Raw genomic sequence first — 60,948 nt, 5'->3', positions numbered from 1 at the left:
TAATTTCATTGAGACTTATTTTTTAATCCTGTTACTAGTTTTAGCTTTAAAAATTTGGTTCTTGTTACTATTTTTAACTTACATATTTGATTCATATTACTCTTTTTATACTCGTTCCATTATGGTTACTGATTTTATTCTTGGCCCTGTGCCTATTTAAGACCTGCTACATTTATCAATAAAATACACAAGAATTAAAGAATACAATTACATAGTGAGTGTACTGCGTTTTACAAAGTGGCATCAGAGCTTTATGCTTTGACTGTCTGAATGAGAAAGTAAAAAAAGAGAGTGAGAGAGATGACAAATCTAATAAAAGGTATGTTCCTGGCACAGTTGTTAAAGAAATAAAAATAAGAAATTGTTATTACTAAGGCAATAAATAAATAAATAAAGAAGAAACACCTAAAATAAATTAAATTAAAAACACATAAACTTTTACATTGATTATTATAATGCAAAAATGTGTCATTTTACATGCGTAAGCAAAGTAAAGTCTACTCTTTCCACATCCCAAAGAAAAGATAATATAGTCTATAAATGATAGTGGATGTTGTAATGTAACCCTCCCTCCTTTTCTACATTTATAATAGCCATATTAATTTTACAATAATTTAAAGTAACCTATGTAAAAAAAGTTTATACAATACTGATGGACTCGGATCTTCCCTGAAAACTTTTCTGGTCTTTTAAATTTTTTAATTTTTTTACTTCCAAAACCTGATAAAATTGCCAATTTAAAATACTATTTTTTAAGCCTTTTTCAACAAATAGCTACGTTTAACGAACCACATGTGGACGATCAAATTACGACCGTTACTGGAAAGTGAAAAGTATTCTTTTTCTAATTTATTTCTTCACCAAAAAGTAAGCCACATGAATTGAAAGAGAAAGTAATCTAATATACTTCCATTTGAACACCTCAATATTTTTATATTTTAACACCTTTTATGACTGAGATACACAACTCAATAGAAAATTATAAATAATGACAGATAATTTAAATAAATTGCTAGCTTTCTCGTAAAGTTAGCGATAAATAAAATAATAATAAGAACAATAAACAATGGGCAATTGGAATATATACCTAACACTGAAGAAGAAGAAGAAGGAAAAAGAAATGTTCTTTGATAAAAGGTTAACAAATAACCATCAAATAAAGATCAATTAATCCTTTAGCTGCAGTAAACCAGTGAAAGAAATAACAGATAAAAGTATGAAACTAGTTATCTGATCTAATTGTTTCATGATCAGGTTCAACTTTAGACCACCTATTAATTCGTATACGGGCTATCGTTACCTGCATGGAAACATAATGATTTCATGATGTTTTATATATAATTTAAACTCACGAAAGAAAATATAATAATTGAGTAAACATTACAGAACAATAGAGAAAAAAATACCTGTTCATCCCAATTAGTTCTGTAGGTTAATATAATTAGAACTATAGTTTGAACTAGTGTCCCAAACAACATTCCTATCCAAACACCCTACAACAAAGGTTGTCGAATGAATAATATAGGAATCAAGTGAAATTTGAAAATGATACAAGAAAAATACTATACAAGTCTTACCTTAACTTGCAAGTGGAAAACATTACCAAGTAATATTCCAAAAGGAATACCTATTATGTAATAACATCCTATGTTCACATATGCTACGGTGCTCTGCCACCCTGCTCCAATAGCAACCCCTGTTCAAATCAAATCATTTCATATCTTTCAGACTTGTTCAATTGATAAACAAATTTACTTAGTCATGTAAAAACACAACAGGATTAAAAAATCTTGAATAAATTCTTCAAACCAAGATAACACAAGTTATGAAGCATACCTGAGAGCACTGGTTGAACACTATTCAGTAACAAAGAAAATGCCAACAAAGGTGACAAATCCCCAACAGCAATAGCTACGTCTTCGCTTGTTGTAAATACATAGGCTATTTTTTCTCTTAAAAGTAAGAAAATTGTAAACAAGATTAACCCAATTGAAAAGGATGTAAGCACCGTCACAACTATAGAAAAGATTGCAGCTTTGGAGTTTCCTTTTCCAAGCTCGTTTGCCACGCGAACACTGCCAATGAAGAAAGATTAAGTTAATATTCGTTTAATTTGTACTTTAGAAAGAAAAGAATTTTCACTACTCATTACCTTACAGCAGCCATGAAACCAAGTGATATCATCATTTCCCATCCATTGACGTTGATGCTGTTAAAAAAAAAAATAATTTCGTACATTCAGTTTAATAATTTTGGAAAAAAGTGTGCTTTCATTTCTCATCTTCAAATAATGTAATGTGGGGCAATGCAAAAGGAATATACCATATAGATAGAGCATCGATTTGAACCTCTGCGTTTTCCATGTTACCCGTTAACAGAACCAATATTGTGTTGTACCAGAGCTCAAGACTGTAAATTATACAGTAGAACAAAGTTAGAAATACTAAAATCTTTGCTTTGTACATTAATCATGAAGAAAATCGAAATCAGTTTAAATAATTAGCTGATAGAGAAGAAAGCTCACCATAGCATGGCACCGGCAGAAAGGGACATCTTGACAACAGGCCAGAGGTCTTTAATTGCCAGAAAGGAGAAACCTTTCCATGTATCAGAGCACCATCCGCATGTCACAAATATGATTTGACCAACGTTGGGAATCCAGTATGCCAAAATTGTTGAAAACATTGCACCAGTAATCCCGAGCTTCAGATTCATTGTCAAAAGCCAGGAGAGAAACACATGAATCACTATCGCAAAAGCTGCCAAGAATGCAATGATGACGTTCTTGCTTTGAGATTGCAGAAACATTTGGGTGGTGAAAGAGAAAATGAAAGAAAACATGACAGGAATTGCCCAGAGAGAAATGGTTCCTGCAACATGTGCTATGCTCTCATCTTGGCCTAAAAGTATCAAAATTGGGCTTGTGAAGACGAACACAGGAACAAGAACAAGTGCAGTCACGAACAAAACTATCCATGATCTTTGAAGATACACTCCCATCATGCTATATTCTTTTGCCCCAAATGCTTGTCCACAAAGTGTTGACAATGCACTCGCCATTCCTAACTGAAATTGTCAGTTCACAGATACAAATAATTTTTGTGTTATTCTCTTGTAGCTGCAGTTGATATAGCATGAAATACTTTATCATTGGATAAGTGCAAAAATTTTTGAAGGAAGATGAAGATTTGTACATACCAGAACACCATTGGCAAAGCGAATGAGAACAGTGAAGACAAGGGCAAAAGCAGCAAGTTCCCTTGGGCCAATATGACCAACAAAAGCTTGACTTATAACATTGAGACCGAAGGATGAGAACCTAGTGAATATGGCTGGTCCTGCCACTATCCACATCACTTTGCTCTCTTTCCACACCCTCTTCCCCAACGATGATTCATCTTCTTTTTCTTGCTCTGAGGTTACTGCTCTGTTCAGCAATTTCTGCTTTAGATTCTCCTCCATTTTCCCAGTTTTTGATGGGGGCTTATGATCAAAGACAACAAGAGTTTTAGACTATATTTTATAGAAAAAGAGAGAGGGAATTCCACAGAGACTAAAACACTGAACAGAACAGAGTGAACAAGTTTTGTTTATATCCGCGAGGAAGGCACGAGGAAGAAGAATTATTCGTTCACTAAATATTTTAAGTGTAAAAAGTAATGGAGTGAGTGATCATTATTATATACTCTCAAAACTGGACACAATCATTAAGAAATAGGTTTTCTTTTTCCACAATCGACTCGTTTAAAAGTAAAGTTTCTTGGATGAACTTATAGATCAAGGAAAGTTTTAATAGGATCATATACTCTTCAAAACAATCTATCCTTCTCTTCTACTAACAAAATTTAAAACTGCAGCAGCACTGGTGTTAAGCTCTGGTTGCAAGAGAGGTCCACTAACCAATGCTGGATTTATTGTTTAGCAATTTTTATCTACCATTGTTGAGGATTAATTTCATGTTGAATTGAGTCGGTATATGAGGCATTAGATTGCCTTTTTTATGATGTTAATCCTGTTGGGAAACAGCGGTATTTGTTCCCTCCTCTGTGAACCCCAAAATGGGGACTATGCGGAAGCGTAAAAAATGAAAGTGTAGGTAAAGAGAAAATTAACACTGGAAATTTTAACGTGGAAAATCCTCTCGGAAAAAACCACGGGACCTAGTCCAGAAAAATATCTCCACTATGAAAGTAGGATTACAGTGTTTCTCTCACTCTCTGAGGATCTCTCACTAAATCTCACCCTCTCTGATGGTATACAAGACTCTCCCTGTATCACACACTCACAAAATAGACTCTCTCTATTTTTTCTCTCCTTCACCGTGGCTCTCTTACTCACAGTGAGTTTCACTTCTTCACTTCTACGGTTGTGCCTCTTCACTCTAAAATTGGGTAGCTCTTCTTTTCTCCCTCTGTGTGTATTTGCACGTTTCTGACTTCTCAATTTATGAAGCAAGAAAGCACAAAAAACCAAAATAGTTGTTGAGGTGGTGTGCTGAATTTACGGAAAAAGCAAATGAGTGAGTTGTGCTTTTTTGGGTGGTGGCAGACAATGCTTCATCATTCTTGTTTTATTCAACAAAACTCCCCCATAAAACAAAAATGGGTCTTCCAGTCTGTCTTCGTATCATAACTTAGTTGGAAGGTACCACGACACCAGCACCTTGACAACAATCTTCAACTTTCTTGATTGGTATTGACTTAGTCATCATGTCAGACCAATTCAAGTCTGTATGGACTTTCTCTATCTTCAATTTCTTCTCATCCAGCGCTTCTCGTATCCAGTGATACCGCACGTCGATATGCTTCGAGCGTGAATGGAACATGGGGTTCTTGGTTAGATGGATGGTACTTTGATTATCACAGTTCACCACATAATCGTCTTGATTATGTCCTAATTCACTTAGGAAATTCTTCATCCATAGCATCTCTTTAGAGGCTTCAGTCACCGCTACATACTCTGCTTCAGCAGTAGACAATGTCACACATTTTTGTAGCTTTGACTGCCAAGAAACAGCTCCCCCAGCAAAAGTAATCAGATAACCTGATGTTGACTTCCTTGAATCGACATCTCCAGCCATGTCTGAGTCTGAATATCCGATTAGCTTTAGATTTCCATTGCCAAAACACAAGCTTCTTTTGGTAGATCCTCTAAGATACCTCAGTATCCACTTAACAGCTTCCCAATGCTCCTTTCCTGGATTTGACAGGTATCTGCTTACAACTCCAACAGCATAGCCAATATCTGGCCTTGTACAAACCATTGCATACATAAGGCTACCCACGGCAGAAGAGTAGGGAACCTTGTTCATTTCTTCCTTTTCTTCTTCATTCTTTGGACATTGAGACTTGCTAAGTTTGAAATGTCCAGCAATTGGAACACGAGCAGATTTGGCATTGTGCATGTTGAACCTTTTGAGAATCTTCTCAATATAATCTTCTTGAGATACCCATAACATTCTTCTAGAACGATCTCTGGAGATTTTCATTCCAAGTATCTTCTTTACTGCACCCAGGTCTTTCATGGCAAAAGACTTGCTCAGTGCTTTCTTGAGAGCAGCTATTTTAATTTTATCCTTTCCTACAATCAACATATCATCAACATACAAGAGAAGTATGATGGACTCACCATTTTCATAATGCTTCACAAACACGCAATGGTCTGCGGAGGTCTTCTTGAAATTATGTTGGATCATGAAGGAATCAAATTTCTTGTACCATTGTCTTGGAGCTTGCTTCAGACCATAGAGGCTTTTCTTCAGATGACACACCAAGTGTTCTTTGCCTGGTTCTTCAAAACCCTCTGGTTGCTTCATGTAAATTTCTTCTTCTAGGTCTCCATGTAAGAATGTTGTCTTGACGTCCAGTTGTTCAATCTCCAGGTCTAGTGTTGCTGCCAGACCGAGAATCGCTCTAATGGATGTCATCTTCACCACTGGTGAGAAAATTTCATCAAAGTCTATTCCTTTCTTCTGGTTGCATCCCTTCACGACAATTCGTGCTTTGTACCTTGGGCTTGGGTTGTTCTCTTCATTCTTGAGCTTGAACACCCATTTGTTCTGCAATGCTCTCCTTTCTTTTGGTAATTCTACCAAATCATAAGTCTCATTTTCCTTTAAGGATTGCATCTCTTCTTCCATGGCTTGCAACCATTTGCCTTTGTCTTCCGTCTCCATTGCTTCTACAAAGCTTTGAGGTTCACCTTCATCAGTAAAATTAACATATTCATTTGAAAAATACCTTCTTGACGGTTGCTTCTGCCTTGTTGATCGTCTCAATTGGGGTTCTTGAGGAGCATCCTCAATTGGTTGATCTTCTTCCGTCAGATTAGGTTGATCTGCTTCTTCAGCCATTTCATCAAGTTGTAACTCTGGTTCGGCTTGATGAGTCTCTCCCCCTAAGTTGTTCATCACAATAGGGCTTTGATCACTTATCAGCTTAAGTGTTGGTTTCTCCACTTTCTTGATGTCTTGGATTGTCTGATCTTCAAAGAACACCACATCTCTGCTTCGAACAATCTTTCTGTTTGCAGGATCCCATAATCTGAAACCAAATTCATCTCTTGGAGAACCAAGGTATATGCACTCTTTCGCCTTAGCATCGAGCTTTGCTCTTTCATCTTTCGGAATGTGAACTGATGCCTTACATCCGAAGACTTTCAAGTTGCGATATGAGGCCTTTTTACCGGACCATACTTCTTCTGGGATCTTACCATTCAATGGTCTTGATGGTGATAAGTTGATCAATTGAGTTGCTGTTAGCACTGCCTCCCCCCAGAATGTCTTGGGAAGTTTTGCGTGAGACAACATGCTTCTGACCTTCTCAGCAATCGTTCTGTTGAATCTTTCAGCCACACCGTTCATTTGAGGTGTTTTGGGAGGTACTTTCTCATGTCTGATCCCATGAGTCTTGCAATAGTGCTCGAATGGACCTCTGTACTCTCCACCGTTATCACTTCTCAAGCATTTCAACTTTCTACCAGTTTCACGTTCAACAGAGGCGTGAAACTCCTTGAAGATTCGTAGAACTTCGTCTTTTCTTTTCAATGGATAGACCCACAATCTTCTAGAGTGGTCATCAATGAAGGTAACAAAATATTGAGCACCACCAAGGGACCTTTCGGATGTTGAACAGACATCTGAATACACAAGATCCAAAATATGCTCTCTTCTACTTCTATTATCAGATTTATGGAAAGATACTCTGTGCTGCTTACCTGCTAGGCAGTCTTCACATAATTCAAGTGGTTGTCCTTTTATACTTTGGAGATGATCTTTTGCGAGGATCTCTAATCCCTTCTCACTCATGTGGCCCAGTCTTTTATGCCATAACTCCTTACTTTCTTCTTGAGCAACATTCGTCTCTCCTTTGTATATTTTTCCTTGCATGCAGTACAAGGAGCCTTCCTTCTTGCCTCGAGCAACAATCATGCTTCCTTGACAGAGTTTCCATCTTCCATCGCTGAATTGGTTGTTCATTCCAGCATCATCTAGCTTACCGACTGAGATAAGGTTTAGACGTATCTCTGGTACATGTCTTACCTCCTTCAGCACAAGTTTGTTTCCATTTTCTGTCATCAAAGTCACTTCTCCTATGCCCACAATTTTGCTTGTGACATGATTACCCATCTTCACTGTTCCAAAGTCTCCTTTTTGATAGGATGAGAAGAATCCCTCATGAGGAGTAACATGGAAAGATGCTCCGGTATCTACTATCCAAGTGCAGTCATCAAAAGCAATATTTAGATAGTTTACCTCAGTGATAAGGAACACATTCTCATCATTTGATACCACCGCTGTTGTAGTCTTTTCCTCCAACTTCTTTTTGGGATCTATCACATCAAGGTGTACAGTTCCATTCTTCTGATCTCTTTTCAGGAATCTACATTCTTGCTTCTTGTGACCATCTTTTCCACAATAGAAGCATGTCAAACCTTTGGAACGAGACTTGAATCTTCCTCGTGACTTTTCACGTTTTCCTTTGTTTCTGTGTTCATTCCTTCCTCTATTCTCAACAACGTTGGCTTCTGAGTGACTACTCATTCCTCTTTCTTTCCTTCTGGACTCTTCATTCAGCAAACTGTCTGTAATGTTATCCAGCTTGAGTTTTCCATCTGGTGTTGAGTTACTGAGAGTGACCACCAATGTGTCCCAACTCTCCGGTAGGGAACTAAGGAGTAGAAGAGCTTGTAACTCGTCATCAATCTTCATATCCGCCTTCATTAATTGATTCACAATACCTTTGAAGGTGTTGAGATGCTCGATCATATTCTGGTCGTCAGTGTACTCCAACTTTACGAGTCGTCTCACAAGGTGAGCTTTATTTCTGGGAGTCTTCTTTTGAATCAAAGATTCAAGCTTTGTCCATAACTCATACGCATCGGTATAAGTCGATACATGCTCAAACAAGGTTTTGTCGATGTATTTCCGAATCATAGCCACTGTTTTACGATTCAGAATCTCCCAATCTTTTTCAGCCTTCCCTTCCGGAATTTCCGAATTTGTGATCGGCTCATACAAATCCTTGCAGTATAGATGATCTTCCATCATCGGCTTCCAGTAGGAATAATTATCCGCAGTTAGCTTGAACATGTCTCCTTCCATCTTGAGTTTCACAGGATTCTGACTTTTTCGAACCGGTAGCTCTGATACCACTGTTGGGAAACAGCGGTATTTGTTCCCTCCTCTGTGAACCCCAAAATGGGGACTATGCGGAAGCGTAAAAAATGAAAGTGTAGGTAAAGAGAAAATTAACACTGGAAATTTTAACGTGGAAAATCCTCTCGGAAAAAACCACGGGACCTAGTCCAGAAAAATATCTCCACTATGAAAGTAGGATTACAGTGTTTCTCTCACTCTCTGAGGATCTCTCACTAAATCTCACCCTCTCGGATGGTATACAAGACTCTCCCTGTATCACACACTCACAAAATAGACTCTCTCTATTTTTTCTCTCCTTCACCGTGGCTCTCTTACTCACAGTGAGTTTCACTTCTTCACTTCTACGGTTGTGCCTCTTCACTCTAAAATTGGGTAGCTCTTCTTTTCTCCCTCTGTGTGTATTTGCACGTTTCTGGCTTCTCAATTTATGAAGTAAGAAAGCACAAAAAACTAAAATAGTTGTTGAGGTGGTGTGCTGAATTTACGGAAAAAGCAAATGAGTGAGTTGTGCTTTTTTGGGTGGTGGCAGACAATGCTTCATCATTCTTGTTTTATTCAACAAATCCTTCACAGTTGACCTTGTGTTTGTTTTGATGACGGATGTATTGATTAGAATGACTGTTGGCATGCTCTGTTCTGCATTAAAATAACTCGTTCTTCTTTTGACTCAACTATTGCTAGTAGACCTTGTCTGATAAAGGAAAGTCAGGCATCAAGGATGAACTTCAGAAGCTTGTATCAGAATTTGATGACATTGTATTTAAGAATGTGCTTATTTGTGGAGTATCTCCTTCCGAGGATGCTTCCTAGCCTAGGATATAGATAAGGAGTCTGCAATCATAGCAAATGTATGTTGATTACTAAATTAAAATTATTACTTTGCTTCCATTGTTACCATTTCTTATTTTAGAGTAGTTGAGTTTTTGGTAGTATATCAGTGGGATTTTGTTACTGTCTGATAACTGAAATTTGGATATCAGAAGATTACGTCGAAACAAAAATAATGTGGCATGTGTCCTTTACTCTATGAACGACAAGCAATTGGTTTGTTTTTACCTTGAGTGATAGTCTCCCATTTTAAATAAAATATAGTGTATGAACATTAAGTAAACAAACAATTTACTCGATGCGATCAAGTAGGCAATAGAGCTGACCACGACCTTCTATTCACATTTCATTTGGTTGATAATTTGGGTTAAATAATTCCTGAAAAGAAAATTATATAGGGGCGTGTGCAATTGGTTCAAAAGAAATCAGGAGACATTTTTCTTTTATAAAAAAATTTATGATATTCCATTAGATTTTGTGACATTCAATTCAATTTTTTTTCATTTTTTAGAAGACAATGAAATCTGGTCATATTTAATTCATATTTTAAAACTCTACATATTTAATTTTTATTTAAATTGTCCCATTTTTTATGGATTATTTTGGTCATATAAATATTGTTATAAATGATTTTATCTAAATATTTGAAACTATGCTATTTTCATATTCTCTTTCTAAATATTAACAAAAAAATGAAGGCACAAGAGTAAGACGTAAACTAGGAACAAATAAGGAATTCGAGAAAAGCAAAACTGAAAAATTTATTAACAGCAAGAGAGAGAAATTCAGTCGTTAAAGACGAGAGAAAGAGAGAGAAACAAAATATTAAAAACAAAAATATTATTTTCTCTCCCTGAGTCAAAGAGAGAAAGAGATGAGTATGCACATGCGCAAAGAGAACAAAGAAAAAAATATAGACTTCTTTGCGACGAGTAGTTAACTCTGTTTTTACAAAATTGTAATGAAATGGACTTGATTGATGCAATTATATAAAATGGAAACCAAATTGAGTTTTTTTAAAAGGTGAAACGAAGTTGATACTAATCCCTAAATTTGAAAACTAATTAAGCAATTAAGCTTTTAAAAAATGTACTATATTTACCTAAATTATGATAATATTTATTTTTAAAAAGAATATTTTGATATGTAAAAATAATTACATTTTTAATAAATGCAATCAAGAAAAGAAAATTTTACCAAATGTATTAAATGGTGTCGTGAATTGTTCATTCTATCACATGAAATTATAATTGTTGGTAAATCTTGTAAAACCCTTGAAAATGACATTTTAAAAGTGATGATGGTTTAAAAATAGCAAGACACACTATCTCTCTAAAAACCACTTCTTTTTAGAATTCTTTAACTTCTATCTAGAAGTTCTTCTCTTGCGTTCATCTGTTTGAAGATCAGAGATCACCTGACCGATCCTTGCAACGAGATCTTCAAGTCTAGTCGATCAGTTTCTCAAAAAGAGGAAGTTAGTTTGTACTCTTTTTCTTTAATCTTGTCTCCTTTGCATGCAGATTATAATGTTTTTGCATATGTCATTTGAGTCTTCTAAAAGGCTCTTCGTTGATCCATGGTTCTAACAATATACCCTGATAATGTTTCTGTGAGTTGTAGGTGTAGATAGAGTTCCTTGAGTTGGTGGAGTCGTCTTAGCTCTTGTAAAGCAGTTGGGTCCTTTGTAAGGTAAGGGAAGCTAATTATCGCTTTTAATATTGAAAATGTTTAAATCAACTGTGTTGCATGCTTGATTTGGTTTGGAATTTATGAATTTGTATATGGAATGATTGAATGTGAATGTTTGTTAAATATTGCTTTTTTGATCACTTGAGTTGTGTTTAAAATTTTAATTTGTTGGAATTTGCTATTACTCCTTGATGTAGTCAATGGGTCGAGTTTGTACTGATTTCGGGTCTATTTTGAAGGTTTTGACTGGTGAAAATCTAAAAGAGATATTTTAGGAACAATGCACGACTCCAGCGCAGTGCAGGTTGTGGTGTTGATGATGATTCCAATGCGCAAACCCTTCCCCTTTGTAGACCGTGATGAACATTGTCACGATTCCAGCGCACCATAGGCCATGGTGTTGTTGACAATTCCAATGCTCAGCCCTTGCCCTTCGTAGATGGTGAACAATGTGCACGATTCTAGTGTAGTGTAGACCATGGTTTTGTTGACGATTCCAATGTGCATACCCTTCTCCTTTGTGGGTTCTTTAATAGTGTGCACGATTCTAGGTTAGTAAACATTGCATAATTATTAAAAACAAAATGAACTTTGAAATCATAGATAATCAATGTGTTCATGATAATTTGAATGATTCTTTGCACCAACCATAGAAGATATTGAGAATGGGGGTAAGGATTTTGATAGAAAAAGTAAGAGACCTAGGGTAACTACTTCAAAAGTTTGGAATCATTTTACAAAATTTGGTATTAAAGATGATGAAGAAAAGGTAAAATGTAATGCATGTTGTGTAGAGTATGTTGCTGGTGGTACAAAAAAAGGGACCTTAACAATGTTGTGTCATTTGTCAAAGTATTTGATCCTAAAGAAATTAAAAGACAATGACGTGGGGAAAATAAAATTTGATCATGCTGGGAAATTAAAATTTAGAGAAATTAACCAAAAACTTGTGGATGACTTTATTTCAATGGCTATTATTCAACATGGGATTCCATATAATTTTGTTGAATATAGTGGATTACAGAATTACTTCCATAAATGGTAGGCCGCCTAAGCTAGAACCACCTCTATAAGGATTTCAATTTGTCCATTCAACCATAAACCTTCATATTCTGTTGCATCCAATTATGTTCGAGTTTCCCTAGTGTTTGTGCTCACTAATTCAAGCTCTTCAAGCTTCTGGACAGAGTCATTACTTATGGATCATAATACTAAACTTCTACCAAAATAGGGGAGCCTATGTCAGACCCCTAGAAATATAAAAGACTAGTTCATCTTGACATTTCCTTTGTAGTTAGTGTGGTAAGTCAATTCCTTAATTTCTCATGTGAAGATCATTCTAATGTAGTTATGCATATATTAAAGTACATTAAAGGATCTCCTAAAAAAGGGTTATTATATGATTCTAATAACCATACAAGAGTGGTTTGTTATTATAATGATGATTAGGCAGAATCTCCTTCTAATAGAAGGTCCACATCCGGATATTGTGTCTTCATTGGTGGTAACTTGATCTCTTAAAAAGCAATAAACATAGTGTTGTGACAAGATCTAGTGCAGAAGCAAAATATAGAGCTAAGCCACTTGTGAGCTTGTTTGGCATAAGCAATTTCTTAGAGAGTTACAATTTGGAGATGTCACTCAAATGATGCTTATATGTGACAATCAGTCTGCTCTTCATATTAGTTCTAATCCCGACTTTTATGAAAGGACCAAAGACATTGAGGTTGACTATCATTTCATTCGAGAGAAGATTATATCTGGACATATCGAGACTAAGTTCGTTAATTCAAGTGATTAGTTAGGAGATATTTTCACTAAGTCTTTATAGAGGCCAAGAATTGATTATATTTGTAATAAGCTTGGTGTATACGATTTATATGCACCAGCTTGAGGTAGAGGGTTAGATATATTATCTTTATATTTTATCTTTAGTTAGTTTGTTATTATTTCTTATTTGTATTTTTAAGCTTAGCCCATATTTCTTCTATTATAAATAAAGGACATTGCGTGTATATTCAACACAAGAGAAAATAATTTCATACATAGTTTTCACTATATTCAACATCCACAAACTAAATAATACAAACAAAGTTAAAACCTCTATAATTGTCAAATTGAATAGTATACTAACCCAGAAAAAAGCTAGAAAAAATGGAGGTAATTTCTACAATAAAATAGTTGAAAACAAAGGAGGTTTTAAAACATCAAACAAAATAATAATCACTAATAAAAGAGGTTAAAACATTCCATATAAAAAAACCTTCACAATATAAATATGATATCAAAGGTCACATTAAACCTCTATAGATAAATTGTAACGACTCTAACTGTATAGGTAAAAAAACTCGTGCAAATTAATTTACGAAGAATAAAAACTCCTACAAATTGAAGAAAAAAAACCTCCATAGAATATCAATATTTTTGTCGTGAATGAAAGAATGTCAAATTTTTTAGTACTTAAGAAATCACAAAAAAATTAATAGGAATGTAATTTAAGTTTATCAAAAATTTGAAACTTAATTAAGTGTAAATATAATAATAATGAAAATAAAAATAAATAATAATAATAATAATAATAAACAAATTCTTCTTTGTATAGATCACTGTTGTTTATTTTAAACTTGTTTAAAGAATGTCTGAACAATTGCCATAAGAGACAAAAAAAATGGCTTTACAATTTGAGAAGGATTGGCTTATATAAAATCATGTTAGTGAAAGAATACAAATTATATGGAGAAAAGAAGTAAGTAGTCATAGACAACAGTATTCAATGAAATTCAAGTATCCTATCGAAGAAAATTTGCGTGTAGGAAATATACATCATCTGCCTTTCTCACACAGGCAACAAAAACAATATTACAAAACTGAATCCACGGTTAGATCCACTAATTTTGGATTTAACCATCATTATTAGTTATATAACCCTAACCAGTTTACCATATATTTAATTCAAGTAAAAGTAACGATTTAATTTTATTAAATAGTTATCAATTAGTGTTATATAACTAACACTGATGGTTAACATATCACATACTAACTGTTTGATGTAATTCTTTCATGATCAGCATTCACCTTCGACCACTTGCTAACTCGATTACGAGCTTTAATTACCTGTGCAGTGACATAATTGTTCATCCATCATGTGTATAAGTATAAGCTTTTAGGAGAAAATCTAGAATTAAGAATGATGAAGAGGAAATGAATGAAATACCTGGTCGTCCCAATTAGTTTTGTAGGTGATTATAATTAGCACTATAGTTTGAATAAATGTTCCAAACAACATTCCGATCCAAATACCCTAGGAAAGATGAAATGGGTTTTGTTAAAGAGATGAAACATGGATGAAATGCAAGATGAGAATGAGAAGAATACCAACCTTGACTTCCAAATGGAGAACTTTACCAAGCACCATTCCTACAGGAACACCTATGACATAATAACACCCTACGTTCACATATGCTACATAGCTTTGCCACCCTGCTCCGACTGCAACACCTGTTGAAATCATTTCATACTTCAACATCAACATTTTGTATAACTTTTGTTTCTCTGTCTACATTTCAGTATTCAATTTTTATATTTGATCATATCAGAGAACTCCAGTGTTAAACAAAATCTTACACCAAAAAGTACCTGAGAGTACAGGTTGCACACTGTTGAGAAGAATGGAGATTGCCAACAAAGGTGACAAGTCACCGACAGCATCGGCCACCTCTTTACTTGAGGTAAATACGTAGGCAAGTTTTTCCCTTAAAAATAAGAAGAATAAGAAGAGAACGAATCCAATGGCTAAGGATGTAAGCACTGACACCAGTATGGCGAATTTTGCAGCTTTGGAGCTTCCTTTTCCAAGCTCGTTTCCCACTCGAACACTGCAAATCACGAAAGATGAAGTTAATATTTCACGGTATACAAACGACAGAAGAATAGAGAGTGTTTGATCTGAACACAAGATTACCTTGCAGCAGCCATGAAACCAAGTGATATCATCAATTCCCATCCGCTAATATTGAGGCTGTAAAAAATGAAAATTAATCTTAAGAAATGAAGGAGAAAAGATCTTTGTGCATTAGGCCAACCCAGCCAAATATCAAAGGTGGATGCAATATATGAATTGTTATGAAAGAACTCATAAAAATATGAATCCAATCCATATATATAAGAAATTTACAGTCTCCAACTTAAAACTTTAAAACTGAGTTTTCTTTCTTAGTTGCAACTTTCTTATTTATATTTAATGCCAGACATAAACACTTAAGGAGAGATTCAAACTCACACTTATAGACTTGTCAAATTGGCATGTATTATATGATTTGAACTTAATTCACATTGCTTGAGATTTAGAAAGTTCACATAGCCAAAACAATCTTTTATTAAAAACATCTATACGATCAAATATCCATAAAATCTTATAAGCTAATGTCAATTTATGGGCTTCCTTTGAACAGATAGACTATTTTATTCCTAATAATATTTTAAAATTTTCTGATTAAGTTAATATATTAGTCAAACTTATGTAGTAACTCAATCATATCCACTATAGTCATGCATTCCTTAATTAAATTATGTAATTGTATTAATAGTTTCTTATTTCTTTTAATTTTATAATTAAAATTGTGTGTATTTTTATTCAATTTTGATATAAAAAAATGTTTATATTATATTAACACTATTTTATAAAAATAATAACTTATTTTATTTTTTTATGAAATACACTTATTATATTTTAGATGTCAAAACTAAAAATAAGTTAAAAGCTTATTTATACATATTATTTTTAAATAGTTTATCAAAGAATTAAAAGAAAATGTGCTATTATAATTGTATCCAAATATAAGTGATTTCTAAACTTAAAAAATGACTTACTTTGAACAATTTTTTTTTAAATTACCGTACTTTTAAACTTAAACAAAGTCAACATATATTATATTTTTAACTTTTTAAAATAATAAAATTATATATCTAATTAAAATTAAAAAAATATTTTGAATAGTTTTTATAAAATCTAATATTTATATATTCTTGAGGAATAATGTTCTTTAAAAATAATAGATTAGAAGCAAATATACATTAATATTCATTTTTTAAATCTTTACAAAATAATCATTATACTAATTTCTATTTGAAATTACCTCTTTTTTTATTAGATAATAAAAAACTATTATTGTACAATAAAATTCTTAAACTATAATTTTTTTTTAATATTCAACATTGTAAAATATGTTTGGAGTGAAAAAAAATATTAAAAAAATATCACGTGAAAATTGCTGGACAAATAATATTGCAAAGCAAATGAAAAAATAATTAAAAATTGATTAAAAATGAATTAATTTAGTTTTTGGAGGTTAACCATCCCAACCCTGCCAAATCTACTTTAGGAGGAATTTTGGAGGCTGAAACATTTAAAAAACTCCTAGTAAAAACAAATAGGACTTAAATTTTAAGAGGATTCAGGTTAGCCCATGAATTAGGAATTCAAAGGACAGCTCTAGGCACTTCTATCCTTAATAATTTTATCCAACTTACAAAAGAGATCGACACCATCTAATGCATTACCTTAAGAAAATAAATGTATGACTCTTATTTTTTATATAACGTTAAACTTTTTCATTTTCTCAATTTTACTCTCACATTTGAATTTCTATTTTTTTTAATAATCCTTTATTACTATATAAAGTTGATACAAACTCTCGAAATAAAGCAAATCTCATTCCCTATTTGATTAGTGTATTCGTGAATTCAGATGAAGCTCATCCTATAAATAATGCTTGATAAAGAAGTGTGAGACAAGGAAAAAGGATACCATATCGATAGAGCATCAATTTGGACCTCTGCATTTGTCAAGTTGCCCGTCAGAAGAACCAATATTGTGCTGTACCACAGCTCAAGACTGTAAAGCAAACCACAGCTTCACATGTTAGGAAGGCATATATAAATTGTTTAAGATTATTTAATTTGAGGATAAAAGGTCAAATTGAAATGTAGACAACCAAAACTATGTTTTGAACAAATAAGGAAAAGTTAATTTATATAGCATTTCTAAAGAGCTTAACCCATTAAATGATAAAAAAGAAAGCTCACCATAACATGACCCCAGATGAGAGGGAAAGCTTGACAACAGGCCAAAGATCTTTAAATGCTAAAAATGAGAAGCCTTTCCATGTATCAGAGCACCAGCCACAGGTAATAAATATTAGTTGGCCAATGTTAGTAACCCAAAATGCCACACTTGTTGAAATCATTGCGCCGGCAATTCCAATGTTAAATTGTATTGTCAATAGCCAAGACAGTAACACATGAATAGCTATTGACATAGCTGCCAAGAATGCTATAAGGACATTCTTGCTTTGAGATTGCAGAAACATTTGGGTGGTGAAGGAAAAAATAAAAGCAAATAAGACAGGAATTGACAAAAGAGAAATGGTTTCCGCAACTTGTGCTATGTTCTCATCTTGGCCTAGGAGCCTCAAAATTGGGCCTGTGAAGAAGAACAACGGAAGAAGACAGATTGCAGTTGAGCATAACACTATCCATGATCTCTGAAGATACACTCCCATCATACTATATTCTTTTGCCCCAAATGCTTGTCCACAAAGTGTTGATAATGCACTCGCCATTCCCAACTGCAGTTCCCAGTTAACAGATACAAATAACTCAACTTACTCTCATCAAATTTTATTTTCTAATGCCCTTTGTTAAAATGTTTACTGTAAACCATTACTCTAAAATCAATATTCATAACATAACCAAAAGCAAAAAACAAGAAATCCTTAATTTATTCATTCATAGAGCACAAGACAGGTCAGATGTATGTATAAAAGCCAAGATTCTTCTCACGAATGTTTTTTCCACAAAGCAATTAATCTTTCCGGTTTTAGAAACAGGTATATTTTATTGTCTAATCCATCTTTTCTTAGAATTTATTTAAAAGTAAGAGATGGTTATTAATAATAAACTTCAGATAAATTATAAACATTTAACAATATAGTCCCAATAAAGAACATATACAATTAGTTAACATTTGATCAAAACTAACAGAGTGATTACGCTATTAAGTAAATATTCATGCAGAAAAATAGATAATTAGTGGCACAGACCAAAAACGTACCAGAATACCATTCGCAAAACGTATGAGAACAGTGTAAACAAGAGCAAAAGCAGCGAGTTCTCGTGAACCGATATGACCAACAAAAGCCTGGCTTATAACATTGATACCGAAGGTGGAGAACCTAGTGAATATGGCTGGTGCTGCCACTATCCACATCAACTTGCTCTCATTCCACACCCTCTTCACCAGTGACGATTCCTCTTCTGATGTTTGCTCTTTGATCAACAACTTTTGCTGTTGATCTCCCTCCATTTCCTTGGTTTGGTTGAAGAGGCTATGCTTGGTAGTGTAAGGAAGAACTAAGGGAGTGAGTATATAGCCTTCAACTTTTCGTTTTATTTATACAAAGTCTTCGCGTGACTTCGACAAAACCAGCCTATGTCAGCTCGTGCAAGATGAGCTAATTAACCTCTGAAAAATTGTTACAGAGACCAAAAACTTAAAAGGTTTTAACTGATACCGCGTAGCGTCGTTGTCGAGTCATAAATTTTAGGCTACGTACGTGTTTGATGCAGGCGCCACTGGAACACATGCGACGTGTAAGCCATTTATGCATAGAATAGTTTTTCTTATCACACGACAACCCATACTATAATAATGGTAAAAACAAGAGAAGGAAGACGTCATAAGGCTGAACTATATATTGCCTGTTTTGTTACTGTTTTATAATTTTATCCTTTGAGATAATACCTTATAATTAACTTAACGCTATCAAGACAGGCAAAAGTTTAAATGTTTTGTAAAAGTGTTATATTTATTATTAAATTAAATATTTTCTTGATCATGAACATAAGTACAATAACAGGTTTTGGTTGAATGGATAAGAAGGATTTTACGTGGATCTTTAAGAACCTATTATTCTTATCAACATATTTTTCAGACCTAGTTTGGTGGGAAGAAAGGCAGATAGGAATAGCTTGAAAGTGGAAATACTGGTAAGTTGAGAAATGAATAAATGAAAATATTTAAAAAAAAAATGGGATTGATTGGGTATTTTCTGACAAAACAGGAAAATATTGCGAAAAGTCCACCTGACAATAATTTAATACTCAACTTTTGTGTAATCTAATTAATTATATTATAAACACTTTAGTTTTTTATATAAAACTCTATTATTAAATCAATATTTTTAATCGTTTTTTCTTTCTATAACTTTTTAATGTTATTAAATAATAATATTAGTAATAAATAATATCACTAATGAAAATAAATAATTAGTAGTGATAGAAAAATATTCATAATACATAAATTAAATACGATGAAAAATATTTTTATTTTACTTATTTTTAATTAAATCGTTTTTAATTTTTAATTTTTAATTTATATTTTTTAAGCAAACCATCTATATTTACTATTCATTTTTATTTTGCTCTTTTATTATTCCGGCTGTTTTTCTTTTTCTTGGACAGAGCGAGTGGGTCCAGACCATAAATGTTCGGAGAAGTATGGAAGATGGCACAATTAATTTTGGCTAATATTTTAGAAATATTTGGCTGTTACTAAAATAAGTTCTTTTCATTATTTACGTTTCTTTACCTTGTTCTCGTTTTTAAAAAAAACTTCAGTACTTAAGTTTCGTATTTTATTTTTTTTCGTTTAATAGTATTTTTCATTTAATTTAATGTTTTCTTATTCAATTTTTATGATTCATAAATATTTTTAAAAAATTCAATGTGATATTTTGTTCTATCAACTTTAACTTTATTTATCTTATTTTGTTGTTGAGATTAGATAATAAACACGTAAAAAGAAAAAAAGAAATGATTATATTAGTGGATGTCAATTCATAATCTTTTAAGTGATATTAATATTAATCTAATGAAAAGAATCACATTCAGTTTTTTTTAGAAATATTATAATCACATTTAATTTTTTTAAAAGATATAGAAACCTTGAGTAAAAAAATTAAATCAAGACTATAAAGAAAAAAAAATGTTATTAAGCCTCACTGATTTTACCATACTTCTATCGGGCAAGTTTAAACAAAATGACGTTGTTTGCTAAAATGTAAATGTGCTACCACTAAAAAAGCAATTTTTTAGCGGTTTTAATTAACTCAATTTCATTTCCTTATAAGACGGAGATTTTATATTAATTATGTATTATAGTTTGTTCTTATATTAATTATGTATTACAATTTGATTTCACATCAATTATGTATTATAATTTGATCTTATATTAATTATGTAAAATGTTTAGCTTACTTATTTTATTCACATAGTACAGAAATTAAGTTTTATATCGGTTATTTATAAACCTATTACATCGACTTTAGATTTTATGTAGATATTAATAATGCAATAAATTTATCACTTTTTACATCAGATACGAAACCATCAATTTAACATATGGTATTAGAAAAATAAATAAATACATTTCACTGCTCGCGCTTGCCATCTTTGTCAATTATAATATATGCAATATCCACTAGGCATCATTGTCAATTACAATATATTGTTTTTGCAATATGAACCAAACAGAATAGCAATCCGGCTAACCTTAAGCCAAGATCCATCCAAATATTTTCAACAAGAATCCATAGTTAAGCACTTATAAAGGATAGTCTTTAACATAAGATAATCAACACAAATTTTTAACATTTAAATAATATATATTAATTTCGCTAACCATTTTCACTCTAAGCCTTTTAACATGAATAAGAATCTTTATGCCAACTACGACTTAATGAAGCAGCAGTCGCAAAAAGCAAAGCCGTAAAAATCTAAAAAATACACTGGTATTTTAAAAGATTGAATATTTTATTTTAAATTAATTCAATAATATAAATAAGAATTTCTTAAAATTGTTTCATTATTTAAAATACAAATCATCTCTCTAGAATTCGTTTTTTGAGTTTCTCTACCTTCTCTCTAAGATATCTGACTCTTGAATCATCTGTTTGACAATCAGGAAGTGTTTAGGAGATCACAACAGTGTAATTTTCATTCCTTTTCGATCAATTTCTGGTTTAGAGCAAGTAAGTTTCTATCTCTTTTTTTCTTTCAGTTTTTTGTCCCTGATCATGCTTAGGAACCCCTTCGCATGTGTCATTAGTCTTCTATTCCTGGTTCTTTGTTAATCTGAAGTCCTAAGGACTCACTTCGATCACAATTTGGTGATTTGTAGGCATTTCTATAGTTCCTTTTGTTTGAAGCAATGAGTGTTTGTGTTTAAAGGTGGTAGCGAGTCTGTTTAAGGTAAGGGAGCTAATAACTTTCTTGATGCTCTTATAATTTGATGATTTTAGAAGAATATGTTGAATTGTATTAGAATGTGGAATGTTTAATTAACTTAGTAGAAATTACAATTTGAATTATTTTCTTTGTTCATTAGTGCATGATATGGATATGAATGTGTTGGTTGGTGATGTTATAATGGACCTTGATTGATGGATTGGTTGTGATTGTGAAATTAATAATGATGTGTGCTTGAGGTATGAGGAAAGGAAAATGTTAAGCTAGGTTATAAGTAAATTTTTGGTTTAAAAATGAGGTTTCACTAGGTGACTTATTAAAATAATGGGCTAGATGAAGAGATTGTGTTTTAGGAACTATTTTGTTGATATTTGAAACTTAATTGGATGATGAATGTGCAAAGAATTGGTGTAAAAGTATAAAGTAAACAATAAGTAGTCTATTGAAGTGAAATTTTGTTTAATTTAGGGGTTTTAGGTAGTAAGATTTTGATTTGGAAGGTTTCAGGTAGGTTTGAGTGTTTGGGGTCTATTTTCTCATGTGACTTATTCAGACCCCTAAGTGGCTTAGTGATGAGCCAAAACTTGTAAAATTGAATCATGACCTAAAGAGTAGAACTTTAGTTGTTTTAAGTTGGGAATTCTTAAGATTTTGGTTCGAACTTGGTTATTGTTGAGGTATAAACACGTGGACAGGTCAATATGGAAGTAGAACATCAAATGAAATTGGTAGAAATTGGTAGAGTGGCTTGAAATAGGAAATGGTATGTGGAAAGGGTGCAAATTCTACATAATTGGTATTCTGCAGAATTGTGCAGAGTCGCTAGGCGAGTTGGGGGCTCACTGGGCGAGTTTTTAGAGGGTTTTGGTAGTGGGTTTCATAGGCTAGGCGAGCCAGCTCGCTAGGCATGTGGAGCTCACTGTTTATGCTCTAGCTAGGCGAGTGGTTTAGCTTGCTGGGCGAGTTTTGGGGGTCTTGGAAAATGATTTCTTTGGGTTGGGCGAGCTCCCTCGTTATTTTAGGCTCTCGGTGAGTGAGTGAGTTCAAGTTGTTGTATGTATTTTGACTTCTCTTTCCTTTTATGGTTGAGTTTTTGATGAAAGAATGTTATGCCAATTGCTCAATAGTGTGATTTTAAATAATGTGATGGTATGAACATTGTGATTAGACTACATATGGTTTGGAAAGAATTTCTAAGGTGAATTGAATTGTGATTGAATAGTATTTTAGACTATTTATTTAGCATGTTACAAAAGTAGATCTAGTGATGACAATGATGAGTATAGCAGATTTAGTGCGATGGTGATGAGCAGAGCAAATCCAACAATGACAACGATGAGCAAAGCAAATTTAGCAGTAGCAGCAACAAGCGGAACTAATCCAACAATGACGGTGACAATCAGACATTACAAAAAAACAAGTATTATCGATGATTAAATTCGTCGAAAACGTAAAAAATTTTCCATTAATAACTTTTTTCTGACGGATTATCGATGGACTCAAATTTGTCGATGATAATGCAGTCGATAATATTTATCGAGAAAAACTTATATTTGTCGGTAATTACTGACAGAAAAATCCATCAATAAATACAAAAAAAATTTATCGATAACTATCGACAGAAATATCTGTCGTGAACATAACCAAAATTTGTCGATAATTATCGATGGATAAATTTGTCTATAAATACTACGATCTTGTTCATCTTCTTCTTTTTTTCCCCTTCTTCATCTTTCTCAGTTTTTCATTTTTTTATCAATGTCTTCCTTCATTCCTAAACCAAAACAAAAACACATCTTAATTCCGAAACCAAAATCAAAAACTCAAGTTAGGTACCCTTATCGTTTTAGAAATCCCAAAATTGGAAAAATCCCTAATCTGTTTTCTGAACAATCATATTTTATGCAAGTTTTAAAACCCATATGTGGCCAACCATCATCTATGTTGTTCTTTCGTCATTCCCAAGCAGCTTCTTATGGTTTCACATAAAGGAAATGATGGTGAGCAACCAATAGTGTCAAACAAAGCTTTAAGATAAAAACAAAAATTCAAAAATGAATATGAAGAGGAAGGAAGTTGCATTGTGAGAGAAGATTTGAGGCATCGAAAATGGAAATAAAAGTATTGAAGAAAAATAAAGAAGTGTGGGTTAAGTTGGTGTGAAAGAGTCTTTTAACCCAATGTTACATCGGTTTTAATTACAATCGATGTAATGTAAGTTTCTTTTATTATGAAGTTATCACCACATTTTTATTACATAATTTTTAATTAAAAATTATATAATATATTGTTATTAAAAGGTAATTTTGCATTAATGAAATTAATTTAATTTTATTTATAGTTGATTTGAGATTTTCCATACATTTGTATTTATATGTTGAACATAGAATAAATATTTGTAAGTGGTTTAACTATTGTCAAAATAGGTGATTCGATCCAGTCTAACCCACTACGGGTTGGTAACTTAGTGAGTCAATTCAATCTGACTCATTTATTAATGAATCAAAAAAATTTGAATATCACCTAGTCTATCACAGGTTTGTGGGTTAAATGAGTTGGTTCACTGACTTACTTAATTATAAATATTTTTTTTCAAAAAAAAATAACAATGTTTTTTTTTAATTCAAATATAAATAAATTTCCATCCAAAATAATGTTAAATTTCAAAGAAAATTCAAAATTAAAAAAATAATACAATACAATCCAAATACAATCTAAAATCATTTTAAACTTCAAATATAATACGAAAGCAAGCACAAAAAGCAAAACAACTAAGTATCTAAAATTGATAATTTTTGTGTCACTTATCCATCTATAAGATTAGAGTCTTGAATGGATATATCCATAATATTTTGCTCTCTTGAAGCATATTCTTTTTTATGCTCATCTACGATATAATAAAAAAGAGTGTTAACTAATAATATTAAAACACAAAGTAATAATTAAGTAGGTTGGTGATTCAATCCAGCTCACAACCGATTTAACCCAGATGAAACATATTCTTAGTGGATTGGACTTTAAAATTGACTTGTATCAAAATTTCAATATTTTTCCAATACAATTTGACTCAAATCCGTAATGAACTAAGTTAATTCACGATTTTCAACCTATTTTAATAGCATTAGGTTTAACAAAAAAAAGTAATAATTGTAATATAATAATTATAAAATTTCACTCATATAAACCATAATATTATATTTATGAATGAAATTATGACTAACTTCATCTCACAAGATTATATAATTAAAATTACATCTCACTCAAATATTATAATCTAACTTTATTTTAAGTTATTGTAAAATATCCAACAAGACACGTTTAACTTGTTTTCAAAGTAAGGAAAATTAAAGGTGGAAGGTTGAATGACGGTTTTAAGGTATTTGTTTGAAAAATGACATTTTAATAAGGTGCAAGATTTTTTTATTAAGGGTTTGACAAATAAGAGGGATAATACGCGAGGAATTTTCATAACCATGTGTTTTAATCAATGTTTTACATTTTAGAGCGAGATCTGATAGTGAAAGTAATGAATATTTTATATATGAACATTTATTGTGAGTTGAAAGTTAAGTCCTTAACTTTAAAGAGATTTTTTAATATTTTAAAGTAAGTTTAAACTCGGTTTTCGTATGTGTGTTAAAAAAAAACTAATTATGTCATTTCTTTTAAGTTTAAATGTGATGACGTGGTGCATATGTATACATCTTATATCGCGTGGAATTTTTTATTTAATTTGTTATTAATTTTTGTAAAATTATATTATTTAATTGTTGAGATTAAAATTTTTTTCATATTAGAGATTAGGGTTCGCGAATGGATTTGGGCTTTGATTACTTTCATCTCCACATGAAATATCATCGACCTTATGAAGAGGAGGAAGCCAATGGCAATGAGGAGAAGGTTGGAGAAGGAATCGGAGGTCTTGATAAGGAGCTGATCGTGCGGCGTCGATCCCAAGAGCTTGGTGGCGGTCTGGACTCCGTGTAGAACATCATCAGCGTCCCGCACGTGACCGCTATGAGCGAGTGCAGGATGCAGATTGGGGAAATTCTTCAGATTGCTACAGCGCCTTGGCCATTCACAAGAAAATCTTTTGGTCGCAAAGGTTCTCTATCGGATGCACCTGGCAACTTTGATTCGTACCAAGGAATCAGATCTGAAAAGAGTTAACCATAGTAGCAGTAGAGCCCGAGAAATAGTAAGTGAACAGGAAGCTATTGGCATGCCTCAATTGGATTTCTCTTGCCGAATACATGTCCTTGGTAAATCAGGAGTCGGTAAAAGTGCTACCATAAATTCTATATGGTCAAGCAAAAACCATTACAGGCGCATTTCAACCAGCTACTAATCGCATCCAAGAAGTTGTGGGCAATGTCAATGGTCTTAACATAACATTCATTTTGTATGCGTTGATATAACTCTGCAATGATCATTCTTTGAACATCCTTTGAACGTGAGATTCTCTAAATCAAACATTGGATAGAGGTAATACTGTCGAGTAGTTAGGTTAGTTTAGTAAAATCTTATGTATAGTTTTGAATCTCCTATAATATGTATATAAAATTTTAAATTTATATTTGTTTTTGGATGACTGTAAAAATATCACTTTATATTTTAAATAAATAATTATATTACTTTATCTTGTATGTAGTTTCTTTTTAATATAGTTTATACTATATATTTTACTATGTTACAGTTTTTTTTTGTATAAAGAAAATTGAAGGGACTAAAATTTCCTTAAATAATAAAGAAGCTCCGCCTATTGGAATAATATAATTTACAAAAATTATAGTATTTTTATCTTCCAACGAATAATATATATATATATATATATATATATATATATATATATATATATATATATATATATATATATATATATATATATATATATATATATATATATACCGTTCAATTGTTCTAAATATAATTAAATAACCTTTTAAAAAAATAAAAAATCATAACAACATAATATTGTTAAGGATTTAATATTAATAGGATATATATTTCATTTTCTCCCTCATCAAATCTAAAAGAAATATATTTATAAAAATTTCAAATTAAAGTATTAAATAATAATTAGATAAATATAAAATAATTATAACAAAACAAAAGTATCAAATATGTATCCTAAAAATAAGTCATGATACTAAGGATATAATCAAAGTTAATATAAATTTTATAAATTATTTAATAAACTATAGATGTTTTAATAATTTAAAAGGAAAAGGAGTATCACAACCATGAATATAGAAATGAGAATAAGATAAATATATACATATTCATTAAACAAATTGTAATTGATCATAGTGCTAATTATCCATTTATAAGTATATTAATAATCGATTAAATTAAATTGTTCATTAAAGTTTTTATTAACCAATATTAAAAAATCATTAATTACTTTAAAAAATAGTGAGAATTTATGCTTCTTAACACACATTCATTTGTAAAAGCTTATAATATAAAATACAATTGTTAATGGTACTTGGTCGTTTTCTAAAGTTAAAGGGAACTTAAGTAAGCATTTTCCTCCTTTTTAAAATGTATTATCGCATGTTTTTAGAGTTAAGAAGTGCATGAAAATGTATTTTGCCCGTAGTGAAATTTGCATGTCTTTTAATCAAACACGGGATCTTATGTTCCAAAGCCTTATAATTTTCACATTTACGAATTATTTATTGATTTATACATGAGAAATTCTTGTATATCTTTTTTAAAACTTTATAAATTGATTATGAACTATTCAATTCCTCTTATACTTCACTTCTTTACTAACACGCACACACACACAAAGCTTTTTATGTATGATATTTTTACTTTTTTATATTGCATAAATGTTAGACGTAAATTTGTATTTGACGTAATAAAGTTAGACATTAATTTTAACCTATTTTTTCTCTAATTTAGTGACAAAATTTATCTCTATTATGAGATGAACAGGCGTAAATTTATATCTATATTATGACATGAATGAACATAAATTTAGATCTGTTTAGGTATCAATAAATGTAAATTTACATGTCATAACAAACTTAAATTTTGCAATTTCTTTTTGTTTAAAATTTAGTTGGTTTTTATATGAAACTAAAACTTGAAAACTAGAAAATTTTCCAGAACAACATATATATTTCACATATAATGTTTATAGTACACTTTAGAAAATCAAAATAAATATATAATGAATAAAAAAATAACTAACTTAAAAGAAAAAATTATTTAAAACTTAATCTTCTATTACTAAATGTTTGAAAAGGTAACTTGTTCACTATCATGTCACTCTTTTATATGTGTGCGAGATCATCAAAGACCTAAAACAATGATACAATGTTATCATGTATAGAGTTCATCAAACCATACAATTCAAAAACAAGTGTTTACATACCTTTCTCTAGTTTTGAATTACTCATGTCTAATGATTGTTTTAATCCAATGCATGATATAATATTCATATTTGAAAGAACTATTCTACCTATTACACTAAAATAAAAAAAAAGAAAAATTAATATCATATAAATTAACTTCTATACAAAATAATTAATTTTAGGCCTGATTTCAAACCTTAGGAGTTAAATTTTGGATTTGTCTGTCTCCTATGCAATAACAGGTCTTTTACGGCCACAACTCTTATTAAATTGAAAATGTGTTAGTTACAATTTTTATATACTAATTAGATGTTATGAAAGCTGTAACATTACCAATGTAGAAAATTCTTTATTTCGAAGTTGAGTTTCTTATGAATGGAACAAAATAAAACAATTAGGGATTCTTCAGGAATCATGACTATTAATTAACAATCAGACTTACAATGAAAGAGAAATGGTTATTTGAGTAATTACCTTAACTAAAAATTTTTGACTAAAAATTTTCATACACCTCTTACCAACCTAGGTCCACGTCATTGTGTCCATATACCTAATGTTGTATTTGGATTTAAAGATAGATTTGAGGTAGTGGATTTGAAGCGAAAATGAGGTAAATGTGAGGGTGTTTGGATTAAGGAAAAGATATTGTGAAATGATGATATTTGAGATGTAAGTTTATAAAAGTTTGTGAGTGGTGTAATGGGTCTGATAAGTGAAAAAAAATGTTTTAATAGATGAAATTGTAACATAAAATTATAAACTAAAGTTAAAATAAATTATAAATTAAAAAATAAAATTTATCTCTCAAAATAAAAATATATTAAAACAAATTAAATTTAATATATATATATATATATATATATCACGATTTATATAAATTTTAAAAAAAAAATTAATGTAAAAAATTTAATTTATAAATAAAAAATATATCTCAAAATAAAAACAATTAAAAAAATAAAATATTATAATTTAAGAGAGTAAAATTAAATTAATTTATTATTATTTTAATATAAAACATATAATAAAAACAATTGAATTATTTATTTATTATTTTTATTCTTTTAATTATAATATTAATAAAATATATTTATAAATTTTTAGTTATTATTTATATTTATATATTTTAATTATTTATTATAGTATAATAAAATAATAAATGCATTATTAAAATTTATTTCTTTTCAATTAATTAATTTCCAATTAAATGGTTAGTTGTTTTATAAGAAAAAATTAATATAAAATTTATTAAAATAGACTTTCATCGTCTTTCTTCGCATACTAGTGAAGAAAGTTTGAGTCATGAATATTTTGTCTTATGTGATATGTATTAATATTTACAAAATCTTCACATTTCTTCACTTCCTAACTTCTCGTATGGAAAAACAAACCAGACCCTAAGATAATGAATTATATATTAAATGTAATTTTAATATAGTAAATATAGAAGACACATTAATACTTACATGCTCTAGAAATGAATGATAGAAATGTTTAACATCTTGTCTCCATCATACACCTCTAATGCATGAGGAATGATAATGTAAAATGGGACATTACATTCGAGTCTAAATACTCGAAAGTCTCATTGTATGCATATTGGTCTTCTCCTCATCTTAGGTTATACATCTATAAGTTTAGAAAGTGGATCATATCTTACTTTTTGTCATTTCCTCATTAAGCTTTTGTTTTTGTTGGACTGATGTCTTTTTTTTTCTGCCATACATTAGAAAACAAGACAACAGTTAATAACAATGTATGATTTTGTGTGATTATAATATAAATATAACTAGGACTCATTGAACCGAGATGCATGGAACTAATCTCACTCCTCTTTGAACATTTGGTATTTCAAGACCTAGTAAGGTGTTGCTATGTTCTCCTATATGACTCTCTTTTAACATTATTCACCTATCAGCCATACATCCCTTCGTGCCTTTGGTCCTGTGGCCTTGGGGGTTTGTACACTGGTACACCACCTGAAAACTAAAGAAATTGATTTTTTTTGTTGTTGTAAAAACTATACTTTCAGACTAGAAAGTCTCAAACTTGGGAGGGTAGTGTATATGATAGAACCTGAATGATATTGCCAACACAAAAACAAAATGATCTTGACACATACATGTAAGTTAGGTTATAGCACACTAAAGTAAGATAAAGAACACTTAATTAACAATTAAGGGATATATTATTATACCTTAAACATTCCTAAACTAGGACTTTCCTAAACATGCCTAAACTAAGACTTTCCTATTCAACCTTAAAGGGTCCATGAAAATAATATAAAAAGACATTATTTTTGAAGTATAACGGTTCACTCATTAATTTTTGTACTTATTATCTTTTACACATTGTTGACTTGAATTTCAAAATGCCTTTGTGGGCCTTCCAATCTAACGTATCTAAAAAATCTCAACCATGTGAGAAGAAAAATAATGTTGACATCTCGATTATTTCATCGTAAAAGATTTCTATCAAATAAAAATAAGTACAATTCAATATGGTTAATAAACACATATCTGATATTAAAACTTTAGTCTTACAAGAACAATGATTCTTTTAAGAAATTTTTACTTTTATAACTACTAAGAATGACAAATTTTTATAATCATTTTCTTCTATTTATTCATTTTTACTTGATTTTCCTTCTTGAAATAAAGACTTTTTCCAAAAAGTCTTTATTGAAATAACTATCAAATCTTTATTTTTCTTATCATTTATTTCTTATTTAGAAAGTCTTTTCTAACTCAGTTCTATTAATTTGTCAAATAATAGAAGAAAGGTAGTAAAATAACAAGAAAAGTCTAACACTTATAAAGCAAGAGGGTGAAATCTTTATTTTTGTTATCACCCTTTCTTTTTAAACTTTATTTCTTACTTGTCTTCACATTAGGCACATAACACTTAATCAAAATGAGGATGGTGGCAAAAGAACAAGGTAATGTAGCGGAGAAAAGAGATTGAAACATCTAATTTCTTCCGCTATCGTTAAAACAAATTATATATATTTTTTATGAGGAAAGATCTGTCTGTCTTAACATTCGCGTGAAAGAATACAAAATAGAATATACCTCTTTGAAACGCAATATGTTCCTAAATCACATGTTATAGAAATATAAAAAATAGATTTAAAAAATGTAGGTAATTTTGTAAAAACGTTGTTGGTATCCCGAGAAGGCTTGTTGTATTTCAAATAGAATTTTTGATCTGTTAATTTTGTGTCAGTGAATGTTACGGATGTGAACAATTATTTATTATGTTATCAAAGGAGCAACAACCAATAGATGTTAGACTTTAAGGAGTAAGACAAGAAAGGGACAAAGAAAGCTCAGAGACGTGGAACCAAACTACTACCTCATATTTATTACACTTATATATAATTTAGTATTTTTAGAGCCGCATAAAAGCCGATTTATTAATTAGGTCAGTTGGAGATCACATTTTCTTTTTAGTTTTTCAAAAATTAATTTCAAAATATTTTCAGTTTGTTTTTCAATCATTAGAAATTGTTGCAAGATAAACATAAAAAGACAACTCGTTTGATCTTTCCGATTTGGTTCTATTTATAAATTATAATTTTAATTAAGTTTAAAATTCTTTTTAAATCCTAATATTTTAAATTTATTTTTATCAAAAAACTATTTTTAGTTGAGTTTGATTTTGTATCCATTGTAACATTTTAAAATAGAGTATAAAATTATATAAAATCTATCACATAGTCAATAAAACGAGAACATTAAACAAAGGTTGGAAAATAAAGTTATATACAATCATATATATAACTATAAATTTAAAACTTTATTTACAACATCACTAACTAAAACTATATGCTAATATTACTAGACATAAGCATCTCCTCCATTTAATATTTGCTCCAAAGAAGTCTCATCACCCTTTGTTCATACCTACTAGATGATCATAGTCAAGAAAGAAGTACAAAAACATACAACAAAGTACAAGCACAAAGGGTAAACTAGATATACAAGACAATTCATATATTACATTAACAAATTCAAACATTTATTCATAAATGAACCACAACAATTCAGTCATCCTATACATGCCAAGACCTAAACAAGACTTATCTGGATTCGGTATGAATGTCAAACTATTGATAGTTTGTGCACTTGTAGTGGTAATACAGCTGATTGAAACCAAGCTGGCATACAATGTTAGTCCATTTCAGTTGCTTATGGCCATGATCAAAGCCTATAGACAAGAAACTCTTGCTACTCTCACCACTTGACTCACCCCTTTCTACTTGAAAATGAATGATCACTATAGTGTCAAAATAGACCACCATTTCAAAGCTCAATACATTCATACAACAACAACACAGACACCACCGTGTTACATCTCAACGAGTCATGGAATTACGTCCATTAACCATCCAATCCATTCAAAACTATTAATCACAATATTCATATCAATCATTTTCATTCTCATATACACTATATACATAATCATTCACTTTCACATTGCATACCAACATAACATTTCATTCATCATACTTCCAAGAAAAATAAACAACATAACAAGTTACTAGAAATCACTTAAAACATCAATATATAAACATACATGGTGGCGCTCAGCACCATAAAGCTGGCACCCCTGGAATGGTGGCACTCAATGTTGGCGCCCTTGGAATGGTGGCGTTCAACGCCTTGTTTGAGTGCTCAGGCGCTATCAGCAGAAATTAAATCTTTTTTTTTTATCACTTCCTACACTTACCCCACAACTTTTGAAGATCCCTAGAACCCTCCAAACCTTGAGTAAACTCTGAAAACACCGCTATAACTCAAATTGACCCCTTGAAACCCAAAATTCAGTCCTATAAGCTACCCAAACTCAATTTTATACTTTCTAACCCTTATATCACTTTACTAACTGCCTAACCAAGTCTAATTACACTTGTTAGCACACCTCAACACCTTAGAATACTCACAACCCTTCTGTTTTAAGTTTTTACCATGCAAAACCTTTAATTTATACTAAAAGCACCTAAAAACTCCCTCTATACACAATATTTTACTCATTTAATAGTCTAGACAAGTCCTAATAGGTATAATAATATATTCTCAACTCCCTAAAATAGTTCACAACCCTTCCCTCACAATTTCACTACTCAAAACCCCAAGTTTGCACCAAAAACATGTAAAAACACACTCACAAACCATTCACAACCTCCTACACCAGATTTTACTGGTTTGAAAAGCTTCCATAAGTCCTAAATGACTTCACAAATGACCTCAAACTACTGTTTTCCTCAACCAACCAGATCCTCAAAAAATTCACATATAAAAACCCCATTTTATGCTTGTAATTCAAGATTTAATTACTCTCTACTCTTTACTTTGCTAACAAACATCCAATAACTTCATTATAAACAACCAAAACAACATCATATATCAAAATCATAAATTACCAAACATACAAACATCGTACTAACGATAATTATCAATCATCCAAAAAAATTCTAACATAATCATGACAATTTCACTTAAATTATCTATCATTCACGAAGATACTAAAATTTAAAATTACAAACATCATCTAAAACACAATCTAGCTTCCCTTATCTTACACCGAAGCAACAAAGCTCTATAAACACTAAACACTTGCTTAGAGCTCAAGGGACTCTAGAAACACTACAAAACATCGAATAAAGATAAGAGAGAGTCCTTAGAACCTCTGATTAATACGAAACTAGGAAAATAGATTACAACTCACATGCGATAGAAGATATAAGCATGATCTCAATTAAGAACAAAAAGAGAAAAAGGAGCTGAAACTTACCTGCTCTATTGAAGAAACTGATCGAGTAGAAACGTAGACCTTGTTGTCGTGGTTGTTTAGGTACCTTCTGATCATCAAAGAGATGACTCAGGAGTTAGAACTCTTAGAGAGAAAGTAGAGAACTCTAGAAAAATAGTTTATAGAGGGGTGATACGTTTTAAAATAGTGAAACTCGTTTATAACAAAACTATTTATAAATAATCTATTTAATATTAAAATAATCGAGTCTCACTATTTTTAAACTACCACTACTTTTAAAATACCATTTTGGGTTTTTACATTACATTATTATTGTTTACATATTTTAATATAAAAGAGAAAAAATTAATTTAATTAAGTTTTAACTTTTTGTTAATTTTAGTATTTGTAATTTATATATTCTTAAAAAATTATTATATTTGATATTTAAAGCTTTTATATTTTTCTATCAAGTCTCTATCAATTAAATGACATGTGGCCTATTTTGTAATATCAAATAAATTATCAAAAATTTTGAAAAAAAAAAAAGTTCTAAAACTTTAACTATGGTATAAAAAATGAAATTGTCTCATTTTATAAATTAAATATTAAAATAAAAAAGTAAACCAACTATGTGAAAATAAGAAACACTATTGTTTTATAAAGGTAGTTAATGTTTCAGAACTTTATTTTTTTTATTTATAATTTTCATAATAGTGTTTTGAGATTGTAAAATCTATCAGTTACATCACTCTTCTTGAGAATAAAAATTGAATTGAAGAATATTACAGTGACAAAAAAAACAAATGACACTGTCCTTCCTACCACTTGATCCGACTGGATGGATAAAAAGATAAATGAAAAATATAAATAATATTGAGTGACGGAAAAAATAAAAAAAATAAATTTAAAAATAGTGATGGATTTTATTCAACTAACCTACTTCTATTTAATATATTTATTGCACTCTACCAAACAAACAAAGCATGGGTAGGCGTTTGATAAGAAGCCTTAAATTGCTAAAATAACGACTGCTTTTAGATTGCATTTAACATCTTATTTATTACTCGTAATAAAACTTAGATATGTTTTTATTCTTTACATTTTAAAATATACTAATTCAATTCTTTACCAAACTTTTTATACCTACCATTTAATTTCTCAATACTAGTATGTATGTCTGTCAACATCTTATATAATAGTAAAAAATAGTCAATGAAATTAAAAATTTGATACATAATAAAAAGTAATTATTAAAACATAAAATGTAAAATTATAATAAAATATGTATAAAAATAATTTAATATTTTATTAATTGTAATAATTGTACCATAAAAATAGTTTCGATATTTTATCTGATTATAGATAGTTTCTTGTAATAATGAAAACTAAAAAAATTGTTAACAAATAAAAAATGTTATAAAAAGTAATTTCAGTAATTGATTGTTATAAATAAATATAACAGAATCTTAGTAATTAAGGACAGTTTGATGGACGATTATTATGGAACTAAAATTTAGCTGATTTACGGAAGGATATTTATGGAACTAAAATTTGACAAAACCAGTTATTTCGTCGACCAGAACTGAAACTGTTTCATTGTTCACGACAAGCATCTTTTGCAACAATATTAATTTCGATATTTTTTTAAAACAATGATATAAATAAATAGATCACTTGTTTTTGGAAGAATTACTTTAGTAAAAACATATTCCTAAACACAATTTCATTTATTTTTAATTTTAATGTTCAAGTTGTATTTAAAATACTTTTTAATATAAAATTCATACTTTTATTTTTATTTTAAATTTAAGATGAAATATGTTTGACTTTAGTTTGAATTAACTCACACATCAAAGTGGTATTTCACAAATATAAGTTAGTTCTGTCTTTGTTATTAAAGTTTTATCTTTTTTTTTTTGTCATAAAATTTTAATCAATTTATTTTTATATCTTCATGATTTTTATGAGGTCAACTTTTGTATTAACACATTTTAAAATATCCAAAAAATATTTATGTAATTAAAAATTACGTGTTTTTAATCTCATATTCAATAAATCAAATTATAACAAATCATAATTAAGCCAATTGTCAGAACCATTAAAAACGCACCTAAAAACCCTCTGAACGGACGCTAGGTGTCAACCGGAGGGGAGTCAGAAATCAGATAGTGGAATGTAGGTGTCAGCAGATGAGCGGACGTTCGTTTTAAGCAAAACTAAGTTTTTGGAATTCTCATTTTCTCCTCATTCTCTCTAAAAGCTCTCCCATCTCTCTACAAAAACTCACCCTTTCTCTTCTCCGATCTACATTCAGACACCGTAGAAGCACTCCCGGCGTCAAGAGCTTCAGTTTGAACCGATCAGTTTCGGGTTCTAAACTGGTAAGTTCTCCCTGTATTTAGACGTTCGTTTCTGGCACATGCAAACCAAATTCTGGTTGCATGATTTCATATTGTCTGAGCCATTGTTGGTCTCCTGTTGTCTGGTTAGTTTTTGAAGAGCTGTTGAACGTTGAGGGTAGAAAAAATTTTAGTCAGGTGAGCCATATTTTGTTTTCGGGACGTTCGTTCACGCTCAGAGGTAAGAAAAGCTTATTAATTTAATTTACATGATTATGTGCTGTATGAACGTTCGTTGAATTGATGATTGGATATGAAAAATGATTGAGTTATGTTATGATGCATGAAATATATGAAATCTCTATGTTTGGATGGTATGAAATATGAAAGTGATTATGATATGAATGTATAAAGTTATGAAACTATATGTTAAGAAATGAGTTGGAATATAAATGATTATGGTAGGAAATTTCCCCTATGAAAGGGTACGTTCATCACAAAACGGTCATTGACCGCTCGGTATTTCTAGTAAACTTGGTTAGAAGTGGATTCTTTCATTTGGGAAGAATCCTAGTTGAGAACGAGCGTTTGCATTTCAAAATACCATGCTTGAGCGTTCGGCCAAGTATAGTTGTGTCTTGGTATTCCGTTATAAATTTAAGTATCTATATATATATATATGTATGTAATTGTATATTGTAGTTATTCTTAAACACTATCTCAATAGTATCTAGGTATAATTATCAAGCCTCTTCTCTTTAAGTTTAGTAGCATTTGGTCTCATACCAAGTGTTCGTCCTAAATAAGTGTTTGGTCTTACACTAGGCACTCGTTCTATCTCCTTAAGCTAAACTTCCTAATACGAGCGTTCGTTCAAGCCCTCTAGGATTCGCTCACTATAGTGTTCAGTCTTTGACTGGCATTTGGATTTCTTGATAATAAACTCAAGTAAACTAAGCATTCACAAGCGTTCGGTTTCTTCATGTGAATCATTCTAAGTATTAGTTTTGAATGTCTTGAAGTATCCGTATCCATTGGTTTCATCCTGGAGTCTTCGTACTTGGCATAGTCTTTTTGATGTTCAGTTGGAGCTCTCAAGAGTCAGTTCATCTAATTGGCTCATTGTTGTAATTAACGTTCGTTCCATTCGTTTCTCGTGAATATGATTGTACTTGTTATCTTTCTCAACCCGATATCAACCCCTTGGCCTTAATCTATTCTGAAATTTGAGATCTCTCGGTCTCGCTCTACGTGTTCGGTCTCATTCTGAGTTCGTGTTGAACGTTCGTTATTTGGAATCCTTATGAATCTTTGTACGAGGTGGTTAAATGAGATACTTATTAATGAAAGATGAAGAAAATGTGATATGGATAGAATTGGTTGGATTATGGACGAGCGTTCCGGGGAGGAACGACTCATGAATGAATATTGGAATTTGTAAAGTATGACTGTGGGCATGCTAAGCTGGTTGTTCATCCTGATGTTCCGTGAGTACTCGTCCTCACGTAGAGGAGGGTAGGTCATGTGTGGGAACGGCAGGAGGTTCTAGTCCTTAGGAGTACTTTGGACAGATAGGACTAACCTCGGGTGGCAGCTGATGAGAGTATTCTAGTTACTACATCACCCGGGTGCACAAACGCCTGTAGCTACACAGATTTCATACAGTCCGGACAGTTAGTCTAGTAATAGGTTTTGTATGATACGTATGTTGAAATTTATATTGTGTGTTGGATTGTTTAAAATGTATGTTTATGCATGAATTAAATTACATAAGCTTACCCTGTGTTTCCTGTCTTGTCATGTTATGTACGTCCGTCTTTGTCATTGCAATGATCATCCATGTGGATGTGAGCAGAAGGAGACGTACTGCTGGAAGGGACGCTGGAGGAAGAGAACCTAGTCGAGGTTGAGGTTAAGATCGAACAGTAGGACGTTCGGTCAGTAGTTTAGTTTTATAGTGAGGTGGTTGTTCGATCACCTTTCTCTTTTGATTTTTGTATGACCGTTCGGTAATCTTCTTTTGTAAAACCGTTCGATCAGAAGTGTACCTTTGTACAGTTTTACTTTCTCGTTCTGCTTTGTAAGGCCGTTCGGCCATGACCGTACGTTCGTGTATAGTGTAAGACTGATCTCTATATTATTAAATGTGATTATTCTATTATATAGTTTTAAAGTGTATTTTTGGAATGTTACACCAATCTTCTAAAACACAAAAATCAATTAAGTAATAAAAGTTAAAAACTAAATGATGACATAAATATACATTTATAAGTTACCTACTATTTTTTTTAATAACTAGTCGTAGATAATATTTTCTTAATTAATAATTACCAACAAATTTTTAAAATTGATAGATAAATATATCTTTAAAAAATTGTCCACAAAAATATTTGTAAATAACTTTCTATAAATTTTCATATTAAGTTACATACATATATTTAAATGAGCTATATACATGTAAAACTATTTGAAAATAACTTACATTTAGAAACATTCCTAAGTGTATGTTTTGTTTATTTAGTGTTTCTTACAAACTAGTGCTAAACTAGGACAATATATATGGACAATGTACTATGAAAATTTGGCATCTAATACATTGGAAGGCTAAAAATACACGTTTCATTTAACGGTTTCTAATACATTAGATACGTTCATAAACACTAGACAAAAATTTTAAACTTTCATTCATCAGAAAAAATAGAGCTTGTTTTCCTGCAACGGAATTTATAAACGGATGTACTGGGTATCTTCTGTCGTCTACGCTACAGAAATAAGATATAAAAAAAAGAAAGAAGCAAAGTTCATGTCAATTATGCTCTAGAGAAAAGTTATAAAACATTATAACTAATAAATAAATAAATAAATAAATAAATATATATATATATATGTATATATATATATATATATAAAAGTTGAGACAAAATAACAAATAGAAAGATCATACTAATAACATATTATTATACCAATTAAACATGATGTACTAACTAGCACTAGTGTAGTAAAGGAAAAAAGGGATAATTTTTTTGCTTCGATTCTAAACCGAGACAGTATGTGGAGGTCTTTAGTCTCGGTTGGTTTCAAACTGAGGCGATAGATGCTTTTTTTCTTTAGAAATTGAGTCTTTTACCTATTTAAAATATATATTTTTTCTTTTTTTATTTGTAATGAGACAACGGAGGCAGCAAACAAAACGGTCGGAGGCGACGGCGAAACGGCCGAAGGCGGCAATGAAGGGCCGAAGACGGAGACGAAGGGTCGAAGGTGGCGACGAACGACCGTTGGCGGCGATGAACTGCCGGTGGCGACAACGAACGAGGGTGGCAACCACGAAAAGTGTAGTTCGCACGAGAAAAATGGAGGTAGCAATGTTCGCGCAACAGATGCAGCAACGACTAGTGGTGGAGGCAACAACAACGACCAGTGATGGAGGTAGCGCGGTGGCTAATGATGGAGGCAGCGGCGACAGAGCGACACGAAGAAGTTATTCGCACGAGATGAGAAACAACTCTCTGGTGGAAGAAGAAGAAGAAAAAATGAAATGTGCTTACTGTTTTACGCTTCTGGAATTTAACTATCGAAGAGACTATTACCTCGGTCATAAAAACAATCGATGCGTAAACCTTCCAAAAAAAGCTCAAAAAAAAATTGTAAATGAAAATTTTGAAAATATCTACTAATTATAGGCCTCGATTCGCGCTTAAATCGAGACATAAAGGGCCTATGACATCGGTTAAAATGGAACTGAGGCAAAGGTTGACAAAATGAATTTGAAACGTTCAAAATCAATTTTTGGCAGGACATACTGTCTCGGTTGGTGAAAGAACCGAGGCAGTAGGCCTATTTTGAAAAAGCTATCAAGGTTTTTTGCCTCGGTTGGTCAGAGAACCGAGGTAGTAGGCCTATTTTGAAAAGGCTGTCAGGGTTTTTTTGCCTCTGTTGGTCAGAGAACTGAGACATTAGACCTCTTTCGAAAAAGTTGTCAGGTGAGAAGTCTGATTCAGCAGGATATTTTGTCTCGGTTAGTGAAAGAACCGAGGTAATATACCCCCTTAGGCATCGGTTCAAACTGAAGAACCGAGACATATAGTGTCGCCAGAATTACAAAATTACCACCGTATTTTTATACGCTTCTTGAAACCGAAATTTAAAAAACTATTTATTTACTAGTGTAGATTATTAGAGAGTTCATATGCTGAATTTAACAAAACCCTGTGTGAAATGTAGGCATTGACTACTACTACAACAATGGCATATTCAGGTATGGTCCATGATCACTTATAAGATAATGTGCATATTGTAAATTTATTAGGAAAAAATGTGGCTAATAATACCCATCAATTATGATTAGTTATATAGACGTAAAGAAACTCATCGTCACAAAATGAGAGCTTATCCGTACACTATTACATCCTTCTCCCTACATCTCCCTAATTTTCATTTTATTCTGAAAATTCCCTTTTTACTTTTACCATTTACCTTTTTTTTGTTTTTTCTTAAAACCCTAATTTGTTACCTCTCTTATTCACTCAGTCGCACACTTCACTATGATTCCACCACTGCACGCTGCTTACTTATGCCTCTTTTATTCCCTTGATGTATATAGTACAAAACTGGGAAGTGAAAAATTATATCAATTAAGCATGAGTCGCAGGAATGTAAATTTTCGAACCGTTTCATTTTGTTTTATTAATTTTTTATTCTTTCCTTAATGATTACTAGAAGAGTGAAACAATTGTATGTACTGTGATGAGGGATCCTGGGAGATGTTGTAATGGAACAAAAGACAATTTTTGAGTCACAAAGGAACATGACTCAGGATTTATTCAGAAAAGGGCTAAATCCTTGAAGAGCTTAACGAAAAAAAATATATTTCTAATTCCAACGTTGCACGTGGAATTCTCTATCTGGAAGATGTCTGAAAAAAATCAAGGACTACCAAAACTGGAGCCCAATAGATATCCCAATGGTTGTAGGTCTCAATAAAAATTTGGGCTTTCAATCGATGTCCATATCCGTCAACGAATATTGATTTACTTTGAAGGTCCAACGGATCTTTCATTTTTGTTTATGCTTTCAATGATTTTTTTTCATTTTTTTTTAACTTTTTATCGATGGACAGTTATGGAATGGGACGGTGGAGGAAGAAGATATGTGGTGATGTAGGGAGAAACCCTCTCACAAAATATTGGTTGGATTATGTTGAAAAATAAAGCTTCATAGTGGACCCGAACACGTATGCTACCTAACATTTTTCTTACACACGTTTTCTATTACAAATTGCACCCCTTTCCAATAGACCAAAATTAAAAATACTAAGATACCCTTCTTTAATGAATCAGTCGTTGCTGCTATGTCAATATCATCAACATAAAGCTACCCTTAAAGAAAAAGGAAAAAGGAATTAACATTTGCAATTCAAATATATCAAGGAAACATTACATAGTCTGGTTTTTGGCATAGCTATCGCTTGATATGCAAACTTTGAAAAGTAGATTAGAATACTCCATTTTAAACTTAACTGAGAAATTACAAACAGCCAATGGAACTTATTGCATACATTCGGCTATTAAAAGATATAAATCATTCCTTGAAATGGAGCATTTTGTTTAGTGCAGTAAGATAAGCCTCTACACTGGAAACAACAACATCTACTCCTTTTCCAATCCCACTGTAAAAAGACAAAAAACGAGGACTATTAGTAAAAGAATGATATACTAAAGCAATCAAGTTTTAATAAAAAATACCTAAATGTTGGATAAATTATGTTTCCATTTAATAAAGTAGAAGTATGTGAGTTCATGTTCTCTTTTCGAAGTACAACATGTACAGTTGCAATTGCATCGGTGCCTTCAGTCACTGTATTTAGAGAGTACTCAAGTACTTTCACAGCTTCCTGCATAAAAAATTGTAAAATTCCTTCATTTTCATTTTCATTTAAAAAATATAAATTGGAAAATAATATCATTGATCTTAGATGATGAAACTTCCATATATGACCCAACCATTGAACTACAAAGTTTAGATAAAATTTATCATCTCAATTTTGTGTATAAAAAATTATGATTCATATACACAAAGTTTCCCATGAAAACCCTAATCTTTGGGAGAGAAAGTTCATAAATACTTGTATATCAATAGAATTTCATAAGAGTACACAAAATAGCAAACTATTGAAAAGGATAAATACTTATATATATATATATATATATATATATATATATATATATATATATATATATATATATATATATATTAAGAGATGTAATAAAAAGGAAAATAAAAATAGAAAGTTGGAAATTGTTAAACATCAAACCTTCACAATGAGATCGACAGCCTTGTAAGCTGAATCCACTGGTCCTTTTCCAACAGAACAAGCAACATGTGTGCTAGTGTCAATTGAAACAAGTTGAACACTTGTTGTTGAAAAATTCAGAGTTCCACATGTCACCTACATTGATAGATATTCATTAATTTTTCTTCTTTCTTTTGTATTATTATCATACATATATAGTTTAAAATTAATCTCATTTCAATTTACCTGCAACCAACCAAGTTTCCAAATAGGTTCTACTTCAGAAACTTTATCTGATACCAATGCTTTAAGGTCAACATCAGTAACTCTCTAAGGAAAAGAAAAATATTTGAGTCAGATAATAAGAGGACATTAGTTCAAGATGACCAAAATGGAGTCACAATTAAAGACATTATAAAAATAGCAACAATTGTATTGTGAAAGTTTTGGTTTTCTCTATTTTTATGCTTCAAATTTTTGGATGCTTCTATTTATGATTAGTAATTTAATTTAGGGCTGCAAAACTATATTTTCTTGTTCGATAGTAGGTTATAATTTGACGTTAAATAAGAGTGAATAAATCCGATTATGTATAAAAAGGGTGCAATTTTTTTAATTTATTGAAATGGATAAATTTTAAGTTTTTTTTTTATGAAAAATGAATAAATCTTGAGTATTCTAAAATTCATGAAATAATCTATATATGTCCCAACATGCTTCTAAAAGTATTTTATCTTTTAATCCGGATTAGTCATAAAGTACAATAAACTGTATATTATATTGAGAAATGAAAAAAAAAGAAAAAGAAAACTAATTATTAACCTTTCTTTTTTCAGCCATTGCTTTGAAGTTTCTAAATACACTCTCAACTTCATCCTCCTTGAGTTCATAACCAAGCTGAAAAGGTAGAAATAGCTCAATGAGAAGAATGGTAACTGTGCCTTTGATCATGACAAAAAATAGTTACATACCTCTTTAAGTCGATTTTTCAAAGCTTGACGTCCGCTAGACGGTGAGGAAGTATAAACGAAGGAAAAAAAAAGTTATAATTTAAATATATGAAGTCTAAGACAAAAATTCATTAATCAATTATTACTAAATTACGAATAAAAAAGTTAATAAACATGATGAACCAAAATACCAAATTGAAATATAAAAGTGAATCAACTTAATTCACACAATTTGGTTCGCATAGGATTGAGCTAAAAAAAAGGTCAATTAAGCCGATTCTACTTTTTGGTGAGTCACTAATTTTACAACTCAACTTGTCCATCAAAGATTGATATAAGTTAGTTCACTTAAACATATTTTATTTTTATAATTTATTTTATATATTTATTACATTACGTGGATTTGACTCGATTTATTTTCTTTATAATTATAAAATCAAAATGTTCGCTTAATTTTCCAAACTTATTATCTTTTTATATAACTTAGACAAACAAATAAACTAAACATTTAAATATTATTAAGCAACATTTTAATATTTAAAAAATCAAATTACAAGCCTATATAATTATAAATAATAAATAATTTATAATGAAAAACTTTTAAAAAATAATAAAAAATTAATAAAATGTTGTTATTAGTGAATTACCGTCTTTAACACTCATTAACTCATGTATTATAGCCATTTTGACATCTCAACATCGAAACAATTGTTTTGTAGATAAAAGAGATTTATTGATTAAAAAAATAAATTCATTAAGCAATTGCATATGATAATAGTTGTAAAGTTAAATTAAAGATCACATAGATACTCATAATAGTAGTACTTGTTTCACTAATGTTGAATTATAATATTCATGTACAAGTATTTATAGTCTATGGCACTGGACCAATTTCCAACATTTACACTCAATATATGATATATTCTTATATGACATTTCCACCCCAATTTTCAATTTCAAAACTTACTCTTTTTTTCAAATTTAACTTTCTTTCATATAAATGTTTCTCTTGTTAATTTCATCTATAAGTTTCTTTCGTTTCAATAATTTTAAACTTCGTATTTTATATCTATTTCTCTAGTGTTCAGACAAATAGAAAATGCAACAATTTTAACAAATAAACTGTAAAATGATTTTATATTGATGCTATAATTAACTTCAACATTACTCATCGTATTACATGTTATATTTGTTTTAAACTTCTTTAACCTTTTACTCCATTCATTTTTCATAAATGTTTCACTTATTTCATCTATAAGTTTTATTTCAAGCATTTTGAGTTTTTTTTTTCTTTTTATATTTATGGCTACTATTCTTAAAAAATCTTAATAAACTATAAATTTTCTTTACTACATCTTAATATTAAATATATGTATAAAATTTTCTATATTATATCTGTATGAATAATAAGTTGATACAAATATAATTTCGACATCCATTATTTGACATTAAAATAATTAATAAATGAATTAACAAGAGAATTTTCAAACTATAAAATGATTTTAATATTTTTTAAGTTAGAATAATCTTATATATTAAAATATTCACTGATATAAATATATATTAAAGATATATAAATCATAAATTATTAGTAACATCAGGATAAAATATTACATATTTTCCACTTTATACCTAAATAGCTTTAGGTGTGCTTTTTGGGAATTCTTATTAAATGATTGTTATAAATTACAACTCCATTCCATTGATATAAGATTAGAAAAAAAGAAGAAGCTTATTACAGTAATTTCATTCTATAAAGTTACAAGAATAATGATTTTAAATATGAATTACGTTGTTGCGTATTGAAGTGTGTTTATTATAAGGTTGTATGTTCATTTTTCCTTTAATTCACACCTCAAAATGTTATTTTTTATATTATTTTTTAAATTTAAGATAACATTTTATCTTAATATATATATAGTGTATTTCTCTCTCTCTCTCTCTCTTTATATATATATATATATATATATATATATATATATATATATATATATATATATATATATATATATATATATATATATATATATATATATATATATATATATATATATATATATATATATATATATATATATATATATATATATCAAATAGAGTTGTAAGAAAATGACATATACCTTAGCTTCCCTAGTACCATATTAGCTCCACTGGACCTTTCATAACCAATATCTTCAGGAGAAAGTATTTCATATGTAGCTCTGTGCTTTAACAATCCATCCTACAAAGTAGAAATAATATTAAAAACAAAAGGGAAAAAAATTTAAGAAACCAACTGAAAAATAGATATATAGAAATCATTATAGTTTATGTTCAAAGATATATAACAAATACAAGGCACTAGTAAAAATCACTGATTAGATATAAATCATAATATTTATTTGAGAAATAGAATAGGCATTAAGGAAATAAAACGCAAGAGGGTAGCTTTTAACTCCACTAACCTGATGAATGCCACTTTCATGTAGAAATGCATTATCACCTACTATAGCTTTGTGTGGCTGTAAATGCATACCAGAGAACTCTTCAACCTGTTCAAAAACAAAAGTATATACAATTTTGAATTGAAGAAAGGAGGAAAATATTCCAAAAATGAATGAATAGTTTAAAAATATGAAACCATCTTGCTGGTCTTCAGTATCTCCTTTGTATTAATTCCAGTATATAAACCACCTAAAACATGAACTCCTCTGCATCTTAGGGCCATCACAACCTTCAATAAAAAAATATAAAATAAGTTGAAGTATATTAAAGAAGATGAAATTAATTAAGTTACTCAGCTCATTTACTGTTGTAAAAAGTTGACAGAATCACGAACAAAATTTCCTGAGACGTGTAAAGTCACTGTCCTTAAGGACTTATCCGCAGTGTGTTGCGCAAGTCCCTCAGGATACAACAGAAACTCCTCAGAATTTCTGAGGATCTCAGAACTAGCAAGGAACTCTAAACAGAGTATAAGAATAACCCAGAATAATTTTAGAAGAGAAAAAGAGCTAAAAAATAAAACTCAGAAAAGAGAAGAATGAGAAAGACTAAATTTTTGTGTGTTTTGAAATGGGGAAAGACTCTCTATTTATAGAGCTAGGAAAGCATCAACTAAATAAAAGAAATTAAAACCATTAAAATTTTAACGTTGCAGCAAATAAATTATTTGAACGTTGCTTTTAAAATTCTAACGTTGGCAATTAAGAATGTTAACATTGCCAATCTAACGTTGAAACAACGTTTTCATATTTTGCAATATAATAATAATATATTATAACAATCCCCCACATATTGTAAAATAGAGTTGAAAGAAATAGTCTTTGACTCAAATAGTTCAAACACTAAAAGAAAAACATGAAATTTTTATTCTGGGTCTCATAGGATGTAATGCATCAGAGCTGGTATAGCAAGTTATATGAACCAATCTTAGATTTAGAAACTTAACACACAGTGTAGTTGGTATAGCAAGCTATATGAACCAAAGACACTCGACGTGTGTTAAAGGTTTATCAATCACAATATACCCCCACAATTCTTTTTGTTATCGCTGTGTTGCGCTAATTAGGCCATGCGTGTGCCCGATATTCATGAGTGCTCTAGAGATCATGCTAAGATCTCATACAAGCGGCCCCACTAGACACTCATATAGGTGATTTCATCAAGTGTATGCTGCAAATCATACACCACCCCATAAGGGATATGAAAATCATTAAAACTTTGTTTAAGCTAAAATTCTTTCACCATAAAGAATTTCAATGACAAAGTTTAACCTCTCATAATGCAGTCTCTAGCACTTTCACATTTAGTGCTATCAAAACTAACAAATGACTTGTTTTTACCCATATGAACCTTATTCATGGGATCTCCAATCACAAAGGTTGGGTTACCATCACTTGTTTGTTTGCAAGTGGCTTAAGTCTCATTCCCTTCGATGTTTCTAATATCATTTGTCTTCCCAGGGGTTTTGTCAGAGGATCTGCTAGATTCCGTTCTGACTTCACATAGTCAATGGAAATAGTTCCACTCTTTAGCAGCTGCTTTACCAAATTGTGTCTCAATTGGATATGTTTATTCTTTCCATTGTAATTCTTGTTTTTAGCTATAGCTATTGTCGATTGGCAATCACAGTGTATTGACACCGATGGGGTTGGTTTCATTCCTAGTGGAATGTTTGATAAGAAGTTTTTCAACCACTCAGCCTCATTACCAGCCATCCCAAGAGCGACAAACTCAGATTCCATTGTTGATCTTGCAATAATAGTTTATCTGGCTGATCTCCATGTAATCGCACCACCCCCAAGTGTGAATACATAACCACTAGTGGATTTTGTCTCATCTGAATCAGAGATCCAGTTAGCATCACTATACCCTTCTAGTACAGCGGGAAATCCACTATATTCAATGGCATAATCCATTGAACCTCTTAAGTATCTCATAAGCCTGGAAAGTGCATCCCAATGTTCTTGATTTGGACATTGAGTGTACCTACTCAGTCTACGTACTGCATAAGCAATATCAGGTCTAGAAAAGCTCATCAAGTGTAGTAAGCTCCCAATTATCTGGGCATACTGAGGCTGAGATAATGATTCTCCTCTATTTTTCATTAATTTAGAGTTAGCATCATAAGGGGTACTCACGGGTTTGAAATCATAATACCCAAACTTCTTAAGAAGTTTCTCAATGTATTGTTCTTGGGATAGTAATATACTATCTCCCTTCCTTATGATTTTAACACCTAAAATTACATTGGCTTCACCCATGTCTTTCATTTCAAAGTTCGATCCTAGAAATAATTTAGTTCTAGTAACAATCTCATTGCATGTACCAAAAATTAACATGTCATCCACATACAAACATATAATGACACAATCACCATTTTCAAATTTAGAGTACACACATTTATCAGCATCATTAGGTGAAAAACCATCACATAGCAATACATTATCTAGTTTTTCGTGTCACTGTTTTGGTGCTTGTTTTAACCCATACAAAGATTTTAAAAGTTTACAAACTTTATTCTCTTGACCAGGTACTACACACCTTTCAGGTTGAGTCATATAAATTTCCTCCTCTAAATCACAATTCAAAAAGGCAGTTTTAACATCCATTTGGTGTATCACTAGCTTATGGATGGCTGCTAAGGCTAATAGAACTCGAATAGAGGAAATCCTAGTCACAGGGGCAAAAGTATCAAAGTAATCTATGTTGGGTTTTTGAGCAAAACCTTTTGCTACTAATCTTGCCTTATACTTCTCTATAGATCCATCAAGATGATACTTTTTCTTAAAGATCCACTTACAACCAATTGGTTTTGCTCCTTTAGGCAAATCTACTAAGCTCCAAATATTATTTTTCTGAATTGATTCAATTTCAGTCTTAATGGCTTTATCCCACTATTTTGCATCAGGAGCACTAATGGCTTCTACAAAGTTACTTGGATCATTATCAACTAGATAGGTATAGAAATCATTACCAAATGAAGTTCCTTCCTTTGTCTTTTACTTCTTCTTAATTCCTTATACAAGGCATCACTATTATTATTATTTTCTATAGGTTGAGACGTCTCACTAACCTTTAAAGGAAAAACATGTTAAAAAAACTCAGCATTTTTCGTCTCCATTATAGAATTTCTTTCAAGTGTATCACTTTTAAGAACTAGAAACCTATAGGCAGCACTATGTTCAGCATAACCTAAGAACATACAATCAGAGGTTTTAGAGCCTATTTTCCTTTTCTTAGGATCGGGTAACATCACCTTAGCTAGGCACCCCCACACTCTTAAATATTTAAGGTTAGGTTGATAACCTCTCCACAACTCATACGGAGTTTTACCAGTTTTCTTATGAGGTATTCTATTTTGTAAAAAACACGCAGTAAGCAAGGCTTCTCCCCAAAGGTTATCAGGTGCACTAGAACTAATAAGCATAGCATTCATCATCTCCTTAAGAGTTCTATTTTTTCTCTCAGCTACTCCATTAGACTCAGGTGAATATGGTGGAGTTACCTCATGGATGATACCTTCTTTAACACAAAAGTCATTAAACAAAACATATTCACCACCGCTATCTGATCTAATCCTTTTAATCTTCTTATTCAATTGATTTTCTACTTCTACTTTATAGGTTAAAAACACATCAAAGGCTTCATTTTTGTGTTTGATTAAGTATACTTTGGTGTATCTAGAATAATCATCTATAAAGGTCACAAAATAATTTTTACCTCCTCTAGACATGGTTTGTTTCATATCAGCTAGATCAGTGTGAATTAACCCTAACAGTTCAGTTTGACGTTATACAAAGAAACATGTTTTCTTTGTTATTTTAGATTCTACACATATATCACATTTACTACTCTGTTTATCATGCATATTAATTAATCCTAGTTGTTTTAATTTCATAACATAGGAAGAATTCAGATGTCCTAATCTAGCATGCCATATATCATATGAGTCAATAATATAAGCAGAAGATGATGATTCATTAATATTTTCAGAAATGTTAAGTACAAAGAGACCTTGATCACAATATCATTTTCCCACAAAAACATTATTTTTTGTCATTACAATCTTGTCAGACTCGAATGACACTTTAACCCCCACTTTTCCCAGTAGTGCTACAGAGATTAAATTAACTCTGATTGATGGCACATGTAGCACATCACTCAAGGCCAGAGTCTTTCCAGATGTGAGTTTGAGAAGAACTTTCCCTTTTCCCAAAACAGGAGTGGTCTTGGAATCATTAAGGTAGACGTGTTCTTCTCCATCCCCTACACTAGTGTAAGAGGTAAAGGCACTTTTGTTTGCACAGATATGCCTGGTAGCACCAGAGTCTACCACACACTTGCTCACATTTGTCATCAGATTTACTTGAGAAATGATTACAGCAATAATGTCATCTCCTTCGACTATATTAGCCTTAGGAGGATTGTCGTTTCTTACTCTGCGTCTGCACTGTTGTGCATGATGGCCCGACTTCCCACATACGAAGCAATTTCCTTTCTTCTTAAAGGTGGGGTTAGATGTATTGGGGCGAAATTTTCGAAAATTATTTTTCTTATTGTGATCAGGTTTGTGTTCTTACCTTTTTGGAGCAGGTTTGTCTTCTACCATGTTTGCTTTTGCAGACAATGCTTTGGCCCTCACAGCAGCACATTCTTTCCTGTTGGTATCTTCAATAATTATGTGAGTGATCAGCTCTGAAAGAGACATTTGCTTTTGTCTGTGTTTTAGTTGTTGCTTGTAATTAGTCCAGGAAGGCGGCAGTTTCTCTATCAGAAGCTTTGAAACAAACTCATCTGGAAGAAGAACGTTCTCCGCTTTGATATCTTCGAGTAGCTTGTGGTACTCATTAATTTGCGACTTTATGTCCTTATCTTCAACCATTTCCCAGCGATAGTAATTGCCAATGATGAATCTTTGCCTGACTATATCTTCAGCAGTGTATTTGAGAATCAACGAATCCCAAATTTCTTTCGCTTCCTTATAGGAACAATATACATCGAACAAATCATTAGAGAGTGCACTAAGTAAAGTATGACGGCATACCTTGTTTGCATGAACCCAGTCTTCAACTTGTTTTGAATTTGGAGGGAGAGTGGAGTCGGGTTTTGAAGAAGAAAGGGCAAAAGCGACTCCATACATGTCTAAGAGGGTTGACACGCATTCTTGCCAGCGCCGGAAATTCTGACCAGAGAAGACTTCAATTTTTGATACATCCGGGAAAGGTTTCGCGAAGACCGTTTGAGTTTCGGAAACAATATTTTGATTCTCCGGGATTGAGTTGTTGTTGTTGTCAGCCATAAGTCCTTAAGATTGTTGTAAAAAGCTGACAGAATCACGAACAAAATTTCCTGAGGTGTGTAGAGTCACTGTCCTTAAGGACTTATCCGCGGTGTGTTGCGCAAGTCCCCTAGGATACAACAGGAACTTCTCAGAATTTGTGACAATCTCAGAACTAGCAAGGAAATCTAAATAGAGTATAAGAATAACCCAAAATAATTTTAGAAGAGAAAAAAAGCTAAAGAATAAAACTCACAAAAGAGAAGAATGAGAAAGACTAAATTTTTGTGTGTTTTAGAATGGAGAAAGGCTCTCTATTCATATAGCTAAGAAAACATCAACTAAATAAAAGAAATTAAAACCATTAGAATGCAGCAAATAAATACGTTGCTTTTAAAATTCTAACGTTGACAATTAAGAGAATGTTAACGTTGCCAATCTAACGTTGCAACAACGTTTTCATATTATATAATAATAATAAAAATAATACAAGAGTAAATAAGTGTAAATATAAGATAGAAAATAGAAGAATGATAGTAACCTCTTCAAATGCAGCATTACCAGCCCTTTCACCAATTCCATTAATTGTTACTTCTAGTTGTCTTGCACCAGCACGGGCAGCCTGAAAGTAAATAGAAGTCAGTGAAATTGATTACAGTAATTGAGTGGTATAGTGTTATAAAAATACCTCAATTGTGTTTGCAGTAGCATGTCCAAGATCATTATGACAGTGAGCAGAAATAATAGCATTTTCAATTCCAGGGGTATTGGCTTTTATGTCAGCAATCAGTTTTCCAAACTCCAAAGGCATTGTTATGCCCACAGTGTCTCCTACGCCCAATGTTGTTGCCCCAGCTTTTATAACATCTCCAAATATTTCATAAAGAAACTCTCTATCCGATCTGCTCCAACAAAGATTCAATAAACTTAAAATACAACTCATAATTCGCCTTTTAATAATATATAATATATTTTACTTTTTATATATGCCATCTCTACCAAGTTTACAAAATATATTTCCATTCATAGGATAACTATATTATTCAATATTTTTAACCATTATTTTCATTATTCATATATTTATCTAAAATTTTGGGAAACAAATGTTATTTTAAAATTATTTCAAAAGCTAATAAAAAAAAGACATTGTATGCTAGAGAAGAGATGCAGAGGAATGGAAAGGAAAGAATAAAAGGGAATGTATTTTTTAAAAACTTGTTTCTCTCTAAACCTTCTGTGCCATTTCTCCAAGATTATTACTTCATCCTTCATTTTATCTAAACTTACCTTATTACTCCTCGAATAGAGGACAACACAAACAATCGATTTGCCACATTTTTTTTTCTCTATTCTTAAGTTAATTTTATGGGTTTGCATGTCGTATTCGCAAGTTTGCATGTAATCTTATATAATTAATCTGAATTTTTTTTTTTGTATAATTAGAACATCACGTTAAATATAGAACTAAGACTATATATGAGTTAAGCTAGTAATATTTTACACTTGATTATATCTATTTTAACTTATGTGTTGATCCTTAATGAGATGATATGATTAATGAGATGATATGATTGTTTGATTGTGATTTTGATTCATTGAAATTAACTTGTGATGAACACTATGAGTGAAATTGTATGGTGAAATAGTTTTTAAAACATAGGGTATGAGTTGTATTGATTGATTGATTTATGGAAATGGGCATATAAGTCTCAACAATTGACTTCTAGTTATTTTGACATGATCTAGGATTAATTAAGACTTATAAAAGGGATAAAACACTAATTTGAACCAATTGAACAAACTGATGTGCTTATTTATCTCTAGTTTCTAATATAACGTTGAGTGGTGATTCTGAATACGCTAGACGTAACTTTGAAAATTAAAGTCAATGAGCTTTAGAGGTTTAGGGCGATGAACACTGCCTAAGTATTGTTGGACGCTCACTTAATAGTGAACTCTATGAGTTTAGGGCATTGGCACAACCCAAGTGAGTTCAAATAAGTTTGGGTATTAGGTACCTTGGGATGTTGGCAGGTGTAACCTTGTGTTTTTTATTCTCTTTGTTGCTTTTTTAGTTTTTTTTAATGTAATTATGAATATGTCTTGAATAAATTAGTATTGTGATTTGATATGAATTATATGGAATGAGAAGGTAATGATTCTTAGGGTGAGAATACTACTATTTGTGGTGGTGTGTGAAGTGTATTGATGGCAAAGATCGGAATGATGTCATCTTAACTCTACTAATATTGAACTCATATGAAGAAGATAAATAGTTATGAAAGTCGATAAAGATTCCTATATGGAGTTTCAGTAAGAGATCAAACTCACAAGTACAAAATTTACTTTGTCATACTCTATAGATAGGAAAATCGCCCAAAGATGATATAACTATACCTCTTGAGATATAGGAGTGAATGAGTGATGATATGTGTAGGGTCCATATTCTACTCAATATACTAGTCTTCTCAAAGTTTAGTCTAATAATATCTAATTGTTATAAAACAGACATAATTATCTTTATTTATATATATATATATATATATATATATATATATATATATATATATATATATATATATATATTTATTGTTGTTTAGATGTTTGATGATTTTAGTTTGACGTATAAGTTATGAAGAGATGTATAAGTTTTTTTTTTTAATTTGGTACGATTTAAATTCTTTGTAGCTTATACTGTGTATTGTTGGATGTGGTTGTGATATCCATCTGCCTTGATAATGTTTTCATGAAAAAAAAAAAAAAGGATAATACAGGAACATTAGAGAAGCAACACTCTTATACTATTTTTTTTCCTTTCATTCAACTGAAGTTTGGTTATTGATATCATTTAATACAAATGTATATTTTGTTAATGTATATCATTTAATAAAAAATTAGGTGTATCAAATTATCATTTTTCTTTGTTGATAGACCATCCTTATTTTGAAATATACTATCTTAGAAATGTGCAGGACTTTACATAACATATTTATACTTTCTATAATTGAATTGTGTGCTTAATATTGATAATGTTGTGACCTAATTAATAGAAGTTCTTCTATAATTGGACCGATATATATATATATATATATATATATATATATATATATATATATATATATATATATATATATATATATATATATATATATATATAATTTAACGTTATAACATATTTATTTTTATCATATATTTTTATTTTTATTTTTAAAAGATATTTCAAAAAATGTATTTTAGTTTTTAAAGTATCGGGGGTACTTTTAAATTGCAGTGGACTTCTTTAGAATTGGTATGTACAATAACCTTATCATAATTATCTATTTTAATTTAATTTCATTTATCTATTATTACTCGGTTAACCGCTATCATCCACATATTTAAATTTTGGATTTTTTTGGAATTAGGTTTCTCTGTACTCTAGAAACGTATATAATATATATGCCATTTATTTGACACATATTTATAAAAATAATAATAAAAGATCTGTAAAAGATTTATGAAAAATTAATATTTTGGAACACATAATTTTTCACATTTATTTCATATTTCTTTTTTATTTTATACTTTAAATTATATTATTATATGTAAAGTAAATATAAAAATATATAATTCTATTGTTACTTAAATTTGTGTATATTAAAATATTATTACGAGTAGAAAACAACAAATTACACTCGTTTTACACTGTCAAATAATAATATTTCAATTATAATTATATTATTATTTAATTTAAAATCATAATATATTATTATATTATTAAAAGTAGTATCAAATCAATGTTCTTTTTTTAAAATTTGTGTGAAACTAACTTTTTCCATATGGAAACAGAAAGGAGATGAGAGGAACCTGGCTGCATCCTCAGCAGCGAACTGGATGTCACGACAACCCAAACTGCGAGCGAAAGCGACCATGTGGCGAGCTATTTGTAGAACCTCTTGTTTGGTCTTTCGGAGCTTGTACTCCATGTGAATGGGGCTGGTGGCGATGAAGGGCATAAGCCTCGGCCTCTTCGCCTCCTTCACAGCCTCCCATGCAGTCCTAATGTCCTTCTCATTGCACCTGCATATTGCAACAATCACCGGAACGTACTCATCATCGTCGAACTTCTTCCCAACTTCCTCCGCTATCATCTTTACGGCGTTGAAGTCCTCCTGTGATGCAGACGGGAACCCCGCATCGATCACGTCCACGCCCAGCTTCGCCAGCTGCCGCGCTATCCTCAGCTTCTGCTCTGCGGTCATGGCAGCGCCGGGGGCTTGCTCGCCGTCTCGGAGGGTGGTGTCTAATATGCGGACGTAGGAAGGGTCCGGAATATGGCCCGGGATATACTCGGGCCGGGAACGAGAGCGAGTGCTGTTCATGGATGCAAGTTTTGATTCAGAGGAAAGAATCTTTGGACTGAGGAAGATGTTTTGTCTTCTCATTTATAGTAACAAAGTTAATTACTTTTTATTTAATATTTTTTCTGAAATACTTTAACTTTTCTCTATACTTATTGCAGTTATGTTTTAAGAAAAATATGAAGTAAGTATTAATAAAAAGGTTTAAACTCTCGATACTATTCATATTTATTAATCTCAAGTTGATCTTCGTATTTGTAATTATCTCAATGGGATCTTTGAAAAATTGAGTCAATTTTATCCTGTCGTTAAGTGTTAACAAACGGTGTTAAAATTTATTGACGTAAAATTTTTTTAAATGAACAATTTATGATGTGACACAAAATTTAATTAAAAATGTTAGAAATTTAAAGTCTTCATCATCTCCTACATAGTCGAAGTCAGCTTCGGATTCTCGGGTGTACGAGGTTTGAAGAACCATGGGGTCACATGACGTTGTCGGCGAGAGGGGATTTAAATTATCAGGAACTTGAGTTATCAGGAACTTAAATTTAATCAAACCTATTAAAATTCATAGATTAGGAATTTCTAATTATTTCTCTTCCAAATGTTGATTCACTCTTCCAAAAGCTTATTCACTCTCAATTAGCCCTGATCAGAAACGTTTTTCCCCTTAGTCTTCTGTTTTGGGTCAGTATAGGATTCTCGTGAGGGTTTCCTTCCTCCTTCTCTTCCTAGTTTGAGCTCGCCACACCTGGACGCACGAAGAGGATGACAGTGCTGCGTTGGGTGTTCGGGTGGGCTCTTCGTCAATCAGAAGATGTTCTTCTTCTCGCTCTTCTTTGTTTCTGATTCGACGTTGTAGAGAACTCTCCTTCTCTTAGTTCTAGTTCGTGGCGCAAGGAGGGAGGCTCCCTTCCTCTTCTTGTTCTCGGTTCTGGTTCGGTTCACGCAGGGAGGGGAGGCGTTTTCGGCCCAGGCACGATTCTATCTCTGCAACGTTAAGGGCATGTCCTCCACGTCTCCGTCACGAGCGTTCCTGTTTGACGGCAGGGTTGTGGAGGAGAAGATCGAGGCTTGCGTCTTGTGGTGTGGTGGCCTTCGTTTCTCAGCATCTTCGAAGGTAACAGAGCTTGTGGTGGTGCGTTACGTTTCGGGGTTTTTGGCTTGCGATTTGATCTTGTAATTTCGGAGTTAGGATTTCAAATTAGGGAATTTGAATTTCTGATGCTTGCGTTTTGGGTTTGGGTTCTCGTTGGTGGTGCTTGATTCTTCGTTGCAGTATCACGAATTAAGGGTTAGGGTTTGCAATCTATTCTTGCAAATCGAGGTTTATGATCTTGTTTAGGAATTCTCTTTTAGGTGCTCTGTTATTATTTTCCGACCTTGAAGTTTCCAACCTGGTCATCCAATGCTTCTTCTTGTTTGTTAAAAGTTTCCTAATCTAAAAAATCTCTAATCTAAACAATAAAATAATATAACATATATAATACCTATACAATACTTAATAACAAATTAAATAATAAATTTCACTTAATACGTCGTGCACTACATCAATCAATTTTAATTTTTGTCTGTCAACATTTAACGGATAAAATAAAATTAACTCAATGTTTCAAATATTAAGACTCAATTCAGACAATTGTAAATTCAAGATCCACTTGATATTTCCATACAAATACACGAGGAATATCCGAAGTTTAAACCTAATAAAAATTAACATATTTAAAAGCTTGCTTTTTCCTTGTTCATACGTAATAAAACAATAATGAATGGTTGACATTAAGATCAGAATTGTACAAAATAACATATTGCACCCGTGATATGCTCCCCCGTATGATATTGGGATAGGTTAAATTTTGGGTATAAATTAAAGAAATAAAATCTAGGAAAAAGATTGTTTTACACTCTCTTTTATTTGACAATTGGTTTTTATTGGGTTTATAATAAAATATTATATTAAGAGAATATTGTATAAATAGAAGATTATAATAAAATAATATTTTATACAGTCTTGAGTTGAATGTAAGAGAAACATAAGAGTGTCAAATGATCACGATTTTAAAATCTATTGTTTACTATATGTATTAAAGAAAGAAATCTCATATGTATTAAAGAACGCAATCAGATTTTCGCTTTAAAAAATGGATTTTTTTATAAAACAATTTAAAATATTGTAAATATAAAATTATCATATTTTAATTTTTTTTTATTAATTTCTTTACACATACTTAAAATGTACTATTAAAGCAAAAAGTAAATAAAATTTTTAATTTTAATGACATAGTGGGACTTATAAAAAATAATCTCAAAATAAAATCTTGCATTAAAAATGACTTTTTATAAATAAGGAGTAGCAGTAATAACTCACATCTTCTATGAGTGCTTTGAAATTGTTGTATTAAAATTGTTATAATAATGATTTAATGCAATAACATCAGGGTTAAATTGGATTGTAACTAAACTAGTGTTAATTTAAAGCCATTTTAAAATTTATAAATATAGATTTGATGTATTGTGGTAGGTTGGTTTCATTCAATATGTATTTATTGTTAGATTGTCAGATTTTTATTGACTTTGAAATGAAAATACCTTATATAAGTAATCTCTCGATATGACCAAACAAAGTAAAAGATGAACAATAATATATATATATATATATATATATATATATATATATATATATATATATATATATATATATATATATATATATATATATATATATATATATATATATATATATAAAGGAATTAGATGAACAATAATCTGTGTAAGGAGTTGGACGAAGGAAGCTCGGAGAACTTTTATCCTCAACTCCACAAACTAAAATATATATTATCATGGAGGGGTACTTGAATTAGTAGTTTTACGTTCTCTTAAAAGCATTAATCTATAAAAACAAGTTATATACATAGTTAAATATCTCACTATGCTTAAACCAAGACACGGTTATTTTGGCAAGTATGTGGCAACTGATGTCCAAATTTTGCTGAATTTGACGACACCAGACTTACTGATATGTTTGTTTAAAAGTTAAATGTGTTTTTGGTTTCTTAACTTTAAGTAAAAATTAAAATTAGTTTATTTTTGAAATTTTAAACCAATTTAGTTTCTCATTTTTAGAACTGTATGGATTTAATCATTTTAACTAAATTTTATTAAGTTTTAAGATAACATTTGAGTTGTTTAAATTGTTTGACACATTTTTGAATTAATATTAATTAAAAAATATATTTGAAACTACAAATAAATTTAATAAAATTTAGTTAAAAAAACTAAATCTACACATTTATAAAGTTGGAAGATTAAATTAAGTTAAAATTTTAAAAAATTTAATTTTAATTTACACTTGAAATTAAGAGATAAAAACATTTTTTAACCCTGTGTTTAAAAACAGAAATAACGATTGCTATTTTTTAAAATTAAAAGGACAAACAACTCAGAACTTGTCTGATAAAAAGCTCAATGGCATAAAACGGGATAAACAAGATTCTTTTATAAGTTACGTGTGTTGTTGGTTCATGTAACAATTATAGGTATGACGTCACATCCAGTTTTAGTACATTTTTATATTCTAAATTTTCTTGACTTTTGTGGAGACGGTGATGAACTTATACGGAAAATTAGTAAGTTCTGGACCTGAGTCCTGCTTGTTTATCTCTGGAAATCATTTATTAGATATTATATTAATCTTGTTCTGTAGTCATAAAAATAACCATGAAAGATTGAATTTCACCCAGTATTTCCGGAAAATGTTTTTGTGTGAAATTGAGTTTAGCTAGTTTAAAGATATCTTATTGGTCAGCGTAGAAAGTTGTTTCAGTGAAGTAAAACTTCAAACACCCAACTCATCCAATTTCTTTTAAATGGAAAATTCCAATAACAATATTTTGACAATATGATTAGTTCTCGTGTCAAATATCTTTTCAAACAAACCAATAAAATAACGATACGTAACTACTATGAAAAAATTATTATGAAAAAGTTGTTAATCTATTTTTTTAACATTATAATAGATTAACAACTTTTTGATAATAAAATGTGCGTTACTATTTTATTAATTCGTATATTTAAAATAAATAATCACAAGTTATCACTTACAAAAGAGTTGTTAGAAAAAGTTATTAAAAAATATTTTTTCTTTTAAATAGAAATTAAAAAAAGAGTATAAGCAAATGCACACAACTTGACGGGTGACCCTCAACTATGAGGCATATGCACAAATGACAACATTTTGACAACGTAATAATTTATGATTAGTTTGTTTCTTATATTTTTAAAAAATAAATTTAAATGAACTAATAAAATAACGATATGTAATCATTATGAAAATGTTATTAACCTACTTTTTAAAAATTATAATATATTAATAATTTTTTAATAATAAATTATATATCATTATTTTATTAATTCGTAAATTTAAAACGATCCATCACGAATTATCAGTTGTAAAATAGTTGTTAAGAAAAATTATTAAAAAAATATTTTCTATTTTTAAACAGAGATAAAAAGAAAGAGTATAAGCAAATCACACAAATTGAGGAGGCTGACCCACAATTTCTGAGGCATATGTACAGTTCACTGTTTGACGCTTAAAAGTTTGAAAAAACTACGTGGAATAGTTTGTATTAGTATATATATATATATATATATATATATATATATATATATATATATATATATATATATATATATATATATATATATATATATATATATATATATATATATTTTAAGTGCACTACGTGGAATAGATTTTAAGTTTAGATATTATTTATTTTCAGATTTAGATACTTTTCATATAAGAGTAGACACGTTGAAAAGAAAATCTTAAACACAAGAAGATTTATTTACGTGGGATGCTAGTTTCACTGAATTATATAGTGTATTTGAGAAAGACGCTCATATCTCTTGTAGTTGTATAAACAAGATGTTTTAGAGTTTATGTGAAAAGTGAATCTTACTCTTATTTAGTCATGGATGATATAAGTATCAAAATCATTCATTATATAAAATTAATTTATCTAATTACTTATATCAAATAAATGTTTTGTTTTCATGTATGTATTTTATAGGTTTAATAGTTTATTTTGTCCTCAGTTTTGGTAAGTTGTGTCAATTAGATCCCTCTTTTGTAAAAAAATATCAATTATATCTCTACTTAGTAAAATTTGCCTTAATCAAGTCCCTTCCGTTAAATACTCACAAACAGAGTTAACTTTTATTCTCTCTCATCGGTTTCTCTACAACACAGCAGGTCGTTCTGTCATCTGTCAGTGCTATCATTTCGTCCTTTTATGCAGTTATACTTTCAATTCTAATACAAAAAGTCAAACACACAATCTCCATTTTTCCACCTCCATTACTTTGATTTAGATAACTCATTCGTTGATTATCCAAACCCAAACACTCTTTTATTCTCTCCCACTCATTTTCCACCTCCATTGTCAGCAATCAATTCATCTATCATATCTTTTATTCTCAATATCGTTGCCATCAATTAACACAATACACACAAATCAGAGAGAAAAAAAAATGGGGAAGAAGAAATTGATTGGGGTTACAAGGTCATTGTGCTCCACAAGCATACGCATATATTTATTTCTTTCCTAGATGATTAGGGTTTATGCTGCACAAGTCCATGCCTTTCCCATGTTCA

The 60,948-nt window shown here is 30.8% G+C and overlaps 3 protein-coding genes across 3 annotated transcripts; all 3 read right to left on the bottom strand.

The window, feature by feature from the left end:
* Positions 1–1,098: 1,098 nt before the first annotated feature.
* LOC108345750 (protein DETOXIFICATION 21) lies at positions 1,099–3,700 on the bottom strand. The gene is made up of 8 exons (XM_017584487.2): positions 3,199–3,700; positions 2,525–3,066; positions 2,323–2,409; positions 2,153–2,209; positions 1,837–2,075; positions 1,578–1,696; positions 1,407–1,493; positions 1,099–1,300 (listed from the first exon to the last, which is right to left on the bottom strand). Exons 1-8 carry the CDS (start codon positions 3,460–3,462, stop codon positions 1,223–1,225), a joined length of 1,473 nt encoding a protein of 490 aa, XP_017439976.1. The 5' UTR covers positions 3,463–3,700; the 3' UTR covers positions 1,099–1,222.
* A 10,248-nt stretch (positions 3,701–13,948) lies between these two features.
* Positions 13,949–18,666, bottom strand: LOC108327999 (protein DETOXIFICATION 21). The gene is made up of 8 exons (XM_017561765.2): positions 18,291–18,666; positions 17,264–17,805; positions 16,986–17,072; positions 15,141–15,197; positions 14,816–15,054; positions 14,559–14,677; positions 14,394–14,480; positions 13,949–14,293 (listed from the first exon to the last, which is right to left on the bottom strand). The coding sequence occupies exons 1-8, from the start codon at positions 18,540–18,542 to the stop codon at positions 14,216–14,218; spliced, it is 1,461 nt and encodes a 486-aa protein (XP_017417254.1). The 5' UTR covers positions 18,543–18,666; the 3' UTR covers positions 13,949–14,215.
* Positions 18,667–41,337: 22,671 nt separating this feature from the next.
* On the bottom strand, positions 41,338–55,343 carry LOC108328737 (probable 2-isopropylmalate synthase). The gene is made up of 12 exons (XM_017562630.2): positions 54,793–55,343; positions 51,635–51,848; positions 51,488–51,568; positions 45,805–45,897; positions 45,629–45,715; positions 45,305–45,405; positions 43,206–43,239; positions 43,057–43,131; positions 42,481–42,564; positions 42,256–42,390; positions 41,687–41,835; positions 41,338–41,610 (listed from the first exon to the last, which is right to left on the bottom strand). The coding sequence occupies exons 1-12, from the start codon at positions 55,305–55,307 to the stop codon at positions 41,523–41,525; spliced, it is 1,656 nt and encodes a 551-aa protein (XP_017418119.1). The 5' UTR covers positions 55,308–55,343; the 3' UTR covers positions 41,338–41,522.
* Positions 55,344–60,948: the final 5,605 nt, after the last annotated feature.

The sequence above is a fragment of the Vigna angularis genome, chromosome 2 (genome assembly GCF_016808095.1).
Source record: "Vigna angularis cultivar LongXiaoDou No.4 chromosome 2, ASM1680809v1, whole genome shotgun sequence".
Taxonomy (NCBI): Eukaryota; Viridiplantae; Streptophyta; class Magnoliopsida; order Fabales; family Fabaceae; genus Vigna; species Vigna angularis.
The sequence above is the reverse complement of the archived record's forward strand: the minus strand, read 5'-3'. Positions and strand labels throughout refer to the sequence as shown.

Excerpts from the sequence above, each read along its gene's own strand:
- LOC108327999 (XM_017561765.2), bottom strand. The coding sequence starts at position 18,542 with ATGGAGGGAGATCAACAGCAAAAGTTGTTGATCAAAGAGCAAACATCA. Across the intron at positions 17,073-17,263 it reads TCATCTGGGGTCATGTTATG|TCTTGAGCTGTGGTACAGCA; the intron begins GTGAGCTTTCTT and ends TTTGCTTTACAG. Across the intron at positions 14,294-14,393 it reads AAACTAATTGGGACGACCAG|GTAATTAAAGCTCGTAATCG; the intron begins GTATTTCATTCA and ends GTCACTGCACAG.
- LOC108328737 (XM_017562630.2), bottom strand. The coding sequence starts at position 55,307 with ATGAACAGCACTCGCTCTCGTTCCCGGCCCGAGTATATCCCGGGCCAT. Across the intron at positions 51,849-54,792 it reads GCTGCTGAGGATGCAGCCAG|ATCGGATAGAGAGTTTCTTT; the intron begins GTTCCTCTCATC and ends TTGTTGGAGCAG. Across the intron at positions 45,406-45,628 it reads ATGAAAGTGGCATTCATCAG|GATGGATTGTTAAAGCACAG; the intron begins GTTAGTGGAGTT and ends TCTACTTTGTAG.
- LOC108345750 (XM_017584487.2), bottom strand. The coding sequence starts at position 3,462 with ATGGAGGAGAATCTAAAGCAGAAATTGCTGAACAGAGCAGTAACCTCA. Across the intron at positions 3,067-3,198 it reads GCTTTGCCAATGGTGTTCTG|TTAGGAATGGCGAGTGCATT; the intron begins GTATGTACAAAT and ends TGACAATTTCAG. Across the intron at positions 1,301-1,406 it reads GAACTAATTGGGATGAACAG|GTAACGATAGCCCGTATACG; the intron begins GTATTTTTTTCT and ends GTTTCCATGCAG.